Source organism: Poecile atricapillus, chromosome 1, assembly GCF_030490865.1.
Source record: "Poecile atricapillus isolate bPoeAtr1 chromosome 1, bPoeAtr1.hap1, whole genome shotgun sequence".
NCBI lineage: Eukaryota > Metazoa > Chordata > Aves > Passeriformes > Paridae > Poecile > Poecile atricapillus.
Window position 1 is genome coordinate 17,296,688 of NC_081249.1, and position 71,417 is coordinate 17,368,104.

The 71,417-nt window shown below is 39.3% G+C and overlaps 1 protein-coding gene and 1 long non-coding RNA gene across 2 annotated transcripts; both read right to left on the reverse strand.

The window, feature by feature from the left end:
* Nucleotides 1-412: 412 nt before the first annotated feature.
* BMX (BMX non-receptor tyrosine kinase) lies at nt 413-22,103 on the reverse strand. Its single transcript, XM_058829714.1, is given in 15 exon segments — nt 413-460; nt 1,488-1,570; nt 1,573-1,626; nt 3,432-3,550; nt 4,502-4,566; nt 5,328-5,388; nt 6,523-6,630; nt 6,632-6,652; nt 7,237-7,247; nt 7,354-7,422; nt 8,199-8,229; nt 13,077-13,305; nt 20,886-21,017; nt 21,973-22,052; nt 22,054-22,103. Coding segments are annotated over 15 exon segments (1,161 nt in total).
* Nucleotides 22,104-25,175: 3,072 nt separating this feature from the next.
* Nucleotides 25,176-28,647, reverse strand: LOC131574875 (uncharacterized). Its single transcript, XR_009276603.1, has 4 exons — nt 28,458-28,647; nt 27,769-28,012; nt 26,021-26,116; nt 25,176-25,312 (listed from the first exon to the last, which is right to left on the reverse strand). It is a non-coding gene; the product is annotated as an uncharacterized LOC131574875 (long non-coding RNA).
* Nucleotides 28,648-71,417: the final 42,770 nt, after the last annotated feature.

Consider the following 71,417-nt stretch of genomic DNA (forward strand, 5'->3'; position numbering starts at 1 on the left):
GAGTTATGATAATCAGAAAACCTAGCAATCATATATTTCCCTGTTTACATTTCCAGTTAAGGCCAAATAATGACAATCTGGAGGCACTGAAGAAGTGCACATAATTGGTATATATATCTCAGTGTCTGGGAAGTCTTTTGAAAAAATGCTAACAAAATAAATTATATTTTTCCACAGTATCCTTCCAAATTCTGTCATCCACAGAGTGTCAGAAATGCTTTCTCCATATGCTTCTTGGTCAGCCCCCTGATTAAATGAGAAGAACACTAAAATACAGAATAATAAGGCTGGCTAATGTCAGGCAGATTTCAGGTTCAGCTCTTGTACAGCAGGCAGGTGATGTGGAGCCAGTATGCACAGTCATCTGTTTCTGAATCTTATTTTGCAAGCTCTGTTGCCTTCTCTCAATGCCTCAAAAGAATGGTAACAGCTGATAAAAAGCAGGGTGCTGTTCTGGTAGCTAAATGAAGCAAAGATTATAGGTATAGTTACCTAATTTTAAAATAATTCAGACACTGTAATTTGCATTCCTTTTTCTTGATTTTAGCATGCAGAAATTCATAGAGGGTGATGTCGCTACAAATTTCTGCATGCTAAAATAAAGTTGCAGGAGATAAATAAAATTTAACTTCCTTTTTATATCTGTCTTACATTGTGATAGTTTAATCTTCTTTCTTTGCACTAATATGGCCTCTAATATAAGTCACGTTACTCATTTTCCTGGCAATTACATTAAAAAAAGCCAAGAGAACATCACAGTCATTTCAGGGTGTAATCAATAATGTCCAAAACAGTTCTTTGTTGCTGGTGAGAAACAAGTACTGGTCTGCAGAGAGGTGGTCAACATTTCAAAGAGGAACAATAAATCAGGATAATTTTTGGCACAGAAGATGAAGATCTCAAAATAAAAAGAGCATAATCAGCATTTGCCTGACAGGTCCTAGAAGACTCATGGATGGGGTAACATCTTTCTGTTTTAAGGACAGGGTTGTTTCATACAGATTTAAACTGTATGTTATAAAACTGGATGTCTCCTCTATGTCTGCTGTTTAAAATCTCTGTACAGGAAGGCAAATATCTTCTGTTCTGTGGCTGCTAAGAGAGAAGGGGCAAATGTCCACAGGGAGGTATTAGTAATGGTCCTGTAGTCATGGAAGAAATTTAGTTAGTTTAGCTCAGCACACAATTTTTAAACTGTTAAAATTAGGTGAGAGGAATCTCATCTTGTATTTGTTGATGTTGAAAGGTGTTATGCTTAAATATGTGCTTCTAAAAAGAAGGAAGCCAATCTGCCTTTGTGCCTCATTTCCTGTATTAACCATGTCCTGAACTAGGTAATATAGAATGTATTACTTACAAGCAATGACTTTTATTAAAGGATATTTTCATTATGAGCATCAGTTCAGCTATCAGCAGGGGCTCATAGTGACTCCTGTGATTTTGTTTTCTGCAGTTTGTATGTGCAGATGTACATATATCATACATACCTCATACCAGCAGTTATCCATTTTCTGGTAGGTGATGTTTGGAACCTGCTGTGGTCTGTATCCTTGAGAAGCTTTCTGCAATCATCATGAAGCTCATAGGGCTGCTTTCCCAAAGTGAACACCTCCCACATTAAGACATGAAATTAAAGTCAAGAAATACAAGATAAGTCCTTTCTCATGGGACAAGTTACACCTGCAACATCAAAATGATCAGACTCTGAGAATATTGTCCAAAAAAAAGACTGGCAAGTGTGGGTCTGTACCTGAACTTAAAACAACTCCTACTCCATAAGAAGACTAATTTAGATGATGAAGTTACAAAATACATTTAGTGGGGACAATGTTGGGCTGAATTTTCTGCAGAATACATGCAAACATCATCTTACATATGCGTGTGTGCACAGAAGGAAGGAAAAACGAAATGACAACTATAGGTATCTATGTCTTTATAAAATAATAAGAAAAAAATTACTGATTTTTTTTGAGTGGGATATACACTTCCTTGGTATCAAAAAGATTACCAAATATTTTACAGTGTCAGCTGCATCCTTTAAAAGCTGGAGTACACAGAAGCAATAGAAACACTGAATAATATCATAATCACTAATTCATAATTATAGCCTTGCATGAAACAATTTTGCATGTAAATGAATATATGTGATAAATATGCCTACCCTAAAGTAAAAAAAAAAAAATAAAAAAAAATTGGGAAATATTTATTTCATAATGATATATAATATTGGCTGTAATTTTATTTTAAAATAAATTTGTGGGGTCTTTGTTTTCACTCCAGGTTGAAGACTGGAGCATTGTAGTGTTACAGTGACACTAAAATGGCATCCAAAACCCAGCTTTCTTTGATAAGAACATAAAAAACCCAGGATTCTTTGTTCTCTTACATCTGCTTTTGGGATATGAATACATCAGTTGTATTCTTCAGCCCTTTAAAGGCTCATTAGTTAAAAACAATCAAACAAGAACTGACTGATCTCACAGTCCCCTTGCTTCCACTGCATCAATGGATAGTGTTAAAATGAGAAAAATGTCTTCTAAGGAAAAATAAAATTTCTCATTGAAGTTAATGCCAATATTGAAGTTAATGAAAGTAAAGCCTGGGGCCAAGATTTAATCAATAGGAGCAAAAAGAAAATGTATCACCACAAAATCCAACTTCTGGTTTAATTGTATATATTATAAACAGCTTGTAAAGGGCATGAATGAGTTGTTTTTCTGCCAGAGTGGTTAACACTGGGAGACCAGGTGAGGTTAAAGATAAGAAGCAACCCAACATTCAGAAACACTTTTATCTGCTTAATTCACTGTGGTTCGATGCCAAGAACAGTGGGTTGCCAATCTTTCCATCAGTTTGACAGCTGCCAAAATATTCCTTCTGGAGGAGCAGACCCAGATAAGTGGAATTCAAGCCTGTTCACAAAAGGTTCTCTTTCCTTTGACACCTTTTGCAGACTTTTATAAACACTGAACAGACTCTGGGGACTTGGAAATCACAGCTTGAAACCACTGAAGTAGAAGTTCAAATGTTTGAAATTCCTGGTGGAAAGTGATCTGCAAACAGATATACTTTACACTGAGATACAGAGTCCCAGCTCACAGAAAGTCCTACAGCTGGGCAACACTGATTTATGGTCTAGACAGACTCAAAATTTGACTTGATCTCCACCACCAAAGTTTACTTGACCATATTAAACACATATTTTTCAAATGTGGAGTGGGCAGAGTTTCTATTTGCCTAAAAGAAGAATCCTATGGCTAAAAAGTCCAAATATGATAGGGCTTGTTTGCATATAAAAATTGAACAAGAATACAAGCTGTAACTTCTTTTTATAGCCTTTAAGTGTGTTAAATGACTGCTGAACAAGCTGATGAAGTCCAAATGTAATAGCATATATACATACAAACTCAGATGTCAAATTCAATACATAGTAAAGACGCATGCATCTGACTTGCTGCTAAATTTGGTGTGATGAAAAACTTCTGATGCTGAGCACTTCACTGGAAACTTGGTTCCTAGAGAACTTATACACAGGTTATCCACAACATCCCTAAAAAGCACAAACCAAACTTGGTTGTGAGCAAGTTACAGTGAAATACCATTTATTGCTTCTTCTTTGAACATCATAAGGGTCCTAAAGAAAGCCTAGGCAGAATCTCAGGTTTCCAAAGGATACCGGATAGAGGCATTACCTATAATCTAGAACAGATCATTGCTATCAGCTTACTAAGGAAATAATGCAGAATCACAGAAACACCTGTTGTCAGGTCAATCTAGCCCAGCTTTCTACTGGAGTAGGGTTACTCCCAAATCAGGTCAGCCACGGCTCTCTGTTGCTAGGTCTTAAAAGCCCCTAAAGACTGCCATCTCCTTGAACATCATGTTTCACTGTTCCACCACCCTCCTGGAGAAACAATTTCTCTTTTACTATCCAACTTGAACTTACTGAGTTGCAGCCTATGGCAGTGTCTGCTGCTGCATCACCTGGCACAGGTAAGACTTCCTTGGCTCCATTAGCTTTGTACCTGTAAGTGGCTATAGTAGCTTTTAGATCCCCTCTTATCCCCCTCTCCTCTAGGCTAAGCATCTCTCTCCCTCAGCCTCTTCTCAGAGGACATGCTCCATAGGCTGCTCATCCTCTCCAACTTCTCTTCATTGAGGCCACTGATTAAGATGCTTGGTACCCAAATCAGGTGCAAACTTTGTACTCGAAGTAAACACTGAGATTTCTTCACAAACATGACTAGTGAAATCTCTCAGCTGTGATTTGCCTTTAAGCCTTAACTTTTTGAGACATCTGTGTGACTCTATTTTCTATTTTTTATTCTAATTCCATAATAACTTATGGTTATTAATGGAAAGAAAACACAAAGTGCTGTATCACACCGCATGCCTTAACTTCCCTGACAGCCAGCTGCAGCTGATCAGTGCCAGTAAACTGCATATACTCCAACATCAGAGCTTCAAACTGTCAGGCTCCCAGTTCTTCCACCTACCTTGCCTTGTCATCCCAAGGTCAGGTACTTTCACAGTAAGTTTGCTGTCAATCAAACAGTTCCTAGCAGCCTTTAGTGGAGAAATGAAAATAGATGAGTGGAAAGAACACAAAAAGGATCAAACAACATCAGGCGTTTGCTAATAATTTCTGTTCTCTAGCATTTCAGTGAATTATGACATCTTTGCTGCAATTCAGTTTGAAACTGTTGCTCTCTTGTTTCACTTTCTAACTATTGAATGAAAAATATTCTGTACCATTTTCTGAGCTTTAAGAAAAAAGGAAATTGAAGGATGAGGAACAGAGGTGAGAAATCCACATTCATCTAGAAAAACAGCAACAGAGTAAGAAACTGAACCCTTTATTTTAAAGGCTTCCTACTCCAGGCCTTCTTCAGTAGTCTCAGAACTTACCAAGGCATCAAAAAGTGAAAAGTGTTGATTGGATTATTTGCAATACACTACAAACAGAGTGAAAGGCAATTTAAACAGCTTGATTTATGAAAAGTTCAATAGAAGCCTGTTTCTGCAAACGATCACTTGAGAACATTTATCAAGGGCTGTATTCTCTGTGTGCATGCTCATTAACTTCTGTGATACTGTTTGCATCCACAGTTCTCAATCTGAAATCAAGCTCAAGTTTTGTTTCTGCTTTCCCATAGTGCACAGCCAGTTTTCAGGAAACTGACTTTCTGTTTACAGCTTGAATTCTGCTACTTAAGTTGTCTGATATTTCTGATTTATAAATCAGTTTGTGATGTATGGATTTAACAACTTTGTTTACACATAAAAACAATTCTTTGAAAGCATCAACAATACAACTAAAATGCTACCTGGTGGGACTGCACCCCTGTTGAAAAATGAAGCAAGTCTGGAGCATAAATTGTCAAAAATCTTCCAACACATTTTTGACTAAAGTTAGAAGACAAAATATTGCTGCTGACTGAAGCGTTATGCACCAGAAATTTGGTTGTGTACACTATTATTAAGTCAATAAAATAACAGCTTATTTCCCCAATGAAGGACAGCACTTTTGAAAGATAAGTTTTGCATAAACTTTAGGTACAAGTCCTTGAAATGACTGATCCCCTCATCAAAAGCAACTTGAAATACTTGCTTGCAAACTGGCAGATAAATGGAGGCGGTTCCCACCATTAAGGCCACACTTTTGTGCTGCTAAATCCTGTTTCAGGTGTTGGCCATAGGATTGCAATTTCATCAATACCGAGTCTTCTTTTGATGTCATCAATACCAAGTTTCAAAGTAACAAGCAGAAGGACACTCAATCCTTTTAGAAATTGAGTGTTTGAAGTCTGAGATGGGACTGTATCCAGTTTCAACAATTTCTTTAAGTACATTGTATTGATATTTGAAGAGCAAAACTTAGAGAGATGTACAACAATTTCTATTTTTTCTTTGATTTTTTTTTTTTTTTAATTTATTTTGGGAATCTTAATTATCCCAGACATTTTCTGTTGTACAGTGTATGCTCAGAATTAGGTTCCATCTATTGACTGAATACTTGTCTAATGGCTTCTTGGTCAGCTACCTAGGAGTCATGGGAAGGGACCTTCCCTCCCTTTAGCTTTCTGGAAGCATGTTGGATGTCTGTGCTGTGAGGTGGAACAGTAATTCCTGAGCCTAGAGCCCACAAAGGCAGTGTGCAGTGCTGGAGACCTGCCAGCTCCACTCTGAAGCAGAGCACCTTGGCATGTGGGATATCCTGGAGTGGAAGGGACCCAGAGGGATCATGGTGGGGAGTGCTGGTTACATGTGACCATAGTGCTTCCTCCAGAGCTGCCCCGTGCTGGGCCAGCTGGGTGTCTGTGTTCAGCAGACCTCAGTGGTGGCTGGGGTGAGGGCAGCAAAGGGAGAGCAGCTGTGGCTGAGCCCGAGGGGTGGAACTGACCCATGGTAGGTCGTGCCCCTGCCTTCCGAGCACCACTTCTCCTGTGGGATACCTTACAAAAATCTCCCTGCCTGAGCTGACAGCTCTCCAGAAATAGCACCAAAAGCATCCTAACATACCTCCAGAAAGCTAAGTTGTGCTGGTGGTAGTATATAATTTTGGGAATTGATTCCAAGCTGTAATTTTCAGGGAAGTAGTACTTCTTCTCAGGGGTTTGTACACATTTAATGCTTAACTGCTCCTTTTTTACTGATTAAAAACATCACCAAATGCAGTACATGTCAAAACCTTGCAAAGTGCCTCCCAGCCCTTGTGTTAGTAGATTAGTTAGTTGTTGCATGAGCTGCAATGCTCCAGCTGGCCAAATAACAAAATATGTTGTAGATGTCACCAGGAAAAGTCTTACATTTGCCTCAGCTTGCTTTTCCCTCCTCAGCACCCGGGATGTGCAGTACAGGCTCCCAGCCCACTGGAGGTTCCTGCAGCATACTCAGACAAAGTCTGGGTTAGTACTTGTCTCCCAACAGTTACATCTGGAGCAAAAGGCTTTCACATTCTGCCCTTGCAATGGTTCTATATCAATTTTTAAAACACTCCCTTCCTCCTCTTCCCCTTCCCTTGTCTCTTCCCATTCTTCTTCCCATTCCAGCTCCCATTCCCATTCTCATTCCCACTCCCTTCCTTCTCTGTCATTCTTGAGACTCCTCTATTCCCCTAGATTATGTGCCTGCTGCGTGCCTTTGTTTAGATGAGACAGTTCTGGGTCCCTGTTTTCCCATTCAGGGAGCCACTGTCATGTTCAAATTCAAAGAATGAATATGACCTGAATGTGCCCTAGGTTCATCTTTAACACAGTAGAGGGATTTTGTTGTTGCCAAGTCACACCAAGCAGCATGTCCATGGCACACTCACAGAAATGCTGCACATTCACTGGATACTTAGTAAGGAGCCTTGTTGAATATAGACACTGTGTAAATTCCTGCCTAGCCAGACTAAACCAGGAAAGCACCTTCTTTTCCCTAATTAAAAAAAAAAAAAAAGTACAAGAAACAAAGAAGCAATGAGGTTGGGATTAATTTCAGTGAGCTTTAGGTTTTTACAGCATTATGTCCAGAAAGAAAGAGACATTAATCACCTGAACTCCTTAAAGGACTACATTAGGACATGATGAATTATGCCTGAGAAATACTTATTTCCACTAAAGAGAGGGTCTAGGAAAGTGGTTGTGGCATCCCACTATAAATATTTAAAATTAGCCCAGACATGAAGCAAGTTGTCTGCAATTTTGTTTTGTTGCACAGATACAGATTTATAAGTGGGGAGATGAAGAGTTATTAACCTCATGTCTCCTCCAGAGGCTGTACAGTTTATAAGACCCAAACGCTGCCACACATAAGAGCCCTATCCACCACACTTAGTTTCTTTACATTAAGAATTAGATTAATGTATTTTCTATTGTACATGTATTTTTGAAATACTGATTAAGTAAAAAGATTCTCACTGTACTCTGTATTTGCACTATTTTCAGTCTTTATGTGATACTCCAATGCTATCTTTTGCTATCCAGCTTTACTTCTGTGGATGGTTTGCCATACTGGGCTGGAAATTCTGGTTTTCAGAGTTCATTTAACAGCTACACCTCCATATTGCAGGGAGAAAAGAAGAAACCTAGAAGAAGTTCATTGCTGTGAAGTTTGAAGGAAATTTCCTGTCCCCTAAAGTTAAACAGAGCCAGTGGCATCCAGCATCTTGGGGGACTGAGACATAACTGCCTTTTCCAATCTTTTGGCCACACTTGAATTTCACTCTGAACCTCTTGTGCACGTCTAAGGAAAAGGAGAGTGAGCCAAGGCTCACAAAGGATCGTGTTCCATCAAAGCTCTTGGTGGCAGAGTGAGAGCAAGCTGCAAGAGGAAAACACAGCATATCCATGAGGAAAGCATGGGTGAGGTTGTGTCCCTTCCAGAAAGGTCCATGGACAAGTATTTTTGCAGTCATCTCCTTGTGCACCTGACTAGTCCTTGGTGCTGCCCATCCTTGCTCCTTCTCAGCTGCATCCAGCCAACACTCTGTGAGCACTGCACTGAGTTTGCTCAGGGTCATGCTCTTGTCTGGGTGAGCTGCTTCTACTCCACATTTGTATATTGTAAAACTGTCTCAGAGGATTCCTCTAGACTGACCTGCAGAAAAAGCCACACTGGGAGCAAACAACTCAGGATTAGAGATGAAAAAAAACCCCAGAGCTTGAGGGGGAAATGCACTCAGTGTGGCTTTGTTCCAAGTCTATTTTAGGGGTGCAAAGTTTGTTCATTTATGTAGAAGAGGCATTTTTTGAAATATGACTATTAGTGCCCAGTCAGAACAGACATTTCTAACATTCTATAATACTACAACTATTTGAAGAGCATCAGCATCCTCTAGCTACACAGTGGAGAAAAGACGACACAGAAACTGTTCCATGGTTCTTCATATAGAAGCAATAAAGGATATATAGGACCTTCTGACAGAGCAGCTATTCAGGCTGAGCATGGGAGATATTACCTGCATGCCAAAGAGAAATATTTGGCTTTTTTTTCACTGGCTGGTTTCTGAATAAAGTGCAGCAGACACACAAAAAATGCCAGACACTGTAAATATTTTCAAAACTGCTTTTAAAAGTCAGAGGGTAGATCTGGGATTTGTCCTACATATGTGATTATTTGCCATGAGATTATAGGGAAACCACTAGTTCCCATCTGCTTCCCCTCATCAGCAGCTCTCCTTGCCCTAAATATCTGGGTCCATTCTGTGACATTGACTTTTTAGGGTAACTCCTTAGAGGAGGATGCTGCTGCCCTAAAGTTCTGCCTGGAGCTCTATCAGACGCAGTTTGCTCTGTGTCCTGCAGGCCATGACACAGCTGTCTGCCTTAAACATGGGAGGTACATAGTACTCTAACCTTATTATTATTATGTAACCCTCTGGTTACATAACATTTAACTGTACTAAATAAAGGGAGAGTTGCCAAATGGGAGAAACAATCCAAACATATGCTGGTGTTCAGGGAGCACCAATGAAAGTCTTTTTAACAGCAGTTGCCTTTCATGAAGAATCACTTTAGTCTACAAGACTCATTTGTCTAAACAACTTTTTCTTTCCCTGAAAACAAATACCTTCATGCCTTCAGGAATCTGGGGGCAGTGATGTTCCCAATGACAATATCTATATTTATTGTCACTGTTATGATAGCCATACATAGGATACCACTGCTGTGGGTACAGTGGACATGTAAAGCAGAAATGCAAGCTCTGCCCAAAGACTCTTCTGGTTCTTATGAAGATGGGTTCTGTAAATGCACTCGAGCTTAGCAATACTCTGCTCTTCTGCCAGTGTCAGTTCTCCCATCAATGAAAAAACAGTATGTTAAAATTGTGGAAAACATGTGGCCTTCCAATACTTGGAATGGCTTATCAGAAAGCTGGAGACAGACCTGGTACTAAGGCCCATAGTAATGAGGCAAGGAGTAATGGTTTTAAATTGAATGAGGGTAAATTTAGACTGGACATAAGGAAGGTATTTTTCGTGAGGAGGGTCGTGAGATGCTGTAGGTGTTTTCCCAGAGAAGTTGTGAATGCCCCATCCCTGGAAGTGTTAGAAGTCATGTTAGATGGAGCTTTGAGCAGCATGATCTAGTGACAAACATCCCTTTCCATGGCAGCGACTAGAGGATCTTCAAAGGTCTCTTCAATGCTTTTACAAAGCATTCTAAGATTCAACTCTATGAAAAATTCCTTTCTTGTGTTAAAAGTCATGCTACATATACATTTTTTGAGTAGTTATGCAATGGTCTAAGGTGAATATTTGAAAAACTTGACACATATGTAATTGTCTGGATGTTTTTACCACTTGGTGAACATTTAAACAGCCTTACTCCTCCACTGTGCAGTATGTTAGAAAGCCAAATATTCTCAGTGCAAGCCCTAACAGGCAATAACACTACATATCCTTTCAGTGACCTTAGGAGGAGACTGCATCTACCTTTTCAAACATTACAGGGAAGCTTTCCAAAATTGCACAACCCTAGACTTTCCAAACAAATGTCCTTGGCATGACAGATAACAGGAGTTCATGTGACAGAGAAAGAGGCCTCTAAAATAACCCCGACTACAGAAATAATATTGTCAGGATAATAGAAGAGTATAGATTTTTCAAGGGAATCTCTGAATTTTGTCCAGTATGGCTTATAATAAGAAAATCTGTTCTGTTTCATTAAAATAGTTTGGCATACATCTAATGCTTAAAATGTCATGTCATCTTACTAAAAAGGGAAAGATGGATCTGATCTGGACTCCTTTTATCCTGCACTGGACTACTCATATAAATACATACAAAATCACAGGAGGGCTAGCAAGGCAGATTTAATGTTGAAATAAAGAGAACAAAGATTGAAATCCCAACATCATAGTAGTCAGTGACAAAACTCTACTGATTTAAATGGAACCAGGATGGTTTTTATTATTGTATGAGTCAAGAAGATAAACCTTATCTGATCCTAAGCATTTCAGGAAACTTTATGCTTAATACTCAGAATGTTATTTAAAAAAAAAAATAAATTCCAGAAGTGTTGCCTAATCTTTACTAGACTGGTGTGGAAAACATTGAAGCAGTAGATGGCTGCATATTGGTTACCCTTGGCTTATCATCAGTCCAAGGCAGCTTGTTCAAGTAAGTACTTGGTAAAATCCTTCATTCCCACAAGATAAGCAGTTCCTGGTTTAGATGTCATACATGACTGCATCTTAAACGGTCACTTAAAACAGGAAAAGGGATTAATCAGAGAGACATTTTTTGGAACACCACTAACAGAAATACTCATGGTTAAAACATTTCTGCTTTTACTTCCCATGCATAAAAATACAGAAGCAATTTGTTTTAGAAAATTGCACTTCAATGAAGAGCTCTTTTTGCTAGTCATTGAAATGGCTTCTTCCTCTGTGGTTGGTTTAATGGAGTGGGAGGCTGGAGCAGCTGTTGCAGGATGTCCTCATGTGCCATCCTGGGCGGTGTGGTGGACACCAGGGACTACTGGCTGCCTGCAAACTACCCAAGGCTGAACACAGGCTCAGTAGGCTGGCTCAGCTCTCTTCCCTGCACAGTGACAGATGAAATTGAGAAGCTAGGTGAATATGGACAGCTGAGCTGCACTCAGGCATGATGGATTTGTGTTTTAGGGGCCAACAGGTAGGTTTAAGGTAGTGGACTGGATGTCATGCCCATCAGAAAAATAAAGAGGGAGGAATAAATTGTATTTGCCTATATTTGAATATGGGCAAAGAGGGAAGAGTCCCTTTAACACAGATGTTGGTTGCACAAGGAAGCTGAACTCCTGATGTTTGTTCTTACTACCTTCAAGAAATCAAGATCTTCATTCTTTTTTCTCAAGCAGAATTTAAAGATTTTTTTTTTTCTGGTGTATATGTGACTTTTCCTTATAGAATCAAGACTGCAAAAGTCTCAGTTTCTTGACCCAAAGGAAAAAAACCTGTAAATGTCTTACCTTTCTCTGGATGTCTATCTGCTTCTTCATCCATCTTAGAGCCCTCTAATCAGGCTTCATAAGCAAATCTGACTGTGTCATCTATTTTTACATAACCATAAATGAAGGTGTTTAGGAGCATATCTTGGCTTACCAATTTATCTTTTTCTTCGAGTTGGTGGGGTCATGTGCTGCTTTCTTCATCCACAACTGTATGCAGTCTTGTGAGTCACCTCAAGTTTAGTGTCTTTTTTTGTTGGTTTTCTTCTAATTGTAAACCTAATCAGGGAATTATGACTAGATCAAGTAATTTCAGTCTGTTCCAAAGCAATCTGAGCATCTCCTAGCTCAAAAATTCTTCCCTTCTACATTTCTATCAAGCACACAAAATTAAACTCAGCTAGTATCCATCATGAGACACACCAGGAACTTTATCTCTTCTAGGCAACTCCTGGTTTTTGTACTGCCTTGGTCTCCAGTGAACTCCTGAAGCTGTTCCTCATTTAATAACTTAGAAAATGTGCTCTTTTCTGCCCCTGATGGATATTAACAAAAAATATCTTATTTTAATTTGCTGAAGGGACTTTCTCCATTTTTGAACCTCTAAAAGAGTAATAAACCCTGTGCAGGATAGGCATGCCCTGCCTTAGGGGAAAAGTATTGCTAAAGCTGAGTAGAGACTGAAGTGACACAGGATTTGTGCCTCAGCAGTTCCCACAGGTCTACCATGCTGTCTCTGCCACTGTAATTGTAATGGTGCTGATCTAAAACTGGTTTGCATACACACAAGAGGCAATGTTTGTTAGGTGAGATTTTATCTTTTTATTCACATGAACTAAATAATCAGAAAAAATGTATGTGTTCTGCATAGACAAGTCCTTCTTCAGGCACCTGTGAAAAATAAGGCCACTGGATATCTTCGTTATTGCACTAGGCAGTGACTGCTGTAAATTTTATTCAACCTGCCAGCCAAGGATGGCAATGAAAATGGAGTTGTATAGAAGACAACGAGGCTTGTAGAGCAGTGTTTAAATCTACTGAGGTAATTCTAACATAGATCCTGAAATCTGCCAGGACTGTCTGCAGTCTTGTCTTTGAAGATGAGATATGTGGAAGATTTTGGTCATGGAACAAAATCTTTCTGCAGGGCATATGTACCCTTCCAAATCCCTTACTTTCCACCAGTCAGAATGATTTTCTTGTGATACACAGTATTTATTGCTTCTGACAAGCTGGATAGCTGAATTTCCTCTGCCTTCATGGTTGCATTGAGCCACAGCCATATTCAGGGCTGTTTTGTCTGGTGGCAGCCCTGGGGGCAGGACAGGCTTCTGCGCTTCCGATTTTGAAGACAGATGAAATAAATGATAAGGTGGTGCAGTACAAGCTGAAATGAGAATTAACATGTGACATGTACATGATCACTTATATCTCCAACATAGCAAACATATATAATGATTAATCAAATTAATCAAAGCACAGAAGATGGGCACAGGCATGAAGTTTTTTCCTTTATCCACTTAGAATGGATGAGGAAAGCACCCCAGCCGCTGTTGTCCACATGTGAGAGGCAGGTGAGGACAGAACCAAGTTCCATGATAATGACACCAGAAGCAATTAACTCTGAGGGGAGACTGCCACTGCTGTAATAGGAAGCTCTTGTTACCAGAATTATGGGATAGACCTGACTTGTGTCCCAACCCTGCCATCTCTCTGAACTGTTGCAGTTCCTGCACTCCAGACACCACTTGGTCAAGTTTTGCTTTACTATAACTGTGATGGGGTACTGTTGTATCAAAAGATACATTCAGAGTATTTTAAAAATAATTTTGGAGGTTTTTTTTAATGGCTTTTGATCAATTGTGATGTTATCATCAAGGACAACAAGCATTAATCAACTGTTTATTACTACTCACTGAAAGCAAGAAGCTATGCTAATTCTAAATCACTTATTTTCCTCTACATGCTTTTTTTGCTGTTTCTCTGCCAAGCATGTTGGATATAAGGAATGTCTCTCCCTGGTGCCTAACTCTGCCTGGGCAGAGCTGAATGAAATTGGTATATGGCTATGGGATTCATCTTATGAGATTTTAACCCATGACTTCACATGAAATATGTCATCCTACAGAAGTGTCTACCTCTCCTCAAGGATTGTTGAGGATGTCTGCACAAATGACTTGGATGAGAAGCCTGGCATTAAAATTAGGTGACATGAATCAAATCATGGGCAAAAGCCTATCTAAAATGAAGGCACTGAAGTGCATTTAGAAATCAGTGAAATGTCAGACATCACAATTCTTTAATTAAGAGCAGAAAAAAACTACACTTGACACATTGGCAGCTAAGGATGAGAGAAATAAGAATGACTTAGGAGAAAAGGCTGCAAATGCCACCTATTTATTTATCACTAAAGAACCACTGTAATGCATTGTCAGGAAATAAAGCCAGGTGTCCTTCAGCAGGCTGGGATTCCTTTAAATCAATTCCAAGTGACCATGGCATTGAATGTATGCTTGTTTTCTATTTATTGACATTTCTTAATTTAAACAAGAAGAAAACACAGAACTGGGTTGTTCTATGTCCACTGAGACAGAAGACACATAATCTCTTCTGCAAGCAACAAATCTCAATCTCATCTCACTGAGCTCCAATGAGATACTCATCCTTTACAGAGGTATCACACACAGAAGAGTCCTCTTCTCTTGACTAGAAGTAGATCTGTTACTCAGGAAGTAATGCTACTTGTTTCCTCTTGGTCATATCTGACTTTGGTGGAAAGGTTCTTATAGCTGAGGGCCTGAGTTAGGCAGGACTCAAATCTTACACTGCCTTAGTGGCTTTGTAGAGTAATGACAGAAATAGTCAGTTTTCCCCTGCAGTTGTCAGAAAGATGGGAAAAAAATATAGTGCAGGGATTAAACTGTTGTCTCTTTAGAGGACCTAGTAGAGCAAATTGATATTCAGTAATCATATTTATGAGCTGATGTGCACCTCTGATATTAGGCCTTTGTAATTTTTGAAGAGTTTTTAAGATTAAATTGCTCCTTCAATTTCCTGTGGGTTTTGACCTCATCAGAGTGTCATCCTCTGATGGAACTTTCATCTTTTTGTATGAACAGAAGAAATTAGAAAGCATTGGGAAAAGCAAATTGTGTATAGAATTATTATAATGGAAATTAGTTTTCTTTGTCCAGCCTGCCAGTGAAGAAAACCAGTCCAAGATGAACACATCTGTGTTTCACTGCTGGATGTATATTTGACTGTTGCAATATTCTGGACAGACTTCATTTGTAATCTGGTAGAGATTAATGTCCTGATTCGTGTCCATGTATACAGCTTTCCATGTCCAAAACTGGCTGAAAGCCCCAGAGCATTTCCTGAGTAACTGAGTGGATCTTATTATTTCCTTTATGCTTACAGTGGTATTATTGTGGTTGTCATAATGATGACTGTGCCATTGCCATCTACAGAGAGCCACAGGTGAGTCTGAGATTCAGCTCTGATGAGCATATGAGGAATGGTTATTATCTGCAGAACTGCATTCCTATTATACATCTGGAAGCATGTGCTGGATCACTTCAGCTTTCATAAGGCTTGTCCTATACTTAACAATGAGAAGATATGTGTGTTCACTCAGTGAACTTCCCTCTGCTCTACTGCAGCATTGGTCAGACCTACACAAACCATTGTCCATTGCAAAGCCTGGATTCCAGGCACCAGCAGAGGTGAAAGTGTGTCTCAGGCAGGAAGCTCCTGCTTTCTGTGGTTATCAAAGCACCGAGGAATTGCCCTCTGGCCCCCATGAAGGGACCTTTTGTTCCCATTCATTCTTTGTAATGAAACTCTTTAGGCACCAGCTCCTCTGTGGGAGATGAGAGGTACAAATACTGAACTGACAAAGAAATGGAGGCATCAAAGGTGCAGGATGTGCGTGCAAAAGTAATACCTTGTACAAAAGTAACACTGCAGGTCACCTGGGAAGAAAGCAAGGGAGAAGCGTTTGCAGAGCTGGGGAGGTGAGGGACATGAACTGAGAGGTAGGCAGAAAGAAGGCTGGGGGGATGGTGACACCTCGGATCATCAAACTGAAAAGATGAAAGGACAAAGTAAAAATGTGCTGAGAGCTTATAGAATTAGCTCTGTGTCTAAATATAGACTGCTCCTCACCACGAAAAGTCAGTATTAGCCTTCTTAACCTGATTATATCACATGACTTTGGAAAATGTAGTCAATTTGTTCTACTCAGATGTGGTAATTATTATAGCTTCATTTACTGAACCTGTTTTAGAATTACCCATCACAAAAATGTCATGTCCCTGCTTTTTAAATTTCTCACTTTCAAAACATCTCTGAACTCAAGCAGATAGTAGAAATTAGTCATAAAGACTTAGCAGAGTCCAGAATGCTCAGCAGCTGATTTGCATGACTGATGATCTCTCCAGACAGACAAAGCATCTCCTGATGGAACCCAGGCATAACAGACCACAATATTCAAAACAAGTTATGCTGCTACATGTTCACAATGCTATTGCTTTCAAATCTATCAGAAAAAAAATGTCAAAAGCTTCTTTGTTCATAGCTTCTCTCTAAAGCTTTATTATTATTTCTTCTCAAAGCTCTATTTTACACGTCTTGTGATTTTTATCTTCTGTCTCTTGGCAATCTATGTGTCTCTTAAACCTCTGGCTATTCATATCAACTGCATAAATAAAAATTCCAGCTCTCTTTTTTCTTTATATTTCTGTTCAATTAACAGAGGGAATCTGGGAAATAGACCCAAATCTAAATATACAGAAAAGACAAATTTTAAAAAGTGCAGGAAATACAGATTTAAAAATCCCGTGATTTGAAACACAACCTGGTTAAATTTGTTGGAGGCTTTGTAACAATGTATGAATACACAGTCAGACCCTACTCTTACTCCTTTTGTTTAATAGATAAAAACATCATAACTTAAGACACTTTGGTCTCTTCTCTTTTTATTGTTATTGCTGCCTCCTTCCCACCTACAAATGTCAATAATTAAGTTGGGCAGTAAAAATAAAGTCAAAGATATCACTATTGCTGTGGCATTTGTCCAGGAGGAGAAGCAGCTAGATGAGGAAATAAACAGAGAAGAAAATCTTCAAGCTTTCTTCTGTTCTAAACTCTGTCAGCTCCTGACCTTGACCAAAAAACTGCTGTGCTGGAGGGCTCAGGTTTAGTGTGAGCAGTGCTTTTTGGCATCCTGGTGTCCTGTTTGTCTCTGGGTCTGTGAAATCCTGCCTTTCTCAGATTCTGGGACACCACACTCATGGTTTCTGACTGGTATAAAGTTGGGATAGAGACAAGAGCATGTAAAGATGCACCTCCCAATTCATTAACGTAGAGGCTGCCTCTGTAAAATCGGGCTAAACAGACATTCCTAAGAAGGCATCTGTGCTCCTGACCCAAGCTCAGAAAAGCACAGCTTGGACTTGCCTGAGGGAAATGCAGCTTGGTACCATTTCTCACCCTGCAGAGCAGCTATAGCTGTTCACAGGCCAGGCACAATGTTTGCCCTGCCTAACTGCTTTCACTGAGGAGGGTGGTGGAGAGGAGATTTTGGGATCTCTAGGAATTCCTACACAGTAGAGAGCTAATTTTGATGGTACTCCCTGATCCCTCTGGAAATAAGCCTTTTACTTAATCAATATTGCTGCAAAGGCTGTAGCCAGTATTGCTAGCAACACTGGCCTTCTTGGCCAGCTGGGCACACAGTGGCTCATGTCCAGCTGGCTTCAATTTTGCTGAAGTTTTTTTCATACACTCTTCTAGTCTATGAATCAGTGATTAAGACATACTGCTTTCAATTAGACAGTGGTCACAAGCTCAAGGCTGTTTGGAGCTGTCCCTACAGAGACACTCTCCCTGTGCTCCACACAAGTCTGTTAGCAACACCAGGAGCCTCTTTAGGAACAAATTTAGGGTGGATAGAGCACATTATCGTGCATGCATTATTATCTGACATAACTGAAATGTTCAATACACAAAACTTCTCTTTTTAGTTCCTGGGTAAGCCATTCATGACTGGTAATGGGGTATTTTCTTGCCCTTGCAGCTGTCTGGAGGTTTCATGGCCTAATTTGCAAACAAGTGATTTTGAAGCTACATGAAGCTCTTCAAACTATTACAAATCAATTGACAACTCTGTACATTATTAAATATTCCATAATGATAAAACCTGTGGTAACAGTAGATAAGCCGGCATCATAAATTTCAGTTTTCAAAATTGATACAGGCAGTCTCACAATTGAAAATCAAGTTCCAAATTGCTCACATCTACATTTTTGGATTATCTTTTAATTTTGGGTTCATACTTCTTTAGACTGTAAATATTTAAGACCAACCAATCTACCAGTGTTCTACAATTTGAAATAATCAAACTTTAGAAGGCTGAAGCCCAAATATCCATAAACTGCTGTTCCCTCTACCAAACATGGTCTTTCAGTGTTAAGCACCTACAGAGACCTGAGGAAATCCTCTTCTGAATATGTGGTACCTGGGGGGTCCTGTTGCCCACTCTAGGTCTATACAGATAAAAACTAAAATCCTGCAACTAAATTGTACAGATAATACGTCAGAAAAACATGTTAAAATAAATTGCACAATGAAATCACATTGTTTAGGAAAAAAAAGATATGAGTTTAGCACCTAAAACTGTATTGTTTTACACTCGCCCATATATTCTCTCTTGCTCAGTTTCTATTACTCCTACCTGTTCAGCTTATGGGACATCATGACTAGAAGAGTGTTACAGCCTAAAACTAGAATATAACTAGAGATATTAAGAATAAAGACAAAAAATAATTCCATCCAGTTTATTTGATAGGTAAAAATATCACTAACTTTTTGATCAATCATGGCAGATATAATTGAGTGTTTTATTTCCCCCTGGTTATAATAAAAGCTACATTTTATAGCAACTATGATGTTAAAAAAAGCACACACATGAAAAGATATAAATTTAAATAATAGAAATGTGAACTGTCTTAGCCAAAGGGTCCTAAAGAACAGTTACAGAAAAAAAGGATGCCATCAAATATTTCTGGAGATTCCCATCATTTCTGTACAAATACCTTATAGTCCGCATGCAAACTCTTTCTTTCCACTTCAGTTTTCCACATTCATCCTCCAGCTTCTGGCTTGTGTTACTCTAGGCCAGATCAAACACTCATCAAGTCCAGGAACCCGTCACTGGCAGCATCCAGTAATAAATACTGAGGAAAAACATCTGCTCCAGGCAGCTGTACAGTATCTGAGAATCCTGAGCCAAAGGTGGTGCAGTTATACCTAATACCCCTTGAGAGATATATTTCTACTCTGAATTCATTGTTACCTTTTTAGGCAGATAACTAGAATCTATAACATCCTTCAGTAAGTGTTCCTACAGCTTAACTACTACTGACAATATGAACAATCAGCTTGTTTGGCCTGTTTTCAGCCTATCTTCCTTCAATGCCCACCCGATAATTACTAACATCTGCTTTGATTTTTAGATCACACTGGGCTGTCTCTGTGTTAGGTCACGGTTTCATTTCCCCTATGTACATTGTTTTTCAGTCATCTGCACAGAATTTCAAATGCCACTTTACTGCTTTTGTTTGTTAGCCCAAAGGGCTCTTGTTAAATGTTTACTCCCACTGGTGAGTACACACCCATCAATCAATGTGCTTCCTCTCCTTATGCAGTGAGATGGTGGAGCCCTGTGAGCTCTTCTCTTTGACATGTTATCCATCCAATCTATTAGTCATTGTCAAGCCTCTCCTTTGACATCTGTTCAGCTCTCAACATCTTTCCTCGATTATAGTCACCAGAACAAGGCACAATATTCTCTTGGTGATCACAGCAGTGTCAAAACACGTCGAGTGCTTTTACTCACTATGTGCCTGTTTCCATGTCCAAGGAGACCATTAGGTGCTTTGGCCACAGCATGAGGGTAGGAATTTGTTTGGCTATCAGGATCCAAAAGTCTCTTTTATAAACACTGTTTTCCCAGTCTCCCATCCTGAAACTATAGCATATACTTTCCCCTACTTTACTGAATTATGCACTCCTGACATAAATACACTAATTTAACATTAATGTGTCGTTTGGTGTCACAACACTGTGGGAGGGAGAAGGAAAATGGAATGACAGCTAGGATCAACCACGTAGTTAAATGTTAAGTATCTGTCATGGGCTTGCTCTTGGGCAAGGGAATTATTGCAGGGTCATGAATTAATGCACTATTCAGTAACCTGTGACTCACTGTAGCAGCCTGCTGCTTGTGCTGGGGCAGTCTGTCACTGGCAGTCCAGCAAGGAATCCGTAACCACTTCCACATCTGTTCCATTGCCCATAGAATTGGGATTGATGGAGGCTCCAGGAGGAACCTGAGTCCTGCATCTGAAACTGATGAAAGGGAGCAAATTTGATGTTATGCTTTTCTTGTGACATTTAGTTTTTGAACAAATATGCTTTGTGCAGCTGCATCTTCTGATACAAGGCACAGCCTGGGATTTCCTGAATGAATAGTAATCATGAAGTCAAGGGGAAAATCCTGCTTTTGGCATTGAGGCCAAAAAAGAGGAGTGGAATTTGACAGAGAGAATTAAAATAAGAATTTTATGTGCTCAATTCTGCTTCAAAATAAATGATAATCACACAGATGTATTCCAGATAAAATCAAAGCAAGTATATAGATAGATTTGTGAACATGAAAGAAACAAGACCTGATCTAAATTCCATGACAATCAGTTAAAATATTTCAGGAAAGTTGCATCTTCACTAATAGGGACTGGTTCTTTCTTTGCTATAAATATCTTAGAATCACAGAATTGTTTAGGTTGGACAAGAGCTTTAAAACCATTGTGTCCAACCATAAAGTATTAGTATCAGTAGCACTCAGCAGTATCAGGTTAGGACAGGGACACAACGTGTAAGCTTAGGGTAACTGGGGTATTCCACAAGAAACATAAATGTAACAAATTTCATGGCTCACCTGAAAAGAATACTGTCTTGCAGGAGGCATTGTTTCCTCAATATTCACTGTCTTAACAAATTGAATTTTCTCAATCCTAATTGATCCCCCTTCACTTTCTTCTTAAGAGAGACAAAACCACAGCAGATTGTGAACTAATGTTAACACAATATGAAGTATTACAGCTGGAAGATTTTGTATCATTTTGTGCTTCAGGTTTGTCAAATTTTAAGAGAAAGGTAGTAAGAAATCTCCTTGATGCCCTACCTGCACCTAATATTCCTTTCTAAGTCAGTTACAAGACTCAGCCCTACACCTGAGAAAGCATCTGCTCCAGCTGCAGGAGGGCAGGGCAGAAGGGGGGAATAGGAGAAAAACAAGGAAGAATTAAGGGGAAAACACCTTAAGTGCAAGCCAGAAGCCTACCTGTGGCATTTGTAATTTTGGCAAAGTAATGGAGTTTATTCTCAGTGGGCTTCCCTGCAGTTATGTAATGGGTTGTGACTCACAGCAGGAGTTCAAATGTATGAAAAGGAACAAAAGAATTAAAATAAGTTGCCTGGAACATATATTCCCAATGAGAGATCTTTTGAGTGAAAAGCCACCCTTTTGTGATATACAGTCATTCCCTAGGAAACAAGGATATTTTAACCATCTGCTTTGTGCAGCTGAGGGATGGGATTCTGCACTAATTACACCTCATACAGGTAAGTTGTGAAGCCAGTTATTTACATGAGTTGAGAGCAAAGCCTCAACAAGGAAAACATCCCTATCCAAGGCAGTGTGTAAACATATGTCAATGTTAATTACTTGCTTAAGTCCTCCTTGGAAGGACACAAACAGATGCTCAATGGTAAGCACAACTGTAGGGGTTGTTTTGAATATAAACACTCTTAAGCCTACAGATAAGTGTTTTCCTGAAATGAAACTAGGATTTGATTCCCTATAATTCAACTCAAAACAAAATACACCTGTTGTTCTAACACAAAATATCTAATCAAGTTTCAAAGAAAAAAATGGGAGTGGCACTGGAAAATCTTAAAATAGCTTCTTTTGAAAATATATTTCATATGCCTTTGCCATATTCATAATCAGAAGTGTTTGATTTTGTCAGAACAAAGAATCTTTTCTTGTAATTGATTGGTGATATTTTACTTCTGTTGTGACTTCTTTAAATGTTCTTCTAGAATTGCTTTCTTCTCCATTACATTTCCCTAAAATAACATCACAATTACTTTCATTGTTATTATTTACTAACACTATTTATTACTACTATTTTATTACCATTATTAACATAAAAACAACTATAGAAACTGTAATAATGAACACATAATCATTTTCTTCTATATGTTTTGTATGTGGGCAAAGGAGGAGTAGTCACCTCCCTTCAGGAAATTTCTCGGGCATTACAGGGCAGGTACTTGCCCTGACTGACTGCAGGAGTGAATGGTATGGAGATAGAAGTTAGTTAATCATAGCTTAGAGAAGCTGTAAATGCAATTAAAATATCAGGTTTGATAGAAAATGTAAAAAACCTTGTCATTCCCACTGAAGTTTGTGGGGCTCACAGAGGTACAGGAGGCCAGGAAAAAGGTTGGGGCAGATGGAACTTCAGCTACTTTCTCTTAAAGCACTACTTGCGGGTCCTTTTCTTGGGGTTGTCACTGTGTGATCTTTATGAAACTTCTTAACCTACTGGTGCTTGAATTAATCAGATCAATTGCTTGAACTGTCTGGACTGCTAATATTGTGCATGTGAGAGCAGGTGCCTGATCCACATCAGCTCTGACACTGTGACCACTGAGAGCCCAGACAGGATCAGCTGCAGCCACATGGAATGACTCTAACCTGCACTTAGTGGGGCGTAGAAAATAGGCCAAGTACTTCCATTACTACTTATGCAAACACTAGCACAACAATCTCTGGGTTTGACAAAGCTATGCCAAGAAATGAGTACAGACAAAAGGATTTATCATAATACGTAATGTAATTTAAATACTAGAACCATATGTTCTTTAAACTGCACCTTGCAACACTTATTTGTTAATAAATAGTATTGAAATGCAGGGAGAGATGTTAAATATATCAAATACAAGTTATGAAATAGTAAAATCCTACAAGATTCATCACATTTATTTATATAATGGAATTATGAGTACATTTAAATATAATCGTTAAAATTTTGTTTTCTTGATAAAAGACACATGCTCTTCATTCTAAGGTAATTAACTGAAAAAAATAATCTGTTCAATTTAGGTGCTTGGTGTCTGTGGATATGCCCTTGCAGAGTGAATGACATACTGGTTCACCCTGTGATCTGAAAGCATGCATTCTGCCCCTTTGTCTGTGGGCCTGTAGCAAGCACATGACCTAATTCTAAGGGTACAATAGAAGGTTAAAGGTACAGGTGAAAAGAAACACCTGAAAGACTCAAAAAAGCCTATACATCACTTGTTTCTCTGAAACAGAATGGAGAGTATTAAGCCTTTGAAGGAGCAGCTGCTTACATTGCAGCATGTATAAGTCACCTCATTACTGCAGTGCTCTGGCAGAAGTTTAAAAAAATATTACCCAGATTTCGACTTTTCATTACAATTTGAGAAAGAAAACAATTTCAATCTCTAAAAAAAAATCTTGACAGTGAAACTAAAGTATTTCCTGTCCAGATCCACTGTACAATGGTCTGCTTTTTTCACTTTTTTTCTGTGTGGAAAAGAAACCACAACAGAAGAAATTATGCCAGATGAAATGTTCAACTTTTCTTTCTCTCTCTCTTTTTTTTTTTTAACTAGGTTACAGGTCCAGGAATAAAATATGTCTGTGTTGTACTGCCTTTTTTCTGCACAGGCTGCCCTTCCTCTGTGAGCAGAGTCTCTTGTGCTGAGTCAGGTCATGCTTGCATGGTTGTGCTGAAGGGGATGGATGATTCTTCAGGGCAGAAAGTGCAAAGAGTGGCTCGTGCTGTATACAAATTTCTGCAAGGTATGATAACCTCCCTTTTTTTCTGGCTGTAGCTCAATTCCTTCAACTGTGAAATCTAATTTCTCCCGGGAAGAAAATAAAAAGCCATGTGGAATCAGCTGTAAACATTTATTCTCTATGATTTGAAGAAACATAAAAGATATAAGGATCTCTGATTATTTTTCCAAACTTGAAATTATACTTGTACTGAGGAGAGTTGCATTTTCTTTGCCTTCTGTAACACAGGGACAAACATAAAAGGTTTTTTCTCCCAACAGGTCTCAGAAGCTGGGTTTGGAAACTTTCCCTGTCCTTCAGAAGGAGGGTTGTTGTGAGACAATTTCATGGAATCACAGAATCATAGAATAGCCTGAGTTGGAAGGAACACACAAACTCCTGGAAACTGGCAGAAAGGCCTAGGACATCCTGGAGGCTAGAGGTACTTTCCTTAGCATTCTCTAGCTGCTGCCTCTGTTTCCTTCTCTGGCACAGTGGTTTGGATATGGTGGCGAGCATTTTCTGGCAGTAGGGAACTCTGGCTCCTTCCCTCCTGGTAACATCGCTGCTCAGGAGAGTGGGCAGCTGGAAAACTAAAATGGAAAGGGACAACATCCTGACAGGGGAAGCTTGGAGAAGAATTTGGCTAATCTATGGTGGCTGGAGAAATAGCCATGTCAGAAACTCAGACATGGTGAGCTCAGGGTGAAGCTCCTGACTCCCAAACACACGGAAACGTGTCCTCCACCCGGGTGAAGTAAACAAACTGGCTGGGAAATGCTTCTCCTTGGGGCTTGGCTCTGTATCCTCAGCAGCACCAGCCACAGGGGTGAGCTGGGAAGGGGGTGTGTGGATGTGGAGGAACCAGGGCAGGATGGTGGCTGGGACAGAGCAGGGACAGAGCTGGCGGGGCAGGCTGGGCAGCATGGGGGCGATGGCGCAGAGGAACAGGCAGGGATGGGAGCAGCAGCCCGAGCAGGCAAACGCTCTGTTTATTTAAAATTGATGGCTGTGCAGCCCTCAGCAGGGCTTGGGCAGCTGGCAGGGAGGTCCCAGAGTCCTGGGCCAGGCAATGGCAGGGCACAAGGGGGGTGGAAGGAGGCAGGAGAGGCAGAGGCAGGGGGTGGGCACCTGTCAGTCTGGTGAGCTGTGGGAAACTGAAGCGTTCCCATTCTGCTGCTTGGATATCTTTGAGGAAAGATTCCATCCATCATCTCCCCCAGTGTTGCCCCCAGGAGCAGGCCTGATTCCGTAAGGACGCTGCAGCAAGCTATGCTGGCATTCTCCTGCTAAAGAAGGCCAAAGACCCCTTTGTTTCATAGCCATACCTTTTAGTTTTATTAAACCCTTTTTTATTAATGCCTTTTAAAAGTGTTATTTCACTCAGGTTCAGGGAGAGCTTTTTCCTTCATTTCAGGTGAACTGTTTAATCCAATTGAGCTGTTTATTCAGAGCTCTGAAACAACACAGAATTTGGAATAACACAAATTTTCTTTTCCATTCCAAATAAAGTAGATGTAGAGGGCAAGAGCTACTAATTCTATGACTTCTAAGTTGTGAATAGACCTGCAAAACCAATAATCTCTCACTATTTACAAATTCTTTTCACCTTCCTGATGAGACATACATTTTTAAAGTTTGAATGTTTTGATAAACTGACCTTTTTCAATCCACTGCACTTGAAGTACATTTTAGTTAATTAAACCGGTTGTGAAACACTATATTGGTGTTTATAATTTATGATTAAGGTGATTCTCACACAAACAGAGGATGAAAAGCAATCTGAAATGAGTCAGGTAATTTATTTGAATATGATAAAAATGTAAACATAAAAAATTTGAACATACTTCCATCAACACAATGTATTTAAATATAGGTATCTATAATGTATCCTTTTGGTGTTCATTTTAGCAAGTCATTTGGGCTAAGGGATGGAATGGGTTCCTGATCCTGGTGTAATGGAAACCAGTGAAAGAGAGAATTCAAGTACTCAGGAAAATAGTCCTAATAATCTTAATATTTTCTGCCTTCTAATTTTAGAACATAATTTTAAATGGTGTTTTAAATTATCCTGCATTTCAGCTCTCACTTTTCAGTAAAAAAGGTATCATGTATTTTTCCTCATATGACAAGACATGCAAGATCTTTGCAATATTATACTTACTGGTTTGTATCTTAAGTGGCAGTCTAATTTCACTCCATGAAGCAAAGTCATCTGCCTCCTGCCCCTGAAGCTCTCTTGTTCCATCAGTCTTTTGTTCTGTGCAATTAAAAAAATTCTGACGGACAGAACTTATGTATACAGGGTATAAAACCAAAAGAACTTTGTGGGGACCTGCCACAATAATTAATTATTTATGAAGGGTTATTAGTGGGATCTAGCCTCAAATCCCTTAAAATATGATCACTGAAATATGTTTAAACACACATTTAATTTACTCTGGTTTAGGATTAGCCATTTGTTTACAGTGTGCCAGATGAGTTCTATGTGAAATGGGATATTGCTCCATAGGCTGACCAACCACAGCCCTCCTTGTTCGTGTCATGATGCACCTGCCCAGAGCTGGAGCTGTGCTTTGAGCAGGAGGTTGAATTCCATGACCCCTGAAAGTCTCTTTCAAACTGGGCTGTTGTGTGGCTGCTTTTGATGGTTGCTAACATTATGCAAACAGTACCTCTTGCAGGAATAGGTGAGAATCTGTTTTGTCTGAAGCTCTCATCAGTCCTGTTCTTGGTGGCACAAAGCTGCAGCTGAGGGCCAGACTTGCCTTACAGACATTTAGGAAGCAGGAGCAGTCTGGTACTCTCCTATGAGCACTAGTCTACTGTTTTTGTGACCCGAGCTCCCTCTGAAAGCAGGATGGACTTAACATATCTGTTATCCTGTTAAGCCATCTTTAAATCACTGAAGTTTTGCAGAATTTCTTAAGCAGTTACCTAGACAAGTAAAGCTAACAATGTAAACTATATACATTTGCATATATCAGGTGTAAAGAATATCTTCATATTAATGCCAAACAATCAAAGTAACAGATGTCAAATGACCTTAAGATTGCAACCAAAAATCATTGTAAAGTCTTTTTTTTCAGATCACTTAAATTTTTTTACCCAAACTTGAAAGCTGATTTTAACATTAATGAGAACAGATTATTTTTACATACTTGCCTGTTTTCAGTAGCAGGAGATTAAACAAACCATGAAATGCTTTGGAATTGCTCTATCAAGGTTTTAAATAAGGTATTTCTGACATCTATGTACATGTGTAGCCACCAGCATTAGCTCTGTGCTAAAGAGCAGGGCTGGAGCAGCACACCACCAATAGTAGTATTGAGTTGATTTGGGACTGTCTGTACAAATTAGAGATAAATACAGAAGAAAAAGATCTGTGGGCCCTCCTTGGGTGTATTTCAGAGTGCTGAGAACTTGCTAATATCATTGCAAAGACATGTTATCCTTTTTGAAAAGTCACAGAAACCAGAAGATTGGAAGAGGGAAGGGAAGGTGCGGGAAGGGAAGGTGCGGGAAGGGAAGGGGAGGGGAGGGGAGGGGAGGGGAGGGGAGGGGAGGGGAGGGAAGGGAAGGGAAGGGAAGGGAAGGGAAGGGAAGGGAAGGGAAGGGAAGGGAAGGGAAGGGAAGGGAAGGGAAGGGAAGGGAAGGGAAGGGAAGGGAAGGGAAGGGAAGGGAAGGGAAGGGAAGGGAAGGGAAGGGAAGGGAAGGGAAGGGAAGGGAAGGGAAGGGAAGGGAAGGGAAGGGAAGGGAAGGGAAGGAGGTTTGGGGGGAATTAATTATATTCTTCAAATATTAAATTAATTAAATATTAAATATAAAATACTAAGAGGTATTTCTGGAGAAGGTGGAGACAATCTTCACAGAGATGCACAAGGACAGGGCAAGAGGCAGCAGACTAGTTACCTCGGGAAATTCTGTCTGTGTATAAGGAAAAAAACTTCACTGTGGGAAGAGTTATTACTGAAATTATCTAGAGTCGGGGTGGGAACAGCCGAGACAAGCACAGGGCCATGCTTTGAGCAGGAGTGAGGGACTGGGAGGTGGCTCCCAGGCGGGATGTGTTTCTCGGGAGAGCCAGAAGGTGGCACGGCTCAACAGCAGGAACAGTCTGCAGGGCCCGAAGAGCTGCTTCACACCGGGGTAACTGCTGAAAAACCGTGTTGATAAAGAGAAAAGGGGCTCAATAAGAACCAATTCTACTCCAGAGAGGGTAAATAAGCATAGTTTAAGAGAAAACCTTGCTTTTTGGACAATTTTGAATCAAAGGTGTGTCCTGTGCCTGCGTGTCCAAGGTAACCCTCCTCTGTTCTGGTACCCCTCCTGGCACAGGGCCACCCTGCAGCTTAAAGGTTGCCTTTCTTGGCTCTCCTTTCCTGACAGGAGACCATTGGACAGGTTAAGGAACACCTAAACAGCACCTATAGGTACTTTTTAGGCAGGCAGTTTAATTTTCATGTTACATGTGTCGAGTGAATGAAAGGCATTGTCCTCCAACACAACAGGCAGATCCTCAGAAAAGTTCATCCCCAGTCACCACCAGGACTAGAGCTGGGAACTCTAAGGAGAGAAGCATTTGAGACCTTGCTGCTTACCTGTTTAGCCCATATCTCATTCCTGATGTGTGTTTGAGGAGTCCCTGGGAAGCACAGAGGCAGGGAACAGGCTGCACTCTGTGTAAGATTGTCTTCAAGCGAGCAGAAGTGGCTGCTAGAGATGATTTGGCTCCATCTAATTTTGTCGTTGATTTGTTCTGCTCTTGTATGTTATTGTGCTCTGATAGAAGCCATGAATGTATCACAAACAATGAAACAAGTCAGACTATTTCTGTTGATGCAAAAAAGTTCTGGTTGAGCAATATTTGCCTTGGTAAACAGAGGTGGATGAAAAAGTGAGTGAATGATCACAATGTACCATGTTCAAGTACATCCAACACAAGTGAATATTGGAGCTGAGAGGTTTTCCCAAGCTCTTTTCAGCTTGTATGGATTCATTACCTTAATCTCAGGAGGAACTCATGGAAATGAGCAGACATGTAATGTAAACGTTTTTTATAAACTGATGACTACTCACACCTGAGGGCTTTGGGATTACTGTCAGCTAAAAAAAAATTTAGTTGAATGCTTGAAGTAAAAGCTGATTTATCTTTTTAATGATGGATTTATGGTATTGAAATGTCATTGCTCCTAATTACAGGACAAAGAAGCAGGTCCAAACCAAGCAGTTCGAAGTTTCTTAAAATGATGACATAGGATATATTTGTATGAACGTTTGAGGAGAACAGTGTGATCTGACAGAAATGGTATTTGATCGGTTAATAGTGGTAGTGGGGTTAATTTGATGAAACTTGTTTAAAATGAATTCAGAAACAAATTTTAAAGGACGTGGTGGTAGCCCTGGAAGCCCACCCTTGTAACACAGTGGTCAGAGTATTTGTTTTGAGGAGTGGGAGAAAAAGGAGCACCTTTCCTCAAGTTATTTCTTTGCCAAGTTTGGGAGAGAATTTGAAATGTGGTTCTGTGGAGCTTGTTTTGCTGTAGGCTGCAGGGAATTCAGCGTGGTTTCTTCTGGTCTTTGAAACTGCTTCTGTGAAATATGTACTGGATTAAGAGATGAAACCAAAACCTCCCCAAAGAATTTGTTAATCATCATCACAATGTCAGTCTGTATCTCTGTGGCCAGTAGTTGTCTGGGTACTGGAACTGGTGGGAAAGGATGAATGTAATGGTTCTCCTCCTTTGCTCAGAGCAGGAGACAAAGCTTTAGTTCAAGCTTTTACTCACAGTGAAACAGAGAAAGTGAGTGAGCTGCACTCTTCTGCAAAGCTGCCAAGACTGCTATGCAGGACATTACAGAGATTTTGGGTTTATTTCTGTGTCCTAATGAGTTTAGCCTTGTGTATTGCAGAAAATACCTACAATGGCAAGCTTATGAGGCTTGTGTCTGGGGTTTTTAATATTGTCTTTTGCCAAAAGTTTTGTATTAACAGAAATGAATTTTTGATTTGATTTAGCCACAAACCCAGGGATCTTACATCTTGGAAATACCATAACTGCATTAATATGGTGCTTCTCAGCAAGGGTAATTAGCCCACAAATAATGAGGTTCTGATGTGGTTACATTTCTGCTTGTTCTGGAGCTCATTTATTGTGTGACAGTTTGAAGATCTTTGTGCCACACTCCACTGCTCAGTGTAAGGGTGCCCTCAGTAATCTTAATGTCTTCCTTATGTCTTTTTCACGCTTTCACTCTGAAAAAAAATGACTGCGCCCTTTCCTCTTAATATTTAGTGCTTATTGAGTTTAGCAGACAAGGTAGAGCTTTAAAATTCAGTGAGTTAAATGAATTGGTGGAAATATGCAGCAGCAGAGGCTGTCTGGTGGCCAGAAATGAAGGCAAAATGGAGAAGAACAGAACATTTCATTCTATCTTCATCAGAAGACAGCCTGTAGAATCTGTTGGGTCACTTAACACTTGACTGTGTGCTGAAGTAGGAAGCTCTTTGCCCTGGGGGTGCTGGAATTTCAAAAGGTTTGCTTGTCATCAGCCTGATAATGACAGAGCTCTGACACCAGGACCCAGCCATAGCAAAGGGTTGGGCAGAGTAGCATATGGTTATTTTCAGTCTAAATTCCCTTTGAAGTAAAACAAATGCCATCAAATAAGACTCAGAGTGAGGACAGAAGGGGGGGAGGAAGGGAAATACGATGCATCCCCAGACATGATTCAGGGCACAGGAAACACACTCACTGTGGATACAAACACTCTTCCTGAGGTATCTGTACCCTCGTGTAAGAATGGCAGTACATGTGCACAAAAGCACACCTTCCTAGAGGAAGAAAAAGAAATCTTAGTCTATCCTTTAACTTATCTGTGTTTTTCTCATCTTTAAACTGTGTGAAATGACAAAGTAATTGATAGGGCTTGGGTGTGCTGTGTGTTTACTGAATTGAATATTTGGATGTGAACTTAGAGCAGACATAATACACTGGTGTAATCTGTGTAAATGGGGGAATGCTGACATCTGAGTAAAAATGCTCAAAGAGCTCAGAGTTGCTCAGGGCTAGGTGAGGTATTATATAACCATAGAGTAGGCCAACAGAATAAAACCACAGCAAGGAGCTCCATTATTGCTCAGTCAATGCAAAATGCAGTGTTCTATCCCTGGAGTGATACTGCTGGTTTTGCTTTATTCCTTTATGAAACACCAGTTGAAGAGGTTAAAAGCTTAGATTTTAATTTATGGAATTCATGTTTTTCCAGACTTGCTGTGCATGTTAACAATCAAATTTTATCATTCTCATTGACTCTCCCTGGACTACATCAATGTCATTTCTCAAAAAGGCTGCCAAATATTTCAAAGAGGAGTATAAATGTCTTAAAAGAACCAGATTTAATTCTCCCTTCTTGTTTATTTGTAGTCATTTGTTGGTGTTGATGATTTCTTGAGTCTTCCTCATACCCAGGCCCTCCCTATGTATTTGTGAAATATAAGAGGTTCAGCTTTCGAGATATGTGCAGCAAATTTAGAAAGCCAATCTGCAGTTATACTGAAATTCTAAATGAGGTTTATCAGGTACAATCCCATATGAAGTTGAGAGAAGAAAATGTGCTGAATCTCACACAAATGAGAACTACACAGTGCAGTTGTTGGTGAGGTTTGAAAGAAAGTGCAACATCCCACTAGCTGGCTTATGTGAACTTGAATTGTGTTTGAGAGTTGAGCCTAAGTTGCATAATGGCTTTGTCAAAACAAAATGTTTGTATTCTTAAATTTGTCCTTTGGAAGAATTCCTGCCATATTCTTCATTGCACATGTTCCAAACAAAATGCAGAAATACATGGAATTAGTACTTAAAATGAAAGCAGCTTTTATGACCTATTCTGAGTCAAGCATGAACCTTATGATTCAGAGCACTGAAGCTGTGAAAGATGTACTGAGCAAGGGGCCAGTCACTAATGTATCAGGCCATGCATTCTTTGTATCCAAGACAACCTTAGTTATTCTGGTATGTCTGGTTTATGTGGAGGGCTGCAGTAAGGCTAAATGTCAAATCTCCAGATTCAGAGATAATAGCAAGAAAAAAAAATCTAGAAAGGGTTTCTTGATTGTGTTTCTAACTATAGTGGAATTGTGTGATCTCTTCTTATCATTTGAATAACTTATCAATTACTGGTCAAATTGCAGCTCTTATATAACAAAAATACTGATACCTCTGCATCTGAAATTTACAGATTTCACTTAAAAGGAATGTTTTCACTTAGGAGATGAAAACCAGATTCTGTGTAGGGAGCAGCCTTTGCTATTGACCCATCTCAACACTTCTGGTGCTCGTGTCCTGAAAACACATAAAACATTGGTGGAGAGAGCCTCGGCTGTAGCTGCTAAAGACTTTGTTAACGCTTCTAGAATCTGAAAGGTTTCATATTTTCAAATGAGGAGTTTCTTACCACATCAGGCTTCCAATTTAAAACTGGGGACCTTGAGAAAGGTGCTAAGTGCAAGGCCAGGAGCTGGATTCTCACTCTTTTCATGTACCTATCCCACTTCCAAAGATCCAAATTGCCTTAAATTTGTCTTTGTGAAAGTGCTGATTCTAGAAGGAACATCTGTCTGAGACCTAAACAGCATGTAAATAAAATTGACTTGTGTTCAAAATCCAGACCAAGGCATTGAATTTCAGCTGTCAGCTTTCAGTGTTGTGCCCAACCTTGTGCAGGGTTACACAGCAGAGAAGTAGCTCTGTGTTGGAAGAGCTTGATCCAGCTGTGCAGAGGCTGATAGGGCCCCAGAGCAGATGCTGTGCAGTACTGGGCAGAGCTTTGCGTGCTGGAGCAGCTCCCTGCTGGTCACAGACAGTGGGCATGCTGTAAGCAAGAGGCTGCTTACCCCTTCCTGCTTAGCCTCCAGTTAACAAGGAACTGGCTTCTGGTGGACCAGAGGAAACTGAAAACATGGGAAAACGAAAACAAGTCTGGCCAAAACAACTGGTGAACACTCAGAACAAAAACACCATTTCTAATAGCAGGCCTTTTTCTAAATGACCCTCATTTCAGAAAAAGGAAGCTGAGGTAAAGGACAAAATGATCTATGCAGGGTCACTCAGGCTGCTTTCTCCTTGGCAGAGGCTGTTGGTTAGTGGCTCACCTTCTGCTGTACTGTTTTGACTCACTAGAACAACAGAAGTGTCATCAGTTATTGCCAGGCTGTTTCTGTGCATTGCGTAAGGTACACTGGCTCACAGAGAGCTCTGAGGAACAACACAAAAGCTGGCACAAACAAGACAGCAGGGAGTGGGCAGCTGGCAAGAGCAAGCTCTTGTGGTAGCTCACCACAAGTCATGACACTGCTTCCGACACAGTGTTGGTGGCAGGGCATGGCAGAGGACAGCAGGTGTTCTCTCACTTCATTAATCTGTTTATTCTGTCTGGGACTAGATAAAGCCAATGGCCTCCCTTTTAATTCCATAATCTTTTGCTTTGGTGGGCACGTGTGTGTATAGAGAGAAAATCACCTCCATTTTCAGTTGTTTTCACATTATATTGACAGGAGCAAGTTGACTATCTTTGGGAGAAACCATGGACAAACTGGGGGAAAGCAACCCTGTATCCTACCTAATCAAATTTACACAGGAGTATTGCAGGTATAGAACTTTGTGCTATTGTGTCAGTCCACAAAGATGTGAAATCAGCCCATCAGCAAATGATTGATTTCATGCAACATTTTTGCTTCTAAATGTGTCAAATCATCATGGTTCACATTATCAAACTTGTCCTTCATAGCACAAATGATTTTTTGGTTTGTTTTTTTAATGTATATTTTAATGTTTTTTCTTTATATCAGAGCAGAGGGGCTATCAGAAAACAGTATTGTGAAACTCACATTACTATGGCAAATGCAGCTGATTCTGAGAGGGAGCAGATGTTCTGGGCCAAGGCCTGGGAAGTAGTTCTGGAGAGCCAGGAGCCTGGCTGAAGCCAGCTGAGCTCTCAGGAGGGTGCTCTGCAGTGTGTTTTCTTTGGAGACAAGGAGCTTTGCCCTTTCTCATCTCCTGGCTGCTCTCTCCTGTTCCTGCAGCCCTCTCAGTTGTACTAACATAACTGTGGGCTTCGCCATGAACTCACTGCTATGAGCTCCAAAGGAGCATTTCCTTGATAAGGGCCGGGAATTTTGGTGCAGTGTTCGACAAAAGACTCTGAGAAGCGAGGAGATGTCCTCCTCTCTCCTGCTCCAATTCAGGAGGTGGGGCCTTCCTGCTGTTACCCATCAGAGGAGACTCTCTAATCCTGCTGGCTCCTGCTCCGTGCCTCCACGTCCCAGCCACGCTTTCTAAAAGCAAATAGAGTCAGAGCAGTATTAGTGTGACGCGCGTTGATTGGATTCTTCTACAGGAAAATAAATCTCACGGAATTAGTCTCGCTTCATTTGTGCCCAGAGCCTCGTGTTGCTTCAGAGCAGCAGTATGTGTTTGTAGGAGGATGGTCATGGGAGCAGCGACCTTTAGTTGGAAATATTGCAGTGTGCCTCCATCCCTTGCCTCAGGACAACAGCCTTCTTTCTTTTTTTTTTTTTTAATTTTTCCATTCCTCTGAGGAGAATCTGGTTTCAAATGATGTTAAAAGACTTAGGGTTACTTTTTTTTTCCTTGACACTGCCCCAAACAAATATTTTCCATTGGCAAAAACACTCTTAATTTTTAGTTACTATTGATGTGGTTTTTATTCCTCCTTCTCCACCTTTTTTAATATGGCAGAATCTCCAAGGCAGAAAATGAAGGTCTATTTAGATCTATAAATCTTCTTGTGGGCAGATCATTCTGAGTTGCTGGGACACTGTTATCTGATGTCTGTATCTGATTTGGCTATTATGTAACAGAATTTGTATAAAACTTTATTCAACTATTAAATGAATAGCAGTCTCCCTTTTGAGGTTAAGCTCATTCACTGCCATAAATGCTATGGTTAAAACCAAGCACTGTTTCAGGGTGAAGAACTGGCTCTATCCAATGGTCTTCATATGGCACTTGCTTTAAACCTGGCAGAGGCTTTGCTGACAAGAGTAAGTGGTGACTAATGCATCTGCAAGTTGTGCTAGCTGTGCACTGCATTTTAAAACACCAAAGCACAGCCAGGAGTAACTGTTCTGCAGAGCTAACACTTGTGGAGGAGCAAGGGCTGTTTGATGTCACCCTTATAAAGTTTTGAATGCCTCTGAAAAAGAGAGGTAAAATTTGCTGTTGGATCTTTTCTCTGCTGTGTTATCTCAGTAGGATTTAATTTCAGCAAGGGATCCAGCATCACCTGCTCAGAGGCATGAGAGTCGCCTTTTTCTGGGTTTCTGTAGCATTCAGGCCTGGATGAGCAGCCTCTGCCAGTGGCAGCTCTCTGAAGCTCACCTTAAGGAGCTGACCCCAAGGTATCTGCATTGCCCATAGCTCCTACACCTTGCTCTTCTTCTTTGAATTTATGCACATCTCTAGACTAATAGTTAGCTTTAGTTAAAAATAAAGCTAGATCTTTTCATGAAAAATCAGTGTAAAGGTGTTGCAATAATTTCTAAAGCAGCTTTAATTGACCCTTTTCATATAACAGATTGAAAGGATGGAACAAAATCTGTACAAAAACACTTGTCACAGATTGATCCATAGAACTTTGCTTTTGCATGCATCCATTCAAGTGATTCAACATCAGTTTTGTAGTGATGTAACACTGCTGAATTTTTCCACTACAAAATTTGATACATAAGTAAAAGAATAGCTCTCCTTGTGCCTTGGGAGAAATAATAAAATGCTGGCTTTAGTTGACAACTGATGATTAAATCATTCAAACATCAAAGGAAGAACATATTAACTACATCTCAGTAAATTTAAGGGCAAATAAATTTTTATACAAAGTGTACGAGACATGGCATGAAAAATTCAGATGGAAAAAGGTGGAAACTCATTGGAGAAATGCTGATTTTAGATTACTAGGGTGGCATTGAATAAAGCTGCAATATTACACATTACAATTCATAACAAAAGCAGTGTTTTAACTGGGAGATGATAAACACAGGTTTTTTTGTGTTAAAACAGTGATTTTTGGTCTTACTGCATAAAATCCAAGTTAAAGTAGTGGTGCGTACTGAAAACAGAAGAAGGATTAGATGGAAATTACCAACCTATATTTAAAATAATATATATCCTGAAATAAATACATTTCACTTGATGAATTTTGTAGTGCAAACACCAGAAACCACAAAATTCTAACTTTATAAAGTTAAAAATGTTAGCATCATTCTTGCAATCGAGTAATACTTTAAAGTAACCTTTTATACGTCCAGGACAAATCTCAGAAGTAATTCAAGTTGAAGTTCTTTGATAAAAAGGAAAGAGGGTTTTACTATAACCTTATACATGAGTTGAATAAGAATATTAATATATATGTAATTCTGGAGATGGATTAACTGTCCTTAAAATTTGACTTTCAGCAACTTTTTTATGCAAATGCTGAAATGAAGTCATTGCTGTACAAAATACTGCTGCATTGTAGCACATAAACAAATGCATGTCTCTAAATAAATACAAATGGTTTTGTTGAGGTTGTGATCATTTTGCAGACATCTTGCAGAAACTGCTTTTTAATATTTTGAAAGAACTTTTATTCATCTTCATAAATAATAAAAAAAAATATTCTGGACCAAATTTACTCATGACATAAGTGAGCAGTGAGCATATAGTTCTTCTCTGTGACATATAGTTTAATTTAGTCCAGTGATAGTGATACTTGCCCCTAATTTACATGTAATTTCCTTATTCCTGACCCCCGTCTCAGTTTTTATTTCTTCATTCAAAATAACTGCATTTTCCCATCACTTTCAGTGGGGTCAGAATGGCAGGATGGCTGTCATTTATTTTACTCATTAAAGGCACTTGCAACTTATTTTTTAAAAAACTGAAACAAAACAACCAAAGAAAGAAAACAAAAAAGAAAACCTCATTCTGGAGATGTGATGAGTGGGATGTAGTGTGAGAGGGATGGTGTGCTGCAAGTGCAAAGACAGACTGAGGAGATGGAGGAGGGGGCAAGAGAAGGTGCATGAAATAGAGCAGATGAAATTAAAGGAGACAGAAGAGGTTGCCTAAAATACCCACCTTCCTGTGTGGGGAATTTAGGTGATAGCTGGAGCTTTCCTCATACAGAGAGTGGGGATTGTTTGCTGCTTCCCTTTTTCAGGGACTATTGAACTGTTCCTTACACACTGAGGCCAGGAACTTCTTAGCATATTCTGAAAAATAATCAGACACAGTATGCAATGCCGAAAAATGCACATACATTAATTAGAACAGCACGATTTCTGGAGACCTGAATTGTGGTTTTTAAGTGTTTTGGATGGGCTGTACTGAGGCTTTCACTTGGAGTGGATAGAGTGGACAGTGGCTTTTTGATAACCATTGTGTCAGATTATATTTGGTTTAACTGGCTCTTAATTCTGGGGGCTTCTAGGCACCCATATATATGCTCCTTTATATTTGACTTCTGATCCCTCCTCTCCCAGTTAATTATGCTCATAGATTTTCTCAGTTCTTGGCTTTATTGTCCCAGATATGTAACTCATTTGACTCAAGTTTTGCTCAAACTACAGAACTTCTTTTTTTGAAGCTGAGCCAGAGAGAAGATAGCACAACACCATTTTTTAGCAATGGATGCTGAGGCTCATCTGAGGTGAGCAGAAGCAGGTGGAGAGATGTGTGAGCCTATGCCCAGCTGGCAGCTGGAACCAACTGGGGCCCAGAAGTGCTGGGCTGGTGGAAGGTATTTCTTGCCTCAGCAGTTACAATCCAGCTAACCAGCGAGTTCAGCAGCTGGTTCACTCAGATTTAATTTTCAGTTCTTTGAAAACCTCAATATGAGTATGATGTGCTTGTAGGAACAGCCAGATCTGCACACTCCTCTGCAGATGTCTTGGCAGTGCTCTCTTCAATATGCTGCTGCAGGAAAAATTGACCATGGCTTGTCCTGTGGTACTTCTGCTTTCCTCATCGAGGACAGACTTAGGAAAATGTGTGGGTTTTGCACTAACATTGTAATAGAATCTGTAACACTGTGGTTTTTAAGGTCCTTGCTAGTTTTTTCTCCTCTTTCTCCTGTCCTAGAAACAAAACAGAACAGAACAAAAGGAGGAAAGTTTAAAGATATAAGAATAAGAAAGCAGGAAAGGTGGACAGGCTTAATAAAAATAAAATAAATGAGGAAATTAAAGGAATAAAGAAAGCAAACCCCATAAGTGTAACTCTTCCTCTTAGGTGTAGAAAACCACACAAATTGACTTCAGCTCTTTGCTGCAAAGGAATAGACTAATTCTTTTATACCCTGCCTTTTCTATTAGACTGTGTATTTTTATTTTTAGTGTAAAGTATTTGAGTTTGTTATCATTCTGAATGCAAGTAGCACTCATTGAGTTAATCTGTATCCCTTGTTCTTCAAGGGTACTTAGCCATTAGAGTTTTATGGCTTATGAAAACTTTGGTGGACATGTAACTAAACTGAAGCTAAGCTTTTTACAGGTAAGGGAATCTTGACAGAAAAGAGCACTTGATATTTAAGAGGCTCCATCTGCCTCATGTGAATTGATGGAGATACTGCAGCCTAAAAATATTGCAGGTCTTTGTTACCGTATCTCCCTGGTGTGTTACAACTAGCTGTTGAAGTCAGCCAAAGTATTGTACTCTGCCCTCACAAATGTAGCACGTTTACACTCAGACCAATTCTCAACATGCCTTGCTTTACTGAAAATCTTTATATTTGAGCTGCTTGAACGCCCACCAGTGGTGCATTGTCATGATTTCTTGATCTGCTAAACCTCATTAACATTTCACTGATATTTTCCATGCACTGCTCCAACACAGAAAAATCAACAGATAATGGATATTAAGTGATTGTATGCCTAATTTACCTTGAAATCAGGTGAAAGTCTCACCTATATTTCTTGTATCAAATGCAATTCTAGTATTTATTTTTCTCCACTTGCTTCCTTTAATATGCTCTCTACAGTTGAAGGAGCACAGAATGCTGATGATGCCTTTAACACTGTGAGTTTTCTACCTGTGTCACCACACCTGTCACAAAGACACATCCTTTGTCTTTTAGTCTTTTGTCTCTTACAATACAAAATATTCTATGGAATTTCTCCACTTCTGTCTTCCAAACTTCAGTGACTGATTGATGACCACAGAGGTGGATGCAGTGCTCCAGGTGAGGTCTCACAAGAGTGGTGTAGAGGGGGGAATCCCCTCTCTTGACCTGCTGTCCATGCTGCCTTTGCTGCAGCCCAGGATGTGTTTGGCTTTCCAGGCTGCAAGCACCCATTGCTGTGTCCTGTCCATGTACTTCTGCCTCAGGGTTGATCCTTGCTGGGTGCAGGATTTGCATTCCCTGGCTGAGGTTCCTGTTGGCCCATTTCTCCCACCTGTCAAAGCCCCTCTGGAAGGTGACACAACCGCCTGGTGTCAAACACTTCATGTTTCTTTACACATTTTTAAGAAGTATAGAGGCTGTTTAAAGACAATGTAAAGACTTGTATTCGCACCCAGATTAGAAGTTCTTCAGTGTATTTAAGATTAATACAGTAAATATATTTCAGAAGTATAAATTCCCTTCCACTGAGCCTTAAGAGAAGTTTTCTTTCTTAATACATACTTGTAACGCACCGTAATGAAAGTTATAGGTATCAGAAAGACAGCAAGCAATCTTATATGTCTCTTGTTAGAAGAAAAACACCAAAAAAACACACATTTTTTTCCAAATGTCTGGTCAAATAGGAACTTGTCTTGGAAAAGTTTCAGTGGTGTACTAGAGAATCAAAAAATGGAAAAATTTAAATAAAAGCAAAGAGAAAAAACTTCTAAGTTCACCTGCATTTGTAATTTCCTATCCTAGTAGCTTTCTTGCAGCAAAGTGTGCCCTTTGTCAAAAGAAAGGAAGCATGATAAAAATGCTTTTTTTCATGTTTTACTTGCTGTTTCTGAGAAATTAAAACAAGGAATTCAGTCTTTCCTGTCTTTTGGATGAGAGGTTTTGAATGTGAATGAGTCAAGATGCTTATTTTCACTCATAAATTTAGGACTAGAATGCAATGTGTTATTAGGGATTGATTGCACAGATCTAGACAGAGAAGTCACTTTCTTTAGTACAAGGTTTACGTACAAAAGAATGCCTTTGTGATCTACAGAAATGTGTCTTGCCAAAGAAAAATGAGTTTTCGTCCTTGCTGTGAGCCAGAAGGATATTTTTATCAGAAAAAGTTGGGAAGGAAAAACAAATATTTCAGGACAACTGGCCAGTGCCCATGCTCCTGCTCCACCCTCCTACTCCCATCTCCAGCCCTGACCTTGGCCTCTGCATTCATCCCCTCCTTTTATCCCAACAGCTCTGCAGCAGCTCAAGGGCGTGCAAGTGTCTGTGTCTGACGTACATGTCTGCAGTGTCCAGCACAAGGGGAGGTCAGCACAGGTGCCCACTCAGGCAGTGGCTTTAGAGGAAAGAGCCTGCAGAGCTAGAAAGAGGATCTGTGCAAAATAAACAATGTGTGCAAGGAAATGTGCTTATCACATTACACCTTCTCATAAATCCTTTTTTCTTCCTTCCCACTGCATGAAGATGAAGCTGTCTGTGATAACTTTGGGTGCCCTAAATAACTGTCTGTGTCCTTCAGTTCAGTGAGGATGGATTAGAGGTGTTATTCAGACAAATGGTATCTCCAGGCTGTAATTTTACACAGTCAGAAAGTTTGCTGGTTTTGTATGTTTCCTGTATAGCTTGTAGGGTTCTACAGAAATTACCTGAACATCTGGAGATTGCTGAATAATTGATAGGAAAAGAAGATTCTCTATTTTACATGTTCCTCAAACCAGATAAACTATCTGTCCAGGTGCTTCTCTTTCTTCACTATGCTTACAGAAAATAAGGTAGCAAAACCTTTTATGTAAAAACCACAGGCCTGATGTAGTTTTTTGGAGGCTAACATTAGGCTGGGGCTAGCTAATACAGTGTTGAAAGAAAATAAACTGTATAGGAAGAAATAAACTGTCTACATTTAAGTAACAGAGTACCAAATTATTCAGCAAGTCTCTGCTCACAAAAAAAAAAAAAAATATAAAGGGACACATCTATCCAGTTTTCAGACTGATGTGGGATTCCCTATCCACAGGGTGTATGAACTGGTTCAGGTCTGGAGCAGGGGAGCTGTGCTGTGTAGTTTAGTGCTGTGGTCAGGTGTTTTTCATTGGGTATCCATGGCTTTATCCATAAGACATCTGCTCCATGGCTGGCTTGCATTTGACTTGCAGCATGGACAGAATTCACTGCTAGCTGTTTGGATAAATGCACTCAACCATCTGAGGAGCAGTACAAAGTGTACGGAGGGACCATTTCCTAACTGAGGAAGTGGGTGGTAATGGGTTCCATCTGTAACTGCAGGCAGATAAATGAAGAGAAGAAAAAGCATCAGTCATTTCAGGAATGTTTACCTTTTTTTGGCTGTTCTAATTTGTTTCTGATAGGCTGATATGAACTACTTACTGTAGGCAGTGGATTAGAAAGGATCCATTTTTTTGCTGCACAGTGTAGCCTGGACAGGATATTCCTTCCTCTTCAAGATGGATAATAAGAGTGTATACAGAGAAAAAAATGCACAAGTTTTTTTCTCAATTGGCATTAAGAGCATTAGGGATGATAGAAGGGATTTTTGTGGGATAGCTTTAAAGGAAGTACTATTAATACCACCAGAAGCATTCATGTTATGAATGAGGTGTCTCCTGAGTCATCTTTCACAAAGTGTTGCTGCATTTTTCTTTTTGTTCTGTAGACCTCTTTCTATTACTAGCGGATGCTATCCCAGCACACCCCTTAATTGTGAATTCCAGTTGTTTCATACCAAGCCAACAACATGTAAGTCCCACAACTAAACCCAGAAACTGAATTATAGGACATTGCTTCACAGTACAGAGATCATGCCTTTCAATTGATTTGCTTAGGAAAGGTACTTAACTGACACAAATCATTTTGCAAGTAGAAGATCCTACAGATTGAAATTCCTGCATGTACAAATGAATTGCTAGATATGAAGATCCTTACTTTTTAAGTGGAAATTATATCCTGGTTTTCCAAGATTGCAGCATTTCTTTTTCTTGCATCCCTAAGAGAATGGCCACTCATTTAGGTATATTAGAGTTAATGAAAATAGACTACCTTTGCTGTAAATCTGATGCTACAAAAAATATGAATTTGCAGTAAAGTTATTCCACAAAACCAGCAGAAGCCAGAACTGATTTTAAGAGATGCAGTATGGGAGTAGATGGTACTTAGTCTCTCTAAGGGAGAGAGCTTGAGAGGTTCTCTGAACATGTAGTAAAATAAACAACAAGCCTGCATTCGTTCTGATTTTAGCTCCTTACTACCTCTATTTAGCAATGTCTGTAGCCATCACAGCCTTTCTCAATTAAGATAAAGAGGCACCTCCCAACTGCTGTGCCGCCTTGATAACACCAAGGAGTGCCTCATTCTTTATTGTCTTGGAAAGGTGGCTGGAGTTACAAGGCTCTGAACTTTAAAACCTCAGCTGGGTATATAATGAGCCTCAGGCTTGCAGATATGCAGCTCATATGAAATGCTGCAATTGAATTTCTTGCATTAATGGTGCCTTTAGAAGTAAGCAAGCTGGTTAGGAAATTATTTGATCTTTGTTATTGGCAGACAAATAGGGAGGACTCCTTTAACCACAGAAGCCTCAACCAAGAGAGAGATACAGAAAGAACCAGACTGAATGTCCCTCAAGAAGTACTTCCAATCCATGTCTGTACTTTTGCAAAAACAAACAAACAAAAAGATTTTGTTGTCACTGGCTTCAGTCTTAAATAAAAAAGGTTTTTATTTCTCTCTTTTAAGGAGAAAGAACAACTAACCAGACTTAAAATTACAGACAACTGAATATCTTCTGGTAAAGATGTAGTGGGTATATAATGATCACCTCATTGTGGGAATAGACAAATGGCAGCTAAAAGGACAAATTGCAACATCAGGGTCTATTGCTGTATCCAGAAGGCTGGACAGATGAGTGGTTGCTTGCCAAAACCTCTTCTGAGACAAAAGAAGAGATATTCCAACTGTTGATCATGTCCCTGAGTGGTCTGTGTTTAGGGCAGCAGCAGCCTGTGACACAAAACCCTGTTGTGTTTAATATAGAAATGATTTGATGATGATTTTTTTCTGTATTACATAATTTTTTGTAAAGGGAATTTGCAAGTACAATTTTTGGCTTTTAGTACCACAGGTAAATCCCACATGTCACACTGAATGTGTCATTCCATTTGAACAGAAGGGAGTTGGAGAAAAATGAAATGTAATCAAGGAATTTTTTTTATGTATAGAAGATTAAAAAATTATATACAGAACTACTAGAAGTAAGCAAATAGTGGCAACCAATTTGTTTTATAATTAGAGTATGGCACTTCACTAGCTCCAGCATCACCTGGTTTTCTGATGTTAAGAGACAAGAATGGACCATTCAGTGTAGATCTGAAGTTTTCAAATTAAAGACTGATAATAAGCTAATGTGCTTTTTTTGACCAAAAATGTATTTAGGCTTTGGAACTCAGGCTGTAGGAGGCTGTTGATGTTGAGAATTTAGCATGATTCATAAACCATTTGACAGAATTACAGGGTTAACAAACTTTCAGGACTGTGGTGATTATTTATTAAAAAAAAAATAATAAAATATCAGAATACTATTAAACCACATCCTTCTGAGCTTTAGACAGTCTCTGATAGAAAGCAGGAACACATTTAATCTGTCTGATGTGAGGTTTATTATGTTTCCTTTGGAGTGCCTAATGATTTTTGCTACATGAAAAAATGATTCTGAGCAATTGGATAGATGCTGGACTGATTGATTTCATAATTCCCTTTCCTAATGCTTTACACACACATTTATTTAAAAAGATCCCTGAAAGAGTTCAAGGCAGAAGATTTGAGCCTTTTTTCTTCTCTGGGCATTTGCATACAAGTATGTAAGGCTCCTGTGATGTTCCTGTTAGCGTCCTGTTCTTTGCCAGGCCACCAGCACAGTAAATACAAAAGCAGAGCTCATCTTGTATGCAAAGATTAGAGCAGTGCAAAATCCAGATGTCTGTCTGAATTCAGCTCCTCATTTCTTCTGTCTCCACTTCCAACAAATTCCTGAGAAATCATTGATTGTATGCATCCAGCTATTTCAGAGATCCTAAAATGCTTTAAGAAGCAGTTTCTCACTGATGAAAATAGTGATGAGAACAACTTAATGGGGAGTGTAAAAGGTTTTAATGATTGATTTTATCTCTAACACTGACGATTTCTAATAGAAGCCTCAGGTGCAGGCTTACTCCTCAGACCTTTCTGTGCATTTTTATGGCTTTGAAAATCCTGTGAATTACAGACTCAGAGTTCACAAAGCTGGAAGAGGCTCTGCTTCGATGGACTCTCAACCTGTCTCTGCATTTGCTTCAGCTGTGTCCGTGGCATAGTTAACGCAGCATACACAGATCATTTTCCAACATCTCCTTTTCTTCCCTCCTCCTCACAGCCCCTTGGTGCCCAGCAGTGTCCCTCTGAGCACACAGGGGGTGGGCTGTGTGGAGACCTCCCTGCACATGGAACTCCAAATTGCATCTTGTGTCATTTTGGGTATCACAGTGTAATAGGAAGGGCTCTCTGCTTTGCTGTTCTCATTACCCATTTGTGCCATTCAGCACCACTGTCACTGTGTCTCCCTCCTCTTATTGTATGCATCGGTTTTCTGGATTCCTTCCTTTCCCCATGACATATATTTCTCCCAGACATGGTTTTACAAACCTCTCACCCTCTGCTTTTGATGAAGGACTCTTTGTAGTATTTCTCCTTTCTTACTGGTGGTTGACATTCATCCTGGTTTAATTACATCTAAAAATGACATTTATGTGGTATCCCCTTTGTTTTCTTGATTGTAAATGCATACTTTAAATAAAACCAGATTTACATTGATGCCTAAATCTTCCATTAGCTGTCTCCCCTGGCCTATGTACTTTGATATTTATCATTGCCCTCTGCTTACGTGCATGGAGGTTTTCAGTCCATGTGACTGTTTCATGCTAGCTGGCTCACATTAATTTTGCAAGTGAGGTTTTGCAAGGCAGATTGGTGTAATGCTGGTATTTGCTGCATTCTTTTCCTCCACTGATCTTGTGTTTCTGGCTGAAAGCCATAATAAAGAGACAGTAAAAGCAGTGCTGAAAGACAGAAGGTGCAGCTGAGTTCAAGATGTGCAGCATCATGAATTTACAAACTAATACAGAAGAAATATTGTTTGTAGACGAGACTTCCACTTATATGTGTGCAGAAGTGTTTTCCTTCTGCCATTTGTCTAAATACACCCCATCTGTGTGAACTACTGCAAAAGTGCCAGAATAGCCAGTAGAATCAAGGGAGATTTATGGTTCTCCTTGCCAGATGGAACAAGTACATATTTACAGAAAGAAAAGAAAAGGGTGTAACTGAAGTTTCAAAGACCACAGATGGATGTTGAATAGGAGAACTCTGGCCTTGATGCTGTATGACTTTTTTAGAAACATAGGAAGTGGAATTATTTCACCTGATTTTGAAGGTCTCAGCTGTCACTGGAGAAGATAAGGATTTTCTTTTAAATTTAGATTTCCATTTTAGCCCAATCTGAATAAATCAGGCCTGTTGACCTTAGGAAGTAGTTTAGATGCAAATGACTGCATTTTATATGACTGCTTTTGATCAACAGAAACTGTTTCCTGATGTTACTAGGAAGGGGGAACTGTGTTATCCTGTGCTATGCCAGAACAGAGAGGAAAGGCAGGCTCTCATTTTTATACATACCATTCTACAGGTCACTTTTCACATTAAGAGCAGCTGTTGGCAGTATTACATATGTCACTTCAAAGTGCTCCCCAAATGCTTCCTCCTGTGCTAGGGAATGGTTCATGGCCCAGCTGTCACCTCCTTCTTCACATGAAAGTGTGAGATTGGGCTGGAAACCTGTTTCCCTACACTTTCACAGGTCCTGGAAACAGAACTGGAGCTGCGTTTGCCACCACTACAAACACACTTTAAAATATTTTTCATGACAATGGATAAATCAAGAGGTGAAGCTTGGGCACTCATGTTCTTCATGGATTTGTTGGACATGACTAAAAATTAGTTTAAAGAAACTCTGCCTTCTCTAGCTCGTTCCTTTCTGCAGACAGTATTGCCAGGTTGTGTAGCCTTACCATGAGAGTGTAGACAGCTTGATTTTTCATTTAATGCCAAACTTCTGATGCTGTTTTGTTCATCCAAAACAAAATCCTAACTGCTTTCTGACTGTTCTGCCAATATTTTGGGGGCCACAGAGACTGAAGCTTATAAAGAATTCAGCAAATCAAGATAAGAGTCAACTATTTGTTACCAACAGAATGAAGCCAGATTTTCAGCACAAGTGCCATGGGAGTCTTTCATTGCCAGTAGATAATTGTTGCTTTGACTCAAGTGCTCATAGTATTTTGCATTTTTCATAGTCGAAAAGGCCACTGCAATTTAGGCTGTTGTCTCAGTTAAAGGACAGAATTAATGCTTATTAACTAACCAGCCCCAGTTATTAACTCCCTAAAACTGAACACCCCATTACCTCTGACATAAGCACGTTGCAGAGACTCATGCTGCATGGCATAAGGCAGTCTTATGTAGCTCCTCCATTATTATTTGTTTTGCAGAGATATATAGCTCTGTGGTTTTATTATCTTTATTAAGATTAACATATATGGGGGAAAGAGAAGATGAACAAATATTGCAGTAACATTTCTATGTGTACTACTAACCTAATCAGATGCCTTTAATTTTTCCATTGGCTCTCTTAAGTATGATGATTAAGCACACACTCCTCATTTTCCTGCTGCTGTGGTGTTTTTCCTTATCTATGGGAAAGGAATTATGGGGAGGGATGGATGTGGAAGCAGCTCAGTCCTCTTGATCTTTGTGATCAAGCTGGCAGCACATTTCCAGTTGACAGTGATTGGATGATGTTGGTACCTTTCCTGCTTTTATTTACTCACCCCCAAAAACCCTCAAAAAGCCAAAATTGTTGACAGAGCCACTGAAAATCTAAACCCCTAAATAGCAGAGAAAGCACAAATTCTGTGATAGATATCTTCTGGGGTAAAAGTAGTGAAGAAAGAACAGTGGGCAAGGCTGCAAAGATAGCATTAACTTGGCTGCATTACATTCACCTTTTATCTTTTCTTTTATAGTATTTTTTTTTTTCCCAAGGCAGTGATAAAGTGCATTGTGCCTCAGTCTTTCATCAGGGGACAGAGTCTGTGTGCAGTTACAGTGTGTTGAACATTTAGGGGCTGTCTCCTGTACCGTCTGCCAGATAATTTGTTTTGACTTTGAGGAAAATCACTTTGGCTGCCTACCTCTCGGATGGTCATGGTCCATGCAACTTCATCTATTGCACTTTATTATAAAATAGAGAATAAGACTATGATGTTTCACCAAGCTCTGTTATGTATGATCCTTCCCTTGCTCCACAGTCCCCTGGATGCTGATGAGTGGGGTACAGATAAGGGCAGGAGTATACACAATCATATCTAAATTCAATTCTAAACCTGTAGGCAGTTCTGGTTACATTCGTAACTTTTCTCCCAGTAAGAATTATATTATATATACCAGGGCAGAGAGCAGTTGAATTTGTAGATATATTTAAAAAAAAGAACCCTCAGACTTGTGTCTGCTTATACTGTTCAGATTTCACATCCCTGCTCCCTTTCCAAGGCCAGATGCTTGTTCTCAATGGGTGTCTTTGAACCAATGCAAGAAAAACAGCAGCCGCCCAGCCTACAATTAGAGCATGAGCTGTGGGATGGCCCTGACCACCTCTGACAAATGGCCACTGGGGGCTGGGTGTTTATACCCAGCCTCAGTAGTTTGTTTGTTCAGTGATCTTGCTGCTAGTATTAAGAAAGGAATAAATGAGAGCAAACAAACATTTGGGCAGGATATGCATTTTTATGAGGTTAACTCATCCTTGGGGAAAGAAGGAAGGCTCTGATCAAAGCGTGGCCTTATTGCAGAAATCTGCCTGCAGGGGCAGTTTCGTTTGTTCAGGACTCAGTCTCTAGCAGGCAGCAGCCTTGAAGGATTTAAAATCTGCCCAACAGAAAGACAACAGGCAGGAAGGGGTTACCACTGCTGGGACATTTAATAGTTCTGAAATAAACTGGTTTATTTTCAAAACAGGAAATATACTACAGTGTTGACATTTACTGCCCTCTGGCAAAAATGTAGTAGGTCCATGTGGTAGGGTTGGGATGTTTTTCCTGGGTTTTCTTCCCTGCCTAGCAAAAAAGGGAGGAAACCTTCTGCTTGCTTTTTTTTTTTTTTTTTTTTTTTTTTTTTTTTTTTTTTTAACTATTTGTTTGTCTTTCCTGTATCTTCAGCCAGTAATGGGAAAAAATTACTGGAAAAGTCACAAAAAAAGGGGGTAAATTAGGAATCTACACCAATTATTAGGTCTGTTAATGGATAAGGCAGTGACTATCCAACCAGATTGGTGGCAAAAAGGCTGGATATGGAAACTGATATCCTGATTTTCTGTCAACAGTTTTCTTTTCAGAACAACCCTCTTAGTGCACTATCATTGCATCTTGCTATTTTGCAAAATATCCTCACCTAGGCTTTCTTAAAGGGGTTCTCAGTTACTCAACAATTTTACACACAAATCAATATTTTACATTATTGTCAATAAAGTCAGTTAAAGAAGTGTTTTTTTCATATTATGATTTCCAATGACACAAGTTACTTTATCAGAAAAATTTTGGGGTGAAGTTCTGGTCCTCGAGGTGATGTCAGTAGATATTTTGCCATCAACAGATGGAGAGAATGTTCTGTGTGTACTGCCTGTCTCGGGCAGGTGACATTCATATGCAATATTGTGTCTAACTTGTTAAAATTTGTAAACTAAGTCATGATTCCTCATTATAAAAATTAAATTTCTGGCATTGCTATTGCCTGTGCATACAGGAGCACTTTCTAATTCTTTGCAGTGAAATCTGTAAGACATCTGTACCCTGTAGCTGGCAGGCACCACTGTTTGCTAAAAGTGGGGTGAGGTAATCAAAATGGGAAAACCAGTTGATTGCTCACCAGAACAGGACTGGCAGGGCACAAACAGAAGACAAATGTACAAATCACTAGAAAAAGGAGCTAAATGAAAGCATATGCTGCACTTCTGGGTATGATAAGCCATTGCTATATAGGACATTCAGTAGCCTGTTCTGAGCTTGTTAGAAATTATTCTGACATTAGCACACCAATGTAGAGTGCCTGGAATAAAAGAAAGCCTTTCTTTTATTTTTTTTTGGAGATTTTTTTCTCCATTATTTTACATAGAGATTTATTTTTCTCCATGAACATTATCCATGACTTTCTCTCTTGTGCTGAGGGGCAGCTCCCTATGAAAGAGACAACCTGGACTCCACTGCTCACCTGGACTGGTGAGTTCAGCCAAATGCTGTGTTAATACAGCACTGAGCTACAGGAGTGTACTGTGGCCACACTGTTTTTTCAGACAGGCATCTTGACAGAAGTTAAATTAAAGTGCTAAGATTACACTTAGTGATTCCCAGCCTGCTTGCCAGCCCCAGTTGTTTGTGCACACTTTCAATTCCTTGTAAATTGATGGATTAGTTTAAGACCTTACAACAGTTGTATCCAGACCTACTCATTTATACATGTTTGCATTACTACGGAGTTCTTCACTCCTTTTTTATAAACCATCTGTTTTCAGGCACTTCTAGAATGATTCCTTTCTGGGAAATTTCTTTCTTGTGTTTTCTGTGTTTCAGAAAGCACCTAAGAATCTTTGGCATTTCTGGAGATATTAATTTTTCTACCTTCAGTTTAGGTTTTCGTTTTATTTTGTTTTGTGGGGTTTTTTTGTTCGTTTGTGGGTTGGGTTTTTGTGTGGTTTTTTTTGGGGGGGTTGGTTTTTGCTGTTGTTATTTGTTCGTTTTTGTTTTGTTTTTTATGCATTGGCTTATTTTTATTAATTGCATCACTTCCCTAGGAAGACATCAGCAAACACATTAGAAATATAATCTACCATAGTAAAATAATACAGAAAGAAAAAAGGAAGACATTAATAAAAAAATCTCCTTCTCTTTTCCAAGAAGACAGCTTTAATCCAGTCAAACAAGGCCTCTCCAAAATTTTAGCTTGTCTGTGCATCTGTTGGGAATGTATTTTACCATATTCAGGATAGTAAACTCAGGGAAAATGCAATTCATGGTGTGCAGGTAAGAAAGTTTTGGTGGCAGCTCCTCTGGAGCATAACTGAGTGTTATAACAAATTTTATCTCTCACAGTATTATGTAGCAGAACTCTCAAAATGGGTAAGCTTGGCTGCAGCATCAACCTTATAGGTTGCAGGGGGAAAGCCTCGTAGCACCAGCACCAAATGAGCAATTGGCAGTGTTTTATTTTGCAGAAAATCCCATGAGTACTTCACTGGCTTTCTCTTTCCAAGTTAAGGTTTAATATGCCCTTTGTGTAAAATGTGTTGCAAAAATACTGACTAAACTTGGAAAAGATGTGGTGAGACTGTTCCTCCTATCTTTTTCAGAAAAGGATTGGCTGGTGACTAAGGAATATTTGTTGTTAAAACTACTAAAACTAAAACACCTCTAGGTATGTTCACTGGGTGTTTTTGAAAACAGATAACCTTAATCCTGCTACCCTTTAGTTATATTGGACTAGGAACATTAGCAGTTATTTTCCCATAATTAATTAATAATTTCACAAATAGTTCCTTTTCAGTTCATAGATGTTCCTACATTTGTTCACATACATATAAAGACTCATAAAAAGTATTTTCAAAGGCAGGTTAATCTAGCTTTAACTTTGGAGATTTTATCATAGATAAGGCTGTAGTTATTTGTGGGTTCATCAGTTAAATTTAATTCACAGCTCTGTAAATAGCCAGAGTAGTTATATGTATATACAGCACATGATTCTCTGAAGTATGGTTCTACAGGAAAGTGTACATAAATCATAGTAAATTACATATAACATAGTATATACAAACTATAGTATAGTATAGTCTATATAGTAAATTATATATAAACTGTAGCAAACTAGAGTGTTTAGAGATTACTTGGAAGAAACATACGTGTGTGTCTACACCATAAAATGTAATGGTTGTGCTTTCTACACTTGGAATTTTTCTCCTAGTCCTCTTAATACTGCTAAAGTAACCTAATCTGAACAGTCACATACTTTTTGGACATCTTAGCAGGGAAACCATTAGTTGATTTGGCATGGAGACTAACCTTTCACCCCTTGGGGTGGTCCCTTCGGGACATAAGAGAAGGCACGTAAGTGGATTAGTGTGCGGAGCTTATGCTGCTGACAGTGAGCACCTTCTCACAGTTCCAGCAGCAGTGCAGCCCTGCTTAAGTGAAACTATCCATCTATTTCAGCTCTATTTCTGCTCTGCTGTCCACTAAAACTAAAGGTTTCTGCTGAATTCGTAACCTTAGTGAATAGTAACATCACGTGAATATAACTAATGAATAGCAGTACCCTGATGGTGTTTTAAGCACTAATGGCCAACAAGTTGACTATTTCCTGGCAGTTAATGGCCATCTGGAGGAGATCTTGATCCGTCTGGTCATTAACTGCCAGGAAATTATTGACTTGGAGGTTGCTATTGCTCTTAAAAATGAAATATTTTTTTCCTTCTCACTCTGCCTACCATCCTGATTGAAGTCCTTAATTACTGTCATCAGTGGCAATTCTTTTCCTGATTGCAGAAGTTTTTAAGCTGTCCAAAGTGTTTTCTGCACTTCATAGGATCTCATAGGTGTGTTCCCTGCCTGAAACAGTCTATAATGTGGGGCTGCTATTTTGCACTTGTATCTACATAGGAAGGATCTTGAACTGGTGTGAAATTATGTTTAGCTGGAGGGAGTTCTGTGTGCAAAAAGAGGTTTTGATCTTTCAGATGCAACTGATATATACCTGATAGATACCAAGATAGATTTGGTCAGAAAGGATGTCTGTTGCAGGAGAAGAAACCAGAAAGCAACAGGACAATGATAGCAACAAAATGGTTACAAAGAATCTGTCTTAAGAAAAGTAAAAACTGACATGGCTAAAACTAGGAGTTTCCTTGTCCATCTTTGCCTTGACCCCACACTACTTTTAATATTTGCTGTGTATTTAGATACAAGCTGTTGAACTGTTTAAAAAATTATGTTTAAGTATAGTAGTAATTTAGTGAAATCTACATTTCTAAATCTCTCTATAAGATCTAGCTTTCCCAGGCTGTCTGTAGCAAGCTTGATAACTTGAGTTTGTGCTGAGCCTGCTCCCTATCATCACCAGATTGTCTTGCTTGTTTTCTCTCTCCCCCAGTCTGTGATGATTTCTGTCATAAAGATCATCCTTAAGTTCTCTAGGACTCAAAGACTTTCAGTTTGTGTTTGTACAGGTCATGGCAGAGTGGCACATGGGATTCCTGAGGGACATTGGTGGTAAATTACTGCAAAGCTGCTTGAGTAAAGTTGGGCCCAAGACTTAAAGGATTAGGGAGAGAGCAGAGAGGAATTAAAAAGAGAGGATGGTTGTGGAATGGCACCTTTGGGTCGTGATTCACTGATGCTGAAGGAAGAAGAAGAGGAGAAAGGGAAGGGCTAAATGGATGAGATGTACAAAAGAAAAAGGTAGGTGAAGCAAGGTGTCAGGTAAAAAAAAAGTTAATGCTGCAATATATGAATAAAAACAAAACACAGATGGTTATCAACATGCAGTTTACTCACAAGCAGCAATTATTCTAGAAGATGCATTGATCTGAGTGAGACCCACAGCACAGCTGTTCACAGAGTGGGTATGTCCAATACACAGCATTTTAAGAAGCAGAAACTGGACAAAATCTTGGCTGATTCCCATGTAAAGCACAGCTTATAGTGTTCCTGGAATTATGAATAACTGATTTTTCCAACCCAAATCATTATATGGTTTTAGTACAGATTCTGTATGCAAACTATTTGGTTTCTTTGTTCTGTTAGGAAAGTATTACTAGAATAAAAGAAAAAAATCCAGGGAGGAAGACTAATTCATTTTTTATAGTGTCTTTAGACATGATGTTTCATACTTCTGTTGCAAATTATATTTGGGCAGGAAATTGAATACAGTACTCTATAGAATTTAAAAAATTGATCAATCTTGAAGAAAATATTAAATAAAAATACCTCTAAAATATAACTGTAAAATAGTTATGGATACATTTGAAGCCACATGTTGAAAAATTTATGACTGCTCTGGTATGCAGACCCCACTCTATTTCAGCCTCTCCTTGATTTCATGTTTCATATTTTGGTTCACTTTGGCAATAGAATGGACATATTAAAAAAGGTTCATAAATAATTTCTAATTTGCAGGAGGGGAATTTGGTGTGGACATACATACTCCTGCCTCTCGTGCTGGAAACTCCAGTGCCTCCCTGTTGGAGCAGCTGTGATTTCAATAGGCTGCATAGCTTATGTGTGGCAATGTTTTTTTCTTATAATTAAGAACACATTTACAAATAAAACCCAGGAAAGGAAGGAAAAAATGTTAAGGGTAATAAAATTAAAGACTTCTGAATGGAAACTCTTTGAAAGACTTCTGAATTAAAACTTTGAATATAGGAACTTCTTCATTTCAGAAAGGGAATTTTAAAATTCAGTTTTGATCTGATTTGCATTTTTTTCTGCACCAAGACGGTGCATTTGGTTACAATGTGAGACTACTTGCTAAAGGCCAGTTCCTGGATTGGTTCAGTCCTTAATTAGGGAACTATCCAGTGGTGGTGACAGAGATTGTATTGGCAAAATTGCAGGACGGAAAAGAACATGAAAGAGCTTCAATTTTTAACATTATTTAACATTTTATTGGGAGGTAGGGAGCTCACCATCTGCCTAGACCCAGGGTATTCTGTGACCTCTTCTTTTCCTCAGCAGACTCTCCAGTTTTGATTGGTGACCCAAGACCAAGACAGACTGGGGAACTTCTCAGCAATGGAAAGTCCATCTATCATCCTCATTCCCCAGAATAAATGTTCTGGGAAGTCTGTGAATCACAGGAGAAGGGAACAGACCTCTTTGCCTGGAAGGAGATCTGTAAGACTACAGCCTAGTCTTCTGGTGTTTTCACTCTTGAAAAATGTATGCCTCTTTCCTTGGTCTGCACATAAAATTAAGTTTTAGTGTGTGTAATAACATGTGGGAAATATAGGCAAGGCAATCTCACCTTGGTGCCTGGCAAGAGCATAAAGCCAATTCTCCTGGAAGCTACGCTGAGACCCATGGGAAATGAGGTGATTGGTGACAGCCAACACAGCTTCACTAACAGCAAATCGTGACTAACAAATTTGGTGACCTTCTCTGCTGAGGTGGCTGGAGGGAAGAATGAATGACATGACCTACCTGGAGGACTCGGGACTCTCTTGCATGAGATCCTTGTCTCAAAACTGGAGACATGGATTTGATAGGTGGACCACTGTGGATAAGGAATCTGCTGGATGGTCACATCCAATAGAGCTTGGTCAGTGTCTTGATGTCAAAGTGGAAAGCAGCGATGATTTATGTTCCTCAGGGGTTGGTACTGGTACCTGCACTATTCATCATCTTTGTTGGAGACATGGACAGTGGGACTGACCATTGTATGAGCTGCACAGGCTACCAGGAGATGTGCTGGAATCTGCATCCTTGGAGATAATCGAAATCTGACTGGATGTGGCTTGAGTACTGCTGTAGCTGCCCCTGCTTGTACAGTCTTCAAGGCTGCCTTCCAGCCTCAAAGACTCTGTGATCTATTGCATGCTGTAAAGCAGATGTTCAGTCTCATTTCTCTTCAGGTTTTTTCCTATTTTCTTTGATGATTTCCATTGTCAAACTTCCATTTAAACACACGTAGACTGTGCTCAAATGTAACATATCCAGCAAAACTAGGATGGTATTTATCTTCCCAAATTTTGGAAATCTGTAGCGGAGCATGTACTGCAGAGTTGGTTACTATAGATGCTCTTTAAAGTATGTGAGAGATTTTTTGGATTATGTTCACAGGAGTATTTTTGTTGTTTAATGGAAGATGAATAAGCCTTTGAAATCTCTGTTTCTCTCCATCAGCCAGAAGAGCAGCCAAAGGTGACTGTCTCAGGCAACTCAACCTATTGGAACATTTTGCATTGATTAGTTAAAGGTTTTTTCCCAGTGTCTTTTTCCAAAGTTTCAACTATGATTTCTCCTTGCCATTGGTATCCAAACTTCATGCATTGAATGAGCCAGGTGAGTGTAATATTCCATTTTGTTATTTCAATGATGTACAAGCACTGTGTTATCTTTTAGTAATAACTCATCTTCTGAGGCTTTGACACCCAGAATCTTTCTGAAATCTCTAGGTTTTGTGGGCACATTTTTTTTAATGGAAAAAGTAGACATGAAGCATTTGTTTACATATTTTGAAATATAACAAATCCCACCTAAGGGCACTGGAATGCATTGCATACATTTATTATATGGTTGCAGGACTAGATTAAGTCTAAGTTTTACAGAGCATTGCCACTGTGAATTCTGAAATCAATTTACTTCATTTTTATCCAATGCATATAAATAAAGAATGCTGCAGGCTAGGTCTACAAGAAATTATCTATAATAAGTACTATGTTATATTGGTTTTGTGAATTCACTGAAATTATCAATTCAGTATTTTGATGAAATGGTTGATGAAAAGGCAATTCAAAGCCACTGTGATATGACCAAGCATATAACTTAGCTCAGGAATTTGCCCCTGTCTGGTTAGAGTGTCCAACCTGTCCTGTCTAGGAAAAACACAGAAGATAAGAGATGACTTCTTGCACATTTTCTGTAACTGCTGTCTAGCCTGGCACCCACACAGGTCCAATTGGTTTGCTTGTTGGCAGCTGCCTTTCATGTCACTGAAATCAGTCCAGCAGCTGAAATCAGTCATCAGAGGAAAGTACATGTCTGTGACAATGCAATATGTATTCTGTGAACACACAGGAAGGCTGTGCTCCTGCTTTACTGTTGTCCAGGCAGTTCTGGTCACTTCAGTATCTGCTGTTCATTGTGGCTGTGGATGGACAGAATACTGTCTTGTGAAGCCTCCTGCAGTCCACGAGGAGTTATGAGGAAAACTCTTGGAAGGATTGCATGGGGATGAAACAATGCATTGGGGACTCCCTGAAACAGCTTCTTGAGCTTTGAGTAGCTTTCAGCTTTTTTCTAGAAATCTTAAGAAGAAACTTAGTTCTCTATTAAGATACTTCAACTTTTTTTCAGGGATTTACTCCTGGTTTTGCTTTGCATGTTAGATTCAATAGGCCTTCAGAAAAGGACATGATCTCAGCAGCGTTTCCAGGAATAATCCCTAAATCATTAACTTTGAAAAGAAGAAAGCTCAACAAGAATTAGAAGGTGATCAAATGCAGCAGCATTCCACTGAGGAATAGGTGACAGGGAAATGTCTGTCGGCATTTAAACCTGGGCAATCTTCTGCTGCCCTCCTAACCCTGTTGGTTACAGCCGAGTGGACTGATGCTGCCGTGGTCCCTCCCAAGAGCTACCTGGGCTGCTCTCATTCAGCTGCAGAGGGGAAGGCAGCACTGCCTCAGGGCTGTTACACAATGCTGCAGGAAGTTCCAAAGAATTCTTACTGCTTTTCTTTTGGGGAGGGCTGATGTATATTTTGGAAAACATCGATGTCTAACTTCAATGTGCTTACACTGGCTTTTTATTTGGCGGAGAGAGGGAAATCAAAGGGGTTTTTTTATGTACATTTGGATTTGCCTCTTAACTAGAAATATTTCCAAATAATGGTAAGCCAATTAAACACGCACTTGAAAAAAATAAATATTTTGCTGCATTGCTTTTCCTGATGGATATTTTAATTGATTTATTTATTTGAGTTCTAGTCATATCACTTACATGGATGAGATTTCACAATTGCTATTGATTTCTATAGCAAAATTTTTTTGTTATAAAACTGTGTGATGTAACACTTTGAACATTTTTGCCAGTGAATATCAGTCCAAGGGTGGTGATTCCTTTAGTTTGCCAGTAATCTCTAAAGACAAGCATAACATTTTCAGTGCCGTGTAATATTGGTTAGAATTTTAATTTTTCTAAGCTTCCCTTAATTTTCTTCACTGTCTCAATAGTGATAGCAACAGGTCATTTCTTCATATACGCTATTAATTTCACTGGTTTCAAATTCCCTGTTTTCTTCTGAAGTTCAGAACTCATTCTGAGTTCATAGTTATGTAAATACTTCAAGAATACAGAGAAAAATGATGTAGTGCAGGAGATGTCACACAGAAAGAAAATAAAACTACTGTGTATAACCTCATTTCTTCATAATGGACATTATATACTTCTATTTAGTGTAGCTGAGGAAGTATATTGAATATTAACATCAGCCATATTTCCCCTTTTTTCCTCCTGTTTGCTGCTTTGCCTTTGCCTTTTACAATTATTTTTTTTCTGTTTCCACATAAAGTTTATACAGCTGCCATTACAGCTTCTATTACTACAGCCATAGTGCTAAAAATGTAGAAATCTTCCTCAACTCCTACTCCATTTACCTGGGGTATTACAGCCTTCTTCCAAAGAACAAAGAAAACTGATTTTGAATGGTGGTCCTAGACATCTTACAAATTACAAGCTAGCTTCTAAATATATAAACAACAATTTCCTTCACCAGCCCTTGCTTTATGCTTAGCCATATGCAAGTACCTGGGCTTCAAGCTGGACAAAGAAATCAAGCACACACCACTTTCTTACAGTTAAGAAGGTTATTTGTTTTGTGGGAGGAGGAAAGTGGGAGAAGAAGAATGTAATGAACTGGGTGTGATTCCTAATGAGATAAAATATTTCACCTTTATAGGGTGAAAAGTATGTTAATTTTGCAGTGTTCTGCATTCTGAGTGTTTGGTAACATACTGAAAAAGGCAGTTACCTTTTCCCAAATTCTGCTTTCAGGACAGAGCAGCACAGTGTTTGATGGGAGCTGGGCTCCTCTGTATGGCAGCAGAATGACTCTATTGATCTAAAAGTGCACTCAAGTGCAGCTCAAATTCCACTGACAGAAAATCAACAGGGATTGAAAGATGCAATCCCCACATCCTAAGTGTGACTTTGAGGTGTTGGACTGGAGCATAGGAACATACTTTTTATAATCTGGAGGTGGTTTGTTTGAAAAGAGCTCATTTTCTTGGAAGGGTAATTATGGATAAACACCAGAGCTGATTTTGTAAGGTCTTCATTGCTTTCTGGATAACAAAAGGTCAAAGCTCACCAACCAGACTGAATTTCTTTGTCTCAGCTGATGATGGACTGGATGAGAGAAGAAACTTCGTCTTGTGCATAGAAAAGCATGCACCTGATGTTTCAAAACACCCTCAAGTGAGAGTGTGGGCTTGTGATGCCTTTAGTGAATGAAAACTGCTTAATTCATGCTGATTAATTGGTTTAATAGTTTCATTTGGTGTGAATTAAAAAAAACAAACAAAAAAAAAGGCAGCAGAACTGTAGTTGTGAGCTATATAAACTTGTGAGGAGGCATTCCAAATACCAGCTCTATTAATGTGAGAACAGATGAAAAGTAGGCATTTGGGAAAAAGATTTAAATACAGACAGTCAAACAGGAACATTTTTCATATGGTGTTTCAAGTGTGTTGTTTCATTGTTCCTTCATTTTTTGGCTTCTGTAGATTTCTTAATTGTCAGACTGCAACTGGAAGATTAACTACAGATGCTAATGGTAATCAGATGTTTTCACATTAATCTACTGCAGACAGACTCTGAAAGGGAAACAGAGTAGGATTGCAATGTCTATTAACTTCAATCTGGAGTACTAAGAACGTACAAACAATATTAGGCAGACAATATCTTTACATTTTTTATAGGTATCAAGGGAAGACCTTACTATGTGAATGTACTTCTAGTGTCAGTCAGTTCAAGAAAGGAGATTGTTCATGAATGATTGTTCATGAATGATAGTGCAAGCTGACTGCAAAGGGGAGAGATGGAGGCGCTGTTAAGAGCCCTGTACTGAGGAAGGCAGCAGTTGGATTCCACTCTTACCAACCCCATGAGACAGGGTGTTGCAGGTGCCCCAGAACCACAGGGAAAACGTCACTCGTAATCTGCACTTCATCTGAGAATTCACATGGGAGTGAAAGGAAAAAAAAATAAAAGCTGACACACATCCATTAGAGGTGAATTTTCAGGGAACTAGTTGTTTTAATTGCCTGGATGACTCCTTTAAACTAGCACATCTAAGAGTTAAACAGTTGGTCAGTGATTTTGTTCTCATAGAAAACAGATGTTTCAGCACAGCGCGAGACAGCAGAAGGCAGGCTGGGGGTTTGAAAGCAGCACATTCTGCGTGGCTTGGAGAGAACCCAAGGCCACATCCTGCAGCCTGCACCCATCTGATAAACCTTCCTCTTGGGAGCAGTTCCCCACACAGCAGGCACTAGTCTCAGCAGTCAGTGGTTGCCCTCAGGATTAGCAGAATCTCAGGATTGCATAATTCTTTCACATTTGTAACACATTTCTTCCTGCTAGCTGTATAAAAGGGAATTCCTTACTATCTACGGCAGCGGATTTGGTTTGCACCAGAAATCAATTTTATTTGCAGTACCAAATATAGTTTTTAGCTGCTTTCAAATAGAAAGGTCAGATGAGGAATAATGTTAATCATTATGAGCATGTAACACATCCAAAGAACTCTTTTGTCTATATGATCGTAGGTTACAAATTACTTACATATTAGAAGAGCAATAAAGATGGGAAGCTGGGCGTAGTGAATCACCCCAAATTGCACATTAAATGCGTCATACAGGTGTGTATGAATAGGCCTGTAGTTGAGTGGTCAGGATTGTATTCAATTGCTGAAATCAGCATGCTGGATCTTGGGGCTGGATTGCTAGGAGAGTGACTGGAGATGATCACAGCATGTGAAGTAACAGGAACCTAGTGAGCCAAGATTTTACATTAGCAAAGGGTTAGGGTAACAAGGTTATCCATGAATGAATGGCCTCAAGCTGTGAATGAGTTAGGAGATGGTAGCTCTGATTCAGCAGATCCTTTTAATCACAATACACTTACTTACTTACTTATCTCTTGCATGACGACAGCTCCATGCATGTTTGTAAATAGAATTTCTAACCCAGCCCTCTCTGAATGCATGAATGCAGTAATTGGAGGTAGCTCAGTAGTATTCTATGTGCCATAAAACAAGTTACTTTTGCCTTTTGTCACTGTTGTTTTTGAGGTAAGTTCAATATCATGTGGATTTTGAATTTAATAACATGTAGATACACCTCTTCTATGTAGATATCTCTTCTTCTTAAAAAGAGTCACCCTGTGTTTCTTCTGCCTCTGCATATTACCATATTCACAAGAGATAATTGCTTTCAAAATGCTGTGTAAGAATTGGTGTAGTGTCTTACCTTGATGAAACCCAAAATAGCATAAGGTTTGATTTGGCTGACAATTTCTTATGAAGTCTCTTGTACATTCTAGCTAAAACTATACTTATTTTAGCTAATATGTCTTCAAAAGAAGTGGCATCCCAATGTTCTTTATATTGAATCTTCACAGCAAGGTTACTGGTTTTTTGTTACCTTTGGTCTAATTTTTCACCAGGTGTCTTATCGCTACTTCTGGCAGATTTGTTAGCTTGATGGTGGACATGATATATTGAAGGGAAGCATTTTGCAATCCATTTGCCACAAGCATTCTTTGGTGAACAATGTAATGTAAAATTACTAAATTAAAATTTAGTCCCAGGATTTGAGTGATTTTAAAAGTAATTTCCTTAAACATTTAAAAGCACTGAACATGACCCCATAAATTTTAGAAATTATAGTAGGATGATTTTCCTACCTCTTGGCAGCCAAAATGTAACAGTTTGCAGTTAACTTGTGATAATTCAGAATTGCAGATAAGAACACAAATAGAAGCCAAACAAGATAAGGCTGATATATTGTCGTTGCTCAAGGTGAGAGAAAAGCAAAATTAAGCAGTACCATGCCAAACAAATAGGTCAGTTTTCACAATCAACAGTTTATCTGATAGAGAAACTGGAAGATATTTCTTTATTCCAAAGTACCTTTCTAAGAATAAATCATTTGGGAGGATGCAGTGCTCTGCTGTAGGGTTGTATTATCCTTGGAGATCTGAGTTGCTGTAACATTCTCCAGTTGAGCCAATCTGCAGTTTGGCTTCATCTGCAGATGGTATGGCGTCCAGTCAGTGTGTAAGGTAAGCATGAAAGCAATGCATTAAACCTGGTGTCAACAGGTGTTCACAAATGAGGGATTTAGAGTCTGTAGTGCTATTTAGGAATCAGGCCTTGATTTAGGAGTTAACTGCAGGTGGAAATAACTAATTTTTAAAGGGTCATGGAGTTTGTGTATTTCTAGCCTTTAAGTATGTGATCTGGGGGAAAAAATTACTGAGTTAAACTCTTAATTTTTATTAATGATGACCTGTAATCATAAAAAATGGATAGAATAGGAAAAAATAGAGGCGTGAAAGGTATGAGATGACATTTTTGAGAATTTCAGTACTTAAGGACTAGACCTCTCTCCCTGCTGTCAGAGGTGATCACCAAGAAAAATGATTCCTTGGACATGCCAAGTTAAGAGAATGTAGAAAACATCTCCAGTGTAATATAATGGGATTCCCATCAGCTGATTTACTGCAGATATATTCCTGATACCAAATGTATTCTGAAATGAAACTGGGTTGTTGGCTTGTTAAGCAGTTAATGAATGTGTGTGCATTATTTACTTATGAATGTTTCTCAATGTGGTACAATTGAAAATTTTACACACCAAAAATCCTTTTATCACAAAGTTATGATTTGATTGCAATATTAACTCATCTGCATTGGAGAGCAAATCATGGAAAAAATGTGCAAAGGACACCCTGCTTAAGAATTCGACTAATATTTGAAAAGAAGCTACTTTTAAAGTGTTCTGATACTAGAAAAAATACTCCAGTTGTGGAGTATTGGAATTTAACTGATGTGTATATAATATTTGGAATAGCATTCCCAGTAAGACTAATCTACATCTCAGATATCAAACCATGTCTTCTACTGAATGTAATCATTTCTTACAGTAGTAGTGCAGCATTTTTCAATATAGAACAAAAGCAGTTTCCTTAACATTAAGGTATCTCTGTTGCAGCCTGCATACTCTGAAAAAAAAGTGGTAATAATAATGGAGGGAAGATTTCAAGGTGAAAACAATGTTATACCAAAACAATGAGATTGAATAAAATAGGGAATAAACTGATCTGAAGGGAAATCTTTTGCTAGAGGTAAATGCTACAGGATAGCAACTAAGGCATAAAGAGTTATTAGTTTGAAATTATTGAAGAAATGGACAGAATGTCTGAAAGCCTAAGGGACCTGCAGAAAATTTTGGAAGACCTCATTTCACCTTGAGGAAAGAAGGACGCAAATATTTCAATATGCATGCAGCAACAACACCAGATGGGATACGTTGTAAATTCTGCAAGTGGTAAGTTATTGGCTTGTGGCATAATAATTAAAAATGTTTCTAGGAAATTGACATTTTCCAGGCAGTATATGAGAGGCAGAAGAAAAACACATCTGGAAAACACTGATTTTATTACATGGCTGAGCGACAGCTGAAGAAGTGGCCTGTGACTGTGAAGACTGAATCCACTGCACCTGAGCCAGTCACCCTGGACTCACTGCAGGGTCAGTGGAGGCAAGCAGGCTCACTAGAATACCACCCTCAGTTCAAAGCTCAGGCATGTACTTGGTCTGACAAATCCATAGTCTTGTTTGTAAAAATCCAGTCAGGGGAAATGAGTCCCGTGATAGGTACCTATAGGTCCCTTGAATAGTGAGTGATTTGGCTCAGTGTAAGCCCTTTCAGAGGCTAAGTTAGGCTTCAGAATTTCAATGTGCAGGGCTGTTAGGCTCCCACAGCCAAAGCTGGAAAGACTGTGTTGATAATTACTGTGGTTCTTGTTCAGAGCACATTTGTGCAAGGTTATACGTGCACAAAACCAAGAAGTAGCACAGAGCTGCAGCTGTCTGGTATGGCTGACACACACACACAAACATACACTTAGCCTTTGAAAGAGCTGCTAAATTCCCCCATGGAATCAATAATTGTCCAAAATTACCTTGCTGACTGCAAGTGAGCCGTAAGGCCACATTAAGAATATCCAGTCTGTTACACTGCCTTGTTTGTGTCTGTGAGGCTGGAAACAAGGAGAAAAGCCACCTTTCTAAATCTGTTCATGTTGTCTGTTCCTCAGATGGCAACAGTACCTAAGGCTTACAGACTTTAATCACAGACACGTCTGTGCATAAACAGCTCACTGAGAAAGTCTATGAAACCCCTCAGTTCATTTCAGTGTTGTCCTTTCTATCTGTTTCCTAAAACTCTGCATATTAAACTTGGGTTTTGTGTCTCATTGTACTTCATTGTTGATAACCTTTATTCACACTGTGCCTGGCACTGGGTATGGTTGGTAAATCAGTATTCAACTCTTCTTGAAGCTTCTGTTCAACTCTCCAAAAGCAGCAATCTGGTGCACGCCAAGATGACGAGATTTGTGGCAAACGGCAAGATGACAAGATTTGCAAGTATGTGAGATGCTGCACTTAATAAAAACAACAAAAGTCTGTGGCTGAGCAGAACAACGTGCTGGTGTTTTGACAGCTTACTGCTTTCATTTCCTCTTCAGTGTCTGAGCACTGTTGACACCACTGTGCTTTAAAGAAAAATGCCCACAGAAGAGGTTTGTATTATGCGATTAGTATTTACATGCTCAATTATCTATCAGATCTGCTTTCCCACCTGCTGGAACTGATTTAGGAGCCAGTGCTATCCACCTTTTTATCTCTGTGGGGCTTCATGCCTGCACATTGCTGGGGAAGGCAGGGGCCACCCACAGAGAGCAACCCAGAGGGAAAATGTGGCCCTGACAATACCCAACCCAGCAGAGTGACCTAGATGTTGTATTGCAGCATCTGACTGCTTAGCTCTCCTGTGCTCTCTTTGTAAATGGATGAATAGGATGATTAGAGCACAAGGACAGTTTTTACATGTTCATGTCTGCAGTTCTTATTCCCTTGCTAAGAGATTTAGGGCAATCTGTAAGTCTTCTCAATATCCAACCAAAATAGGAAGCAGTAATCAGAATTTCAATATGTGTGTTACAGTTTAATTGGTCTGGTCTGTGTCTCTCAAGATGGTGAGAATTATTGCTTAATCCTCAGTATTAGAAGAAGGGAAGCAGAGTCAATGGGGATTAAAGGTGGTAGCCAATAAAAGTCATACTCTATGAAAATATTACAATTAGAAATGAAAGATAGCCTTTCCAGATAGTTTTCCTTGAGCTCTTACAAATGTTTAGACAGCCTAATCTAACCACATATTTAGAACAGCTATTTTCAGAGAGACCCTTGTGAACTGTGCTGTTAGTTAGCATTGTTGGCCCAGGTTAGCCATGGAAAATATTTCTTATCTGATTTGGCTGTATTTATAAGTGAAAGACATGAAAGATGTATTTTTCTTTTTGAAACATTTTTGATTTACAAAAAATAACAGTGTTCATAATTTATTAAAAAAAATGCCTGTGAACATTTGTGTAATTGTCTTTGATGCCACTCTGCAAATCTTTTGTAAGCAATTTATATATAAATAGCAATATATTTTGCATATGTAATCTATTTTTATATAGCTAGCTTTTCCCATTTTTATAAATGACCTCAGTGTTTGGGACTATAGACAAATCACTGTCATTTAACCATGAAGACAGCAACTGATAGTCCAGCAACAGACCATAGAAACTACATTTATGTGTAATCTGAAGTGATCTTTCATATCACAACATTGCTGTTTCCAGCTATCCCTTTGAAAAGTGAGGAAAGGAAAAATTATCTCATATAAAGTCAAAAGTTCAATATTTTGGCGAAGTTGTACTAATGATGTGCAACTTAGAACTCTCAGAAAGAACAGGAGAAAATAAATTCTCCAAAGAGTATATATGCCCTCTATAAAAAGGGCACTCTTGATATATTCAAATTTTAGATTACTACATAAAAAATCCTATATGTGGCTTTGAAAAATGGTATTTAATGCTTAAATGGAGATGGAGTGACAATGAAGACTGATAGTCCATGCAACAACAAAAGATTTTGGACCACCCTTTGTATCCAGTGTTTGAGAAAAGGCTGGTTGCACGTATCTGTCTTAAAAGTAGAGAGAAAATAGCCTTCTTCCAGTCAACACTAAGAAAGAGTGAATCTGAATGTATTTAAGGAAAAAAACCTTCTTGTAAGGATTTTAAATTGATTGTAAGAGTATTTCAGAATAAAAAAAAAGTAATTCAGAAGTGTTTAGAAAGAACATACAGCCTGGTTCCTGTATTTATTTTCTTTTTTAAATATCTGTTTTACTCACAGATCCTGATGATGATAAACTAAAACTTGAACTTCACCGTAGTGTATTGCCTGACAATGACTGCTCAGTTTGAGGACAAGGTATTTCTGCCTTAATGATTACAGTCTGAAGGACATTTCTGCATAAGATTTAAGAGTTACTGACATTGTTGCCATAAGCCATAACTGTTGGTTCATCACCTTCCTGACACACCCTTGCAGCATTTGAAGTACAAATTTACAAACCTACTCTCAGTATTTTAGATCAGAAAGCTCCTAAATATTTCATAATGGTTGTGTCTTTCATTAATTGGTCAAATTTTTCTTAATTTTTATGATACACATCAATCCTTCAGCCTCTGCATTAATTTTGAAGTTGGAATTGTAAAGGGGACCTTTTCTTTGACATCATCAGGGTTAGTTTTACCTGGACTGATCATTTATTTTAATATCTTTTGCCATTATAAAAATTTAACTATCCCAGAACAAGGTCCCTTTTCCCAAAAATAGGACAAAAGGACAACAATAATAGGTCTGTAGTTACAATTAGCATGCTCACTATCCTCCAGATGAGTTTCTTTTGTGTCTGGCCTACTTTTCCAGCCCTGGGGATCTTCTGTGAGACTGTAATAGTATTGTCTCTTTGGGAAAGTAAAGTAGACAGCCACAGTCAGTCATTATGATTCTTCATTAATCTACATCTGGGCTACCTCTCACCCTCTGTCTCATCTGATCTTTTGCTGTGCTCTGCCTCCTTTTATGCTGAGTGCTCTTTATTGTAGGCAGAAAAATGGTGGGTAGGGTGTTCTGCATGTCAGAGAAATATTCTGACTGTGAAGTCCAGCTTGGCAGAAAGATTCCTAAATAATTATCTGTTGTAATGTGTTTACTGTATTTGCTTTTGTCCCTCAGTGGCAGAAGAGAATTAAAATCAGGGAAGTATCATCAAGTAACATTGCTTGTATCAAAGGCCAGTGAAGATTCAGATCTGCCCAGAACATTCCTAATAGCACATATTTTATAAGCCTCAGGTAGCTCCTTGGATAGTTGTAGGATTTTGGATGAAAGAAGACAGACTCTCTCCCTGAGGACAAGACACTTGTGTCCAGCGTGCTTCGGGCCACCCCATCAGGACTGAGAGCAGCTTCATCTGAATCTGGGCAATGGAGAATTTGGCCAGCTCCTCTAAGCTACATGTGATGGTCCTGTGGCTTTAAGTCATAATTATCCCTTTTTAAAGACTTTTAAAACATTATTATCCTTAATAACTTAATTATTAGATCATAATTATGCAGGTAGCATGCCTTGGGGCATGGCAGGAAGACTCTTGTGCATGTTTCAAGAAGCAAAGCCTGCATGTAAAGCTCTGCGTGAGGGGAATCAGGGAATCCCCTTGCTTCAGCCTTGGAAAGAGATCTCTGGAATGATCCATTGCCAGAATCATACTTGGGTGTTGCCTTGGGTGAGCTTACTAGAGTGCTCCAAAACAGGACCGTGGAGCAAGGAAACCGTGACTTATGGCAGAGGAGCAGAGATCCAATACTCAAAACTCTGTCACTGCCTCTTTTATATTTAACAGTCTAGAGATATTCCTAGTTCCCAGCCAATACTGAAAATTTAAATTGATTAAAACCTGCTCATTGGATTAAAATCTGATTTTTAGTGTCTTTTATGGAGCCTGAAAAGATTTTGCAACATCTTCAGCTCTTTAAAACCTTGTCTGCTTGAAGAATATTACTGAAGATTTTCTGTCAAACTAAAGCGATCACAACAGCTAGAATTGAAGACTTAGATATATTTAGGTAGAGCACATTTTGGGGCTTTTTTCAGTGTTTTAAAACTTGTTGAAAATTTGATATTAAGTTAACTATTATTGTTTTTTAACATGTTACAACAGCAATCTATTCCCAGAGAGCTTTTGAGTAATTAAGATTTAATTTCCTTTGGACTCATGTCTGCCTCTTTTATTTGCTTTTTATTTATTTAGTTAGTTAGTTAGTTTTAATTTTTTTTCTTTAAATAATTAACTCCTGTTTCGGTCTCTAAATAGTGTTCACTTTTTTTTTATTGGAATTTTTTCTATAAAATTTCTCCATTGTGCTTAAAGAATAATACAGCAGTTGATATGGATTTAAGAATAAGTGTCTCATTATTTCACTTGATTCTTGTCTTTCCCTTTTTCTTTTAAGCATCATAGGTTTGCTTTCTGTTCCCTGGCTGCCCTCCTGAGCTTAGAGGATTTTGTTATGAATGTTATGAATTGTTTAACTGGCCAAAGGCAGTGCTGGAGGCTTAAGTTCATGGTATATTAATCAAATACCAACAAGAAGGTAATTCCCAGATAGATAAGGAGGTCTCCCAGAGCTCTTGTGACATAATAAAACACTCTGGTTAAAACCTTACAGTTTTTATGGCCAAGTGAACTCCTCTCTACACCACTGCCACTGGTGGGAGATCCATCAGACAGAAACACTCCTACACTTGTGAGCAGATGAGGGGGCAGCAGCCTCCTCCATAGAAAAATACATTTGCAGTGGGTGTGAGACCAGCAGGCCCCAAGATGAATGAATGTCAGGGCACTCTCTGAGCTGCTTCAGGACACCTCCTGTCCTTTGAGAAGCCTTGATGGCAGCTGGTCTTCTGAGCCCTGATGTCTGCCGTGGATGGGCATCACAGATAAGCAGTTTGTTTCACACAGGTGACTGGCCAGACAATGATGGATCTGAAATGTTCATTGGATCTCATGTGCAGGCAGGGCTGGAGCAGCACTAACAACAACATGGGGATTAAAACTCTGTAGAAGAGTCACTCAGGCAAACTTTTATTTTGTTTTTATTTTATCTTCAAAATACATAGGGTGAGACTGATAAACTGTATTTATGCTTACACATTATTGATAGCAGTAGGACGTCATAAAAATAGGAAATTGTGGGTTTCTTGTAAAAACACAGAGCTGCTTTTGTGTTTTAAGTGTCAAAAAATCATCCTGTTGGAGTTAGAAGTGAACTTTGCGATATACACACTTTGAAGCATATATTTTCTTATCTAAACATTCAATAGAGATCTCGTCTATTCTCTCCTGCTGATGTCAGGGAGCTGATTTGTCCTTTTATTGGCCTAGTACCTGTGAGTGTTAAAGAAGCAAAACAAAATATAAATAATACCCATTACATCCTCAAACTCTAAGGTGCACCAGAAGGGTTTTATTTCCATATTACTTAGCTGTTGTTACTCTAAAGTGTTCTCAGATAGGTATAAGTCCTGAAATTAACTTTCAGTGCTTTGCTATAGGTGTGTGAACACTTTTGGGGTGCTCCCTGCAAGGAGAATTATGCTAAACCCTGTACTGGTTCTTTGACTTTCTGCTCTGTATGTACATATTGCTCCAAGGATGCCACTTCAGGGTGCTACAGAAGTAAGTAGGGAAATCACCTGTAGAAAACAAAGGTATAAATCCCTTTATTATCACCTTCTTTCTGTCCTACTTCCCACAATGTTGTTTCAGTTATCCTTGGACTTGTAACAAAATTTTCTGCCTCTGAACATTTTAGTTTCTACTTTGCCTGATTTTTCTGATCACTTAACAGCCTTTATTTTTGAAAATATCTATATGAGGGGAAGTAGTCTCTGTTTTAGGAGTTTAGGAGAAATTCTGGGTGAAGGCAGCTGTTCCTAAGACTTTTTTAATGCTGAAAGGTCCTACAAAAAGCTGGCTTGTGTTCAATGAAGACAGAAGGAGGCAGGGAGGGTGACTACATCTTTAAGTTGTCTTGTGTGGGGCTTAGCCTTGAAGTTCCTTGCTGGCCTTGAGGGGAAGGATGTTTTCACAGTATCCTCTGTCTGTACCCACTGGGTTAAGAGTCTGGGCCTCTGGCACAGAAACTATTCCCAGGGGATGGTTTCGTCTTATTTCAAGGCCACATCTCCCTGACGGGACATCAGAACTAGGAAGCAAGAAAAGTCTGAGCCCTGGAACGTGGCCAGGCACTTGTACTTGAGGTATTCTGTATTGCACTTAACCAAGATCTTTTTTTTAAGCAGACTGGATATGATTATAAAGTTCAGAAAAAGGCCAAAAGCTAATTGTAAGTAGATGTGACTGTGAGATTATTCTGTTCTGATAGACAAAGTTATGCCTACAGTTACACCAGCTGCTTATGGAAGACCGTGGCAAGTACTAGCCTGGTTTCTGAAGTGCAAAGATGAAACTAATCTTACATTTTCTATTCCTGTCTCAAAGTCTGCCTTACCTCAAAGAAATGTTGTGATGAGATGGATGAAGCTCTCCAGAAGCACTTGAAGGTGATCATGTGGTAACGACTGCTTCAGAAAAATGATCTGGCACAAATTTGCTTTAACTCTCCCAACCCATAACATAGAGTTGCTTCTTGACCTCTGAGAATGCAACAGTCACTAGAATAAATTAGGATTTTCTCATGTAAAATATGTTTCTTTGATGTCTTGTAGCTGCTCTTCTGCCACCATCCACTCTACAGTCACTTGAATTATATTGCTGTGAGACTCTACTGGATGAGAAGTAAATGTTTGAAGTACAAGCTGTAATGTTGCTCTGCCATGTGGACTTGCTCAAGACATTGCCAGAGACTGCAAGGTTAAGGATGTTGATATCACCTGCAGTCACATCTTTCTCTTGAGAAATTCTGGGCTTGATGTGCACAGTGCAGCAAATGCCTATTCAGTTACACAAGTTGGTGCAAGCTGTGCATACCTTAATTCCCAGAGTAATTTAGCAACTGTGCCACATGTGCTGGAGAAAATGAGAATGCATTATTAATTTCTTCCTTATGAGAACCCATGAGTTCATCTGCTTTGCTTGCAACACCTTCAGGATTCAGTAGTCTGGATACTCACTGTGCTTTGCAGTTACACCTCCCTTTCTTACTGTACAGTAGTGGAGGATGAAGACTCAGACTGAATGGAGCCATTGAACTCTGGATGCTGAATCCATCGTCTTGGTAACTACTCCCTGCCTTGGCTTTGTGAACTGTTTCAGACTTGAGTTGAACAGGTAGTGATCCTCAGATGTACCTGAACACCAGCCAGTGCTTCACAGTCAGTCTGGAGGCAAGGGCCTGGCTACAGTCAATGGTAGGTGTGAAGGATATCATCTGGTCAGAGTTCCTCTCCTTCCTCCTTCCTCTCCTGGTTCACCTATCTCCTACCTCCCCACCTTTTTCTTTCCCTTCTCCTCAACTGCAAGACCTGTTTTATCTTTATGTTCAGCTTCTCCCGCTTCTCTGTGGAAAGAAATGAAAACTTATAAAATAACAAGTGAAAAAGGCTTATGAAAGCTATTACACACCTTTGTAATTAAAGTTTGATTATTGTTTCAGTTGTGCCCTCATTAACAGGTATGTAAACACAGATGGATGTGAAGACAAGCAGACACAGAGCTCCCATTATTGAAGATAAATATGAGTAACAGGAATACAGAGAGAGCAAGAGCTGGGTCAGGTACCTCTGGGTAGGTTAGACTTAGAAGCTGGAGTTACAAAAACAGACATAAAGGAAGCACTGAAACAGAAGAAGAACAAATTTCTTCATACCTGATATAAAGCTGTTGCTCAGCACAGCAGCCATCCCCCTGAGAGTTCTTCTGTCTTTCCATGCATTAGATATTACAAATGTGAACTAGTGAAGGGTAGCAAGGCAGCTGTGCTCTTCATGAGGTTGAGGCAAAGCCTATTCAAAGACAGAGCAGCTACACGGTGTTTACATCTCTCAAAAGTTCAACAAACAGTGTTTGTTTGTGATTTGTATCTGTCTTTTGCTGACAGCACTCCTCCATTAACAAGGGCGTCCCTCCCTGGAGCAGGGGAGGACTGAGCCATGGGATGCTGTGGAGAGCTGGGATATGCCTGCCCTTCAGCCAAGGGTGTGTTTGTAGCCTGTGCAGACATTCCCTGGTGAACTTTCAGCCAGCTAGATGAAGGTGTGGATAGCAGTTTAGCCACTGCAGCCTGGAGCACAGAAGAGGCACC